A 72,089-nucleotide genomic window follows, 5' to 3' on the forward strand; every position below is an offset into this window, starting at 1 on the left:
AGTTGGTTATCACATGTTTCAGATATCTTGGCTGTTATGAGTTCTATGAGTAGGTAGAGAGAGTTCAACACCACCCCGAGCTCACCAGAATTTTTGTAGCTCATCTTCGGGACAACAGGGTGACTCTTGTTGGGGTAACATTCACATTTTCACCTTCCATCAGTTTAAATGCCACTCGAATTCCAAATGTAGGGGAGAAGTGCTACAAGGCCCAGGACCTGGATGAACACTACTATGAACCTTATATCAAACCTTGGTACATATGAGGTTAAGAGACTTTTTTCCAGCCTTGTACACCTATCACATTAGGCTCCTCATGCATTTTACCAGGGTGAGGATGTTAAACCTCCCTTACTTATTGTTCAGGAATATTGAGAAAGTGGCTCATTTTGTCTAGAAGAAGCCATACCCTCAATAGATGAGAAGTATCTATCAATATTCCCTAATCAAGATGATTTTGCTTCATCATCTCAGTCTCCTCAACATCTCTTAGGAGACATTTATTTCTCATGATATCTTCAAGGGTCCTCAAATTCCTCCACCAGTGTCTCAAGAAATAGGGGGCCTTCTAGTAGTTCCCAACTGAAAACAGATGAGGAGGCCAAGGAGACTAGAACTACAAAGGTGCCCGTTTACATGACATATCAGAGGGACACAAGGAGATTATTTGTAGCTGATAGGCAAGTGTTTTCTCCGCGGGATGAGGAAGGGACCTTTCATTCTTCATCAGCCCATAGGAAAATGGTAGCTCCACAGGATGTGGAAGGGGCTTTGCCTTCTTCATCGACACAGCAAGTACAGGTGCAGGAGTTGCACAAAGTGAACAAAAAGATGTTGGATGATAATTTTGATGATGAGGAGCAAAGGGAATTTTACTTTACTGAGCATGATGAGACAAAGGAGCGTTATACTCATCATGGAGTGGAAATCATTGACTTAGAGGCTCAGGACGAAGAAACCATAAACGACATCATCATACAAGAAAAGGAGGCTCAAGTACAAGCTTTTATCGATAATTTGGAGAGGGCCAATTATGTCATCAAATATTTGGAGCAAGAAAACAAGTAGTTTAGTGACAAACAAGTCCTCATGGAGCTGGAAATGCTCAAGGTAAAATGACGAAGTGGAAAAGAGGAACAAGTCACTTTGACTCCTATTGAGAAGGAGATTGAAGATGATAGAGAGACTTGGATTGAGAGAGTCAACTTGCACCTTGAGAAGCTGCTATAGAAGGCCAATAAAGACAATTACATGATCAGATGCATGGCCTATCATTACAGGACCTGAAACAAGATTTGCAATGTGAGCGTCAAGAAGATGAAAACTAGGCTACGGTGGGTTTTGAAAGGAAAAAAGTAGGAGGATAGTCTTAGGATGCTTGTTGAAGCATCCTTAGGTCATTAGGACACTTGATGATGGTGCTTATCACCAATTCTATGTAAGTTATGAGGAATTTTTTGTCACTTGCAAATTTTTGAATTTCACACACAAGAAAACTGCCTAAACATGCAATGCCACATGCGCTACTCTTTTCTTAGGGGCACTCTACGAAGAAATGGTTTGAATTTTTGGATTCCAAGTGATGAGCACATGCACCCTATAGATTTTCAAATTTTTTTGGGCAGAACTGGTCAACCGAAAGGTGAGAAAAAACCCTACAAATGACCTTTCTGCCACTTTTTGGGCACAAAGAAGCAGTGTTGGGATAGTCAAGTTTTGTGTGGTCAAATGAGCTTCAAATGCAGAAATTCTATGCGTCATGGAAAGTAAACTTGAGGACCTTTCCAATGAGCTATCATGGGCTCAATTTGGATGCTGGGAAGGCCTCCAAAAGGGACCTGAATGTTGCTGTGCATTGGGCCAGTGGCGCTACTCGTAGGGTAAGTTTTTCTCAAGATGGCCATTTTTCCAATTTTTGACTGTTTTCATGGATTTTCTCTCATGGAGGATGAATTACATTTGTAAATGATGACTTGGCATGTAAATATGATAGATGAATAGTAATAGAGGGTAGATTCATTGCTTTAGAAGTTAGTTTGAGTTCAAATGGATCAGTTTTTCACTTTTAGAGGCAAGTTGTTGAAATGCCTATATTCTTGTTTCTTATTCAATATAAGTTATATTAGATCCTGATCTTAGGGATTCGACCCCTAAGGATGGTAGGAGGTTGAAAAAAATCCTATATATTCTTCTTATTTCTCATTGTAAAGGGTTGGACTTAGCTGGATGCTCAGACCTTGATTATACAGCATTTGTAGCAGTTTGGCAGGAGATTAATAAGAATTGTAGCTATTTTTATGGGATCCATGTGGTATGAGTTTTAGTATAGTTTCTTATTTTATGATCATGTGCTAATGTTTTTTATGTATTCCATTAATCATTTCATTGCTTCTAGTTGATTTTTTTCAAGTTGATGGGTATAATTCATTACATCAGTGGTCTGCCTTGGGAAGCCATTCAACATTTCATCTTTTCTGCAGTCTACGAAGGATCCATAGTTTCACATGTTATTTTTAGCTTCTCACTAGACTAAAACATCTCATCTCATCAAGATCGCAAGTGTTAAATCCAATGCCTACCTTGCCCCATTGAACACCCTACAATTCTAAACTAGTTCCCTAGACCTAAACTGTCCAGCTCCTCGTGATCCAACAAAACCCCTTCAAAATCCAATCAAAATTTCGTGCTACTATACCTAGCCTAAAATCCTTTTCCTAATCCATTCATCTTGACTGAGATCCTTATGGAGAGAGCCCTCTCTCAGCCTAGTAGGGATAGCTACTTGGTTAAGTGTGGCTTGTGGTTACCTTGGCATTGCCTTCCGTCAGCCTCAGGTTCAATCTAGGTGAAAACAGTCTTGTTTCCGAAATTAAATTTGTTGATGCATCAAATTATGTTATAATTCATATATGAATGTTGTTTTGATGTATCATCAATCATTTTTTTATATGATATAATGTCAAATTTCATGAATATGATTTACTTCTATACATCTACGTATGTTCGAAATTGCATGATTTTTAGGTTTGAAGAACATCGGGAGTTGTAGAGGGTCTAAAGCCTATATGACCTACTTGAACGAAGGAAATACAGGTATGGTTTCCCTTACATGTTTTGTTTATATAAGGATTTTTCCTGAGTTGTATGAGTGTTTCTTGTTGTATTTTACTTCTGCTCTGTTGGGGTTCTAACCCAACACCCTAGGGTACTTATTCCCATAATAGTGAGACCACAGGTCGGGTCGAAGACTGAACATAGGGCTGGTGGACATGGGAAGTGTGATGGGTTAACCGAAAAGCAAGTGCACGATCACTCAGAGAGCTCAAGCGGAGGTGCTCTAGGTGATAGGACAGGTGACCCGCGAGCTATTCAACACGACTGTTCGACGATGTTGGGCGAGCTCAGGTAGGAGCGCCCGAGGTGGCAGAACAGGTGACCACGAGTCAGGTGGTTGGCATGGAGAGTTAGTCAAGCTCGTGTAGGAGCACCCATGGTGATGAAACGGGGGACCTGCAAGTTGGTCGACCCAGTGTTTTGATGAGGTGGGCAGGTGTGCCCATGAGTTGAACAAAATGACAAGTTGGAGTTTGGTGGTTTGGGTAGATTTGGAGGTTGGAATGGTGTAGGCGAGTTGTGAGGTGTGTGCCGGGTGGGTGACATAGCCGGGCAGCACTATATGAAGCAATTGAATGACAGGTGATTCGAACAAAGCTGAATGATGGTGAACAGTGGTGGTGGCCCGTCGGCACCTCAACCTGGTGAAAGGGTGAGGCTACATGATGGTGCAATCTGACTTGTAAATTTGGATATTTTTGGAGTTTGAACCTGGGGTTCCTCTTCGGTTGTAAGTTTATGTAAAATACCAATATTGTCATTATTATTAGGTAGAATCATATTGTAGGGAGTTTCCCCTCTCGACTTATTATCCGTTGTGTAGTTATTTTAAAATGACAATGATGATGAATGTGTTATGAACAATTCCACTATGCTAAACAAAGATAATACTTGGAAAGTTGAAAAATTAAGTATGAAAGCTAAGCATAGTCCACACTTGCAAGTATTGTTAAAAATAAAATGGGTAGTGTTGTTGCACCCCCCTTCGTGCGGTTGGAAGAGTACTGCCAGGTTAGGGGCGTGATAGTTGGTATCAGAGCTATTGATACATGACAAAGAAGTCTTAATACTTGGAATTCGTGAGAGGTGATTTAGGTTTGTAGGTGAAGTGGTACAAGATGATCATTGTGACAGTTAGCATCAAGGTGGATTCAGTTGAAGTTTTGGGTTTTTGAAGGCTGATGATTGTTGAAGGTAAAGCAGGTATTGAACACTTTCCAAATGGATGAAGATGCTCGAAAGAGCATTTCAAAAGCTTAAAGACATGGGTAATTATTGGAAAGAAGAAATGCAGAAACACTATGAAGATTTTGTACAAGAGTGGGAACCCTTGATGCATATAGGAAGCAAGATAGAAGATTTGCAGGAAGACTTGAATAATTTTCATGTGAAAACTGATGAAATCAAGGGACTTGATGAAGAGATATAGAAAGTTGATCTTAGACTCCAAGAACTCATGAATGAGGGAGTTAGGTTTAGGGAGGAAAGCACCATGGCAGAAGAAAAAGTCAAGCAGCTTGAGGATGAGATAAGGAAGGGCTTTCTTGGTAGAAATACCATTGTGATAGAGCAAGATGAACTCGATTACATTGATAGACTTGGGGATCGATACATTCAACAAAATGTTCAGATGCTTAGTTGACTTCGTATAGAAGGAGTCAATGGGTGCTTGATTGGTGAACTTAAGCAGGGAACGATGGAGGATAAGCTTGAAGGGATTCGAGCAGAACTAAGATTAGAATGCTTAAAGGAGCCAAGAAAGGAGTTGAAATGCCTTAAGAAGGAAGTCAGGTCAAAGCACAAGTTGATATACTCTTCTAAGGTCGAATTGTAGAAGATAGTTGCTAAAGTAAGATGCAAGATCAAGGCAAAAGAGGATGGTGATGCCTTGAAGCTAAGTTTTGTGCAGGTGACCGTATGTGGCAAGAGATTTGCAGCTTTGGTGGACATGGGAGCTACTCATAGTTTCCTTAGTGAGAAGGAAACAAAGTCTTTTGGGAAGAAAGCTAAAGTGGGGAGAGAGTGGAGTGCTTTCAAAGCAGTAAACTCTACCATGAAAGTTGTGACTGGTGTGACGGAGAACACTCAAGTGAGAGTGGGCTTTGGGTTTGGAAAGTTGGACTTAAGGATCGTGGACTTGGATGAAAATTCTATGGTGTCGAGGCAACACTTTTTGAAGGTTGCATAAGCCATACCAATGGTGGACCAAGAAATTCTCTTGATTATAGCTGAAGGGAGAACTTTGTTGGTTCCAATGAATAGAAGGAGTTGCTTGGGGTATATACCAAGTATGGATTTTATGACTTTGTATCCAAAATATCCAAATGTGAAGCATGTTGATGTGGAGCAAAAAGGAAATGGGTGTATGACTAAAACAATGAAGGAAGGGAAGTTAGTAAACATAATTGCAAGAGATAGAAGGAAAGATGAGGGTGGAAAATAAATTTCACACATCTTGAGACACTTGACAGGAGCATATTCTACCAAAGATCTTCAAAATGGAGTTGTAGATGAAGGAAGTTCAAGTAATTCTTCAGTGGCAGTGGTTGGGGAAGATTACACAGGCAATGCTTTAGCTGGCATAGCATATTTTTGCTGATATACCATGGGCATATATGACTTTCAGTTGACGAAAGACAAGCTTGGGAAGCTTGGCTGTACACATGAGGAGGTTGAGGATGTGCACAAGTTCTTGAAGGCAAAGCATAAATTTGATACATGGGTGGATGAGAGTCAAGGAGGTAACATCCTAGCCCTCGTTTCTCGATAGATAACCTTGGAGAAAGGTTGGTGCAGTGACCTTAACACTTAGAAGGGTTGTACCACCTTGACAAGGGGCCTTGGGAGGAGGATTCTTTATTTGACAGGTTGATGATGCTAGAATGTATGCGACTGCATAGAAGAACATTGGCATTAGCATCACAGACAAAACGTTGCAGATGAGATGGACATACCATGGACCTGAGCATGGCTTATTTTGGACAGATTATTGATCGAGTTGAGATTGTGGCAGGATGTTGAGAAACAATCGTCGGTGGCATGGAGAATGTACATTCTCATGGGTTGAGAATTACAGTTGGATTAGCTACCCAACTAGTTAGATGACATGGGGGCATGCAGTGCACTAAGTTTTTGTCAGATAGATGTCCTGGTTTCAACTATGAGGTTGTGCTGGATGGAGTATTATGCAGAGTTTCACATGATGGATGACACATGATGGAGACAATTGTATTACATATGTTACAAGGACATTTGCAATATATGGACTGACCGAAGTCATGGATAAAGGATACTTCCTGTTAATGGGACATAGGCTGATGGTTTGTGTGATGTTAGAGTGAAGGCAGGTAGTATGGGCATCTTGGGATATTGGAGTTGGTAGTACTTTGCGATGGTGGTTGATTGACAGTCTTGGTGACAAGATGGTTGTTGGGATGGAGAATTTCCGAGGATGACAATGACTTGACGTGGGGAGGGATGTAAGACCCACAATTCATTGCTATGAGTTGGTGAGTCGGGTGCTCCAACCAAGTGTGTTTAACCAACAAGTCTCCATGGGCACACAAAGGCGAGACAAGCTAGGTGCATTTAACTAACGAGTGGAGGGCATGCCCACATTACGCGATGAGCATGGGTGCCCACACCATAGGCCAACATTGGAGATGGGAAATTTAACCAAATGGTGGGTCAGCTTGGAAAGTCAGAGCCCCAACTGAATGTTAGGATGCCATATAAAAATAATGGAGGAATGGTGGAGAAAAAATCAAGTCGATCACAATGAAAATCTTCAAGTTGGAAATGCGAGCTAGGAGTAGGGAGTTATAGACTTGAAGGAGAAATGAGTGAAGGGTGAAGTTCAGGTGGCTACTAGGCTGGATCATGAAGCCAAGGTGAATGCATTTCGGTGAAGCCACATGATAGGTCATAGGGCGAGATGATAGGTTAAGGCCACAGTTCGGGCAGCGGGTGAGACCGTAGGTCAGGCAACGGGCGAGACCGCAGGTTGGGTCACATATTGAACACATGATGGGTTCGCATGGGAAGTGTGATAGGTTAACCATAGGGTGAGTACACAGTGACTCGGTGAGCTTGGGCGGAGGCACTCCGAGTGATAGGACGGGTGAACTGCAAGCTGGTTGAAATGACTATTCGGTGAAGTTGGACGAGCTCGGGTAGGAGTGCCCAAGGTGGCAGAACAGGTGACTGCAAGTCAGGTGGTTGGCATGAAGAGTTGGGTGAGCTTGTGTAGGAGCACTCAAGGTGACAGAACGAGTGACTCACGAGTTGGTTCAACTAGTGGTTCGAGGAGTTGGGCAGGCATTCCGATGAGTTGAATGAAATGATGAGTTGGAGTTTGGTGATTTGAGTGGAGTTGGAGGTTGGCATGATGTAGGTGAGTTGCGAGGTGTGCATCAGGTAGGTGACATGACCAAGAAATTCTGCACAAAACAACTAAATGAGAGGCGTTCCAAATGAAGTTGAAGACGGTGGGTAGTGGAGGTGCCTTGTGCGCACCTCAGCCTGGTGGATGTTCAAGGCTGGACAGTGGTGTAGTCTAACTTGTAAATTTGCAGAATTTGAGAGTTGGAACCTGGGGTTCCTCTCTGGTTGTAATTTTATGTAGAACATGGATATTTTCATTATTATTGGGTAGACTCATATTGCAGGGAGTTGCCCCTCCTGGTTTATTATCCATTGTACACTTATGTTAAAATGATAATGATGGTGAATGTGTTATGAATGTTTCGATTGTGCTAAACAAAGATAATACTTGGAAAGTTGAAAAATAAACTAAGTATGAAAGTTAGGCATAGTCCACACTTGTGTGTATTGTTAAAAAGAAAACGGGTGGTGGTGTCACACCACCCTTCGTGTGTTTGGAAGAGTACCACCAGGGTAAGGGCATCACACGACCTGACCTGACCGAACCAACCAAGTTTACATGGGAGCCCTCACATGACACGACCCAACCTACCCGAACATGTTTACATGGGTGAAAACACTCGACTGAAACAAAGGTACAAGGGAGAGTTGGGCAAACAAGCCACACGAACATGCACAAGGCCAACCCTCGGTCACAACTCAACATTTCTAATACGTGCACTTGTGCCTGGGTGTGCCATCACATGGAACGATTGACCGAAAAAATTTACATGGTTGCCCTCAAACGAACCGACCAAACGATTTTACAAGGGAACCCTCAAATGACCTAAATGAACAAGTTTACATGGCAAACAACTAGCCAAACGAGATTACGTGGGCATCATCAAATGACCTGCCCGAATGATTTTACACAAGCACCCTCAAACTACCCACTCGAATGCGTTTACATGGTAAATAAAGGCACATGGGAGAGTCGAGCAAATGGACTGCACGACTGTGCATAAGGCCCACCCCCTGTCACAACTTAGCATTTTTTACATGGGCCCATGTGCCAGAGTGCGCACTCACACAACATCACCCAACTCACCTGAATGAGTTTACGCGGGCGCCTCCACATGACCTAACCTGACCCACCCAAACTAGTTTACATGGGCACCCTCACATGACCGAAATGAAGGCACAAGGGAGAGGCATGCAAATGAGCCACGCGAATGTGCACAAGGCCCACCCTGAGTCACAACTTAGCATTGTTAATAGAGGCACGTGTGCGGGAGTGTTGCCTCACACTAAATGAACCGACCAAACAAGTTTACATGGGTGCCATCAAAAGACACACCGGAATGTGTTTACATGACCACCCTCAAATGACCCACTTGAACAAGTTTACATGACCTCCCTAAAACAACCTGCCTGAATGAGTTTGCATGGAAAATGAAGGCACATGGGAGCATTCAGAAAATGGACCGCACGAACGTGTACAAGCCTAACCCTGGGTCATAACTTAGCTTTTTTGACACGAGCCCATGTGCCCGAGCCCGTCCTCACACAACAAAACCTGAACCACATGAATGAGTTTACACAGGCGCCCTGACACGACCTGAACCAACACAACTGAACAATTTTACATGACCCCCTCACACGACATGGTCTAACTCGCCTGAGCGAGTTTACATCATAGCCCACACATGACTGAAATAAAGTCACAAGGGAGAGGAGACTGAATGGGCAGCATGAATGTGCACAAGGCCCACCTCGGGTCACAACTTAGGATTTTTTATAGAAGCATGTGTGCCTGGGGGCATCCTCACATGGAACAACTCGACCAAACGAGTTTAAACGGGTGCCCTCAAACAACCCACCCAAATGAGTTTACATGGCAAACGAAGGCACATGGGAGCATTACGAAAATGGACCACACGAACATGCACAAGCCCCACCCTAGGTCACAACTTAGAACTTTTGACATGCGACCATGTGCCCAGGCTGCCCTCACATGACATGACCTGACCCACTCGAATGAGTTTACATGGGTGCCCCCACACGACTTGAGCCGACATGAATGAAAGAGTTTACATGGGTGCCCTCACACGACATGACCCAACCCACCTGAATGAGTTTACATGGGTGCCCACACATGACTGAAACAAAGGCACAAGGGAGAGGAGAGCAAACAGGCTGCATGAATGTGCATAAGGCCCACTCCCGGTCACAACTTAGCATTTTTTATATGGGCATTTTTGCTCGAGCACACCCTCACATAAAACGACCTTCCCAAATGAGTTTACACAGGCACCCTCAAATGACTTGCCAGAATGCATTTACATAGGCACCATCAAACGACCTACCCAAACGAGTTTGCATAGCAAATGACCTACTCGAACAAGTTTACATGGCCCCCATCAAATGACCCGCCCGAATGAGTTTACATGGAAAATGACCTGCTCGAACGGGTTTACACATGTTCCCTCAAACGACCCACTCGAACAAGTTTACAAGGAAAATGACCCACCAGAACGAGTTTACACAGCAAACGACTCGCCCGAACGAGTTTACATGGAAAATGACCCGATCAAACTAGTTCACGGAGAACGACCCACCCAAATGATTTTACACAACAAAGGACCCGCCCGAACAAGTTTACATGGGCGCCCTTAAACGACCCGCTCGAAAAATTTTACATGGGCGCCCTTAAACGACCCGCCCAAATGAGTTTACATGACCACCCTCAAACGACCCACCTAGAAGTCCACTCGAATAGTAGCAACGATGGACCCTGAAACACCAAATTTCCCACCCGCAAGCAAAGAATTTCTGAGATGTGAGCAATAAAAAAATTTTGTTTGGAGGAAGAGGAAAAGGTGGGAGAGTTATCCAGATTTGTTTGAATAATGTGTGACAAGAGCGAAGGTCTTAATCTAGCTGACCAAGGGCTAAATCTCAGTGGATCATGGTAGCGAGGCCACTCTGCCACCTACAATACCCACACCGTATTTAAGTCATTTGCAAAGGATTCTTCTCAATGACCATTTGGAATTGAACTTCAAAGTTTCCCCAACCGAGATGCTTCATGATCACAGTTTGTAAATGAAACAGGCCCCTGGGGGTGACAAAGTGAGGCCCCTACTGCAGGTCAAGATATAGTCAAACAGTGACATGCACCGCTTCTAGCATGGATTCTAACTTAGAGGCATTCAATCATAATCCAACACACAGTAGCTTTGCATCGCTGGCTTTTCAACCAAGTATAATGACCAACTGTGTGAATCAACAGTTGTTAAGTTTAGGTATGTTCTATGCTAAAGTAATTTATTTAAATTTTCACAATTAGCAATTATATCAGCATTAAGATAAACTGCAGATAGAACATAAATATAAATCACAGAATACAAGACAAGACAAGAGGACACACGATGTGGCACGAGCCAGGGACAAACCCCACAATGTGTGGGGAAACCCTTTGATCAAATCTTCTTTTATCTTCAAAGTTCAGTAGAGAAAGATAGAGAGAGTACATTTACAACAGAAGTCAACACTTTGACTTATCTAGATCTAGCATAGATCATTTCGTATAACGATGAGATTAGTTGAAGACATTCTACTTCAACTAATTCTCAAGGTGTCTCCTTCACCTATCATCATGCTACATTTGGTCCTCTAGTTGCACCACTGCATACTCCACCATGCTATACTAATCATGATTATCATCATGCTGCCCATGTCCATGATCTTATCCATCATCATACTGCACAAACTAATGTGCATCATCAACATGCTTCTGCCCTTGCTCCATGTATCATTGTGCTGTCCGTGTCCATGATCTCATAGCGCTACCCATATATCTCATGATGTTATCTATGTTCATCATGTTTCCCATATATCTCATGATGTTGTTCATAATTCCCTTCTATTGCTTCATTATATGGCTCATATACATATCAACCTTAGCTACTTGCTATGCCTTGCAGCCTAGCAAAGTAGCTAGGCTATAGTTCCATGCAATCCCATTATACACATCATATATATAACCATGACTACGTTTACCTCTTCATCACTGTGTCTTGATGATAGTGGCACCCTGGACTTCCTAACCAACGTATATACATGACTGTGACTGCCCAGCGTATAACCATTCATGAAGTTGTTGCGTATCCACTTGCGTGTATTACTGTGCGTGTATATATTCATTGAGTTTGTTGCATATCCACCTGCGTTATGCATATATATATTGCTTAAATCATGAGCCTATATGTATTAGGACCTGCATATGTCCATGACTGTGTTCCATACATCATGAAGTGTATATATATGATTGCATGGCCACTACAGCTTCATTCCCATATGCATATATGATTATGTTCCAAGATATAATGACTGTGTGGTTGTGACCAGTGATATATTAGCTCTTTATATCAATGACAACATATACATGACCTTCATTAACTGTGTGTAATCCTCTTCAGCAGTTCTATATATTTGTCTGCATCTTGGCTTCATATGCCTTGGCTCTCTTCGGCCCACAGATCTATGGCTTCTTAACCCCTATAGACTACGGCTTACTTGGCTGATCTTTGTTCCTTTTTTTGAGACAGTAGCTCCACACCTTAACTGTGGCTTCACCTCCTCATGACTATGGTTATGAATGTGGCATGTGGTTTGACTATCTCTGCCCTATGTATGGTTCAAGAACAACATCGTATAAGTATTTCCAAGAACTCTGTATTAGTAATTATTGTGCATATAGAAGATGATAGTGTATAGAGTTCATTTGTTGTGCGTAGTTGCTTCCATTGCCAACATTCATTGCTGTGCGTTAGAGCTACGATATCATAGGCTAGCGTATATTCTCATGTGCTCTCTCTCTTACTCTAAAAACCCAAAACATGGAGAGGAGGAGATCACCTCAAGAATGTGTGTGCCAAATGACATCAAATCCTCTTCTATTTATACCAACAATGTATAGGTTGAATAGACATGACATTTGGGCTTCTTGAACCTACATAAGAGTTGGTCGGCTTGATAATAATTACATAATCAAAATAAATCCATAGCTCCATAAATAATTATCAGAATTGGATGATCTTTGGATCAATCCTACACCTCTCGATGATAGGGATCCAATAAAAATATCAGCTGCCATAAATAAGCTGACCCACATGGAGTTTGGCCCTAGTTTCCAATTTTAACACTCCCTCTCAACTAGGGAGAACTCCATCCATTGATCCATATGTCTGAATTTACTATCTCTACCATCAGTGCCCTGCACTGCTCTGCCCAGCTCTACTCAGCTCTGCTCAGCTCTACTAGCTCTGCTCTGTTCTACTCAGCTCTACTCAGCTCTGCTGGCTCTACTCCGCTGTGGATCTGCTCAACTTTTCTCTGCTGAACCATGGAGAAGAAGAATTGATTGAGAATGTCTCATACCATTCTCCACTTACCCGAAGTTAGTCTTAGAGTGCCTACCACTGGTCCTATACCAATCTCAACTGACCCAAAGTAAGCGTCATAGAGGGTTCCACTCCTACCATTGGTCCCAGACTAGTATCGCATGATCAAAGAGTGTACCACTAGTTCCAAACTAGTCTCAACTGACCTAAAGTCAGTGTCATAGCATGTACCACTCTCACTGGTCCCAAACCAGTCCTGTACTAACACGAAGTCAGTCTCAGAGTATGTACCATTGGTCCCAAACTAGTCCTCAACCAACCCGAAGTGAGTGTCATAGGGGGTACAACTCCTACCACTAGTCCCAGACTAGTATCGTAGGCTCAGAGAGCGTACCACTGGTCCCAGACCAGTTTCAACTGACCCGAAGTCAGTATCATAGCATGTACCACTCTCACTGGTCCCAGACCAGTCTTGCACTGACACAAAGTCAGTCTCAGAGTATGTACCACTGGTCCCAGACTAGTATCACAGGCTCAGAGAGTGTACCACTAGTCCCAGATCAATGAAGGTCATCCTAGCATACGGAGTACAATAGATACAATGATGCATCCATCGGTACTACTGTGGTCCCTATCCTCATTTCCCTGCTCATTGATTAGATGAGAGGTACTTCCCATGAGTCCTAGACTGCATGGGTAGGATGCCTCGACAGGAGAACTTAATCAATCCTATCCTCACAGGAGAAGTAATCATCCTACTACGTTTGCCATGGAGAACACATCAATCCAAGCCTCACAAGGGAACACATCAATCCTGCTACAATCATCGTGGAGAACACATCAATCCAGGCCTCACAGGAGAACACAACAATCCTGCTACAATTTCCATGGAGAACACATCAATCTAGGCCTCACAGGAGAACACATCAATCTCACTGCAATTTCCATGGAGAACACACCAATCTAGGCCTCATAGGAGAACACATCAATCCTGCTACAATCACCATGGAGAACACATCAATCCAGGCCTCACAAGTGAACACATCAATCTTGCTACAATCACCATGGAGAACACATCAATCCAGGCCTCACAGGAGAACACATCAATCCTGATACAATCGCCATGGAGAAAACATCAATCCTGCTACAATCACCATGGAGAACACATCAATCCAGGCCTCACAGGAGAACACATCAATCTTGCTACACAGGAGAGCGAATCATCCTGTTCCACAAGAGAGTGAATCATCTTCTCTCACAAGAGAGCAAATCATCTTGTTCTAGTGCGCACCACTAGGGGAGGGTGAGTTATGCTCTGGTTGTATGTTGCCCTAACATTATTATTGTATAACTTCTTTGAGGTAGTCACAGGCATGCAATTTATCATTTCGCATCTGGAATCCAACTCCCTCTTACTTCTATAAGTGAGGAGGGTCCGCACTTGTCAGACATAGGTGCTGGTATGAGAGGTCTGTCATCCACAACCTTCGGATGGTTTGGATCGATTTCACTCCTAGTGAATCTTAGCTTCATGTTACACTAAAAAATGTCACCTTGACTACTTACAGTTAGTATGGCTCCAATCAACAAGTCATGCTACCCTCTTAGGCAAGTCTCATGCCTCTGTTATCCATCTCAAACTCAAAGAAGAGAGAAAGTCTTGTAAAAATCATGTTTATCTCTGGGGTCGCAGGTTCTCTCTAGCCTTACCTGCGGGGACGCTGATCATGTTCACAAAATATGCGTCCATGGACGCTCTGTATGTTAAGGGACAGGTGCGTCCCTCTGTAAAAGGCAAAATGCGCGAGTTTTATCTTGAAAAAGTTACTTGTGGTTACTTCTAGAACATTCTAGAGGTCGGTTTGATGAAATGGATGCGCCTCCAGTTGGTTCATGTATCTCTATTAAGGGGGAACCTATCCCATCAATAAGGGAGCTATCCCACCCATAGAGGGGGATGATCCCATTGATAGTGGACCTGAATAACCTCTTTACAGCACTATAAATGAAGGCATTGAGCCAGAAGGAGAGGAGGTTGGAGCTATACATTTTCTTTGGGTAAATGCTGCAGGATTTAGGTCTTCCATTAGAGCCTTTGTGAGGAGAGATTGTCTTCACTTGATTCTACTTGGGAGAGGGTGAGCTTTGTCAAAGTAGAGGAAAACCCTTGATGGACCCTGGGAGGAACTTGCACAACACCAAGGCCAGGTTGTAAGAGTTTCTTTGTTTCGTTATTAATACAAACTGGTTTATTTTTCTCAATAGCTTATGTTAATGAGTTATTTCATGTGTTCCTTGGTCTGCATGTTGAATATATGTTTTATTATATGAAATGCAAGTGCTTGGTAATTGTTTGATTGTTTGTGGTTGCAGGAATTGACTTGAAGGAGGAGCTCATCCGGATCGTCAAGAACGGACTTCAACAACAGCGTTTTGGAATAAGGTAAGCCTAAACACTTGTAGCTTTCATGTTGTAAAAGGTGTATTTAGAGAAAGATCACTCCATTTTGTCTTGTTTGTCATTAGAATGTCTTAGACTTCTAGGAAGGTCAGTCGTGTCCGCACCCTTGACAGATTCCGTGTGACAAATTGGCGACTCCGCTGGGGAATCCATTAATGAGAGAGTCTTTTCCTTTATATGAACTTTGCTTTGAGAAAATCATTTTTATTTTCTGGTTTTTGACTGTGAGAATTAGTATTTGGGTGGCTTAGCTGTAGCTTTAGTTGGCTTTAGTTTTTCTTCCTTTTTCCATAAAGACGCAGTCTCTGTGTGCTGCACAGTGCGTCCTTGGACGCGCTGTTGTCGACTGCACAGTGCGGGGTCGCACCTGTGACAACTGCTGGCCTGCGTCTTCCTGTAAAAGTTAAGAAATTCCATTTTTGCCTTAAATTACTTTTAGATTTTGTTTTTTCTTAGTGTTTTCTGCCCAGATCCTTTAGTACCCTGTCAAGAATTCTTACCTGAACTGGTTTTGTGAGCTTTGAGTGTTTTAGTGGTTTTCAACGAAGTTTAGACCTAGGGTTTGATTTTTGGAAAGGCTTTGTAGTAACTTTGAGCTTAGAAAGTTGTTCCAGCCTTAGATATCTCTGGTTAGTCAACCTTCTTAGAAGTTGAGCCTGCCGTAAAGTCTCCTTGTTTGAGCAACTTGTCATTTGAGTTGTTTTGGGTCAAATTTCGAATTGCTTGTTTTTAAAGTATTGATTTCCATTTTCAAAAAGGACAAAAAGATTAGAATTTTGTTTTGACTAGTTTTTGGTTCTGCAATAAGCTAGTCCTTGATTTGATTGTGATCAAGTAAAACACCTTAGAAATAATCATTGTTAGTTTTGGCCTCGTTAAGATTGCTTAGAGTAAATTTGCCTTTAGTTTGCTTATGAGTGCATTTTCATAGATTTTAAGAGTTGTTAAGATTGATTTTTGGTTATATTAGATTTATTTGTTTTATTAAAAGAAAAATACAAAAACATCTTCTTCAAAGTCTTGTTTCAAGTAGCTTTTTGTTTTCAAAAGAAGAAAAGAGTTTTTTCGTGCATGTAAAGAGAAGTTATGTTTTTATGCTTGGAAAAGAAAAACGAATTGTTTCTTTGATTGTCTTCAATTAAGAAGTTGCTTTTATAAAGATTGCATTCTCTCAACTTTTTAGTTAAGCAATTCATCGAAAAAGTAAAGTAGTGGATAAATCATTTTAGGTGCATTTTGTAGTGGTTTCGAGTCGAGTCAACACACCACTAGTTTCACTTCCATCACCTTTTGACTTAAGAAACAACCTTAAAAGTAACGCTTAAATTAAAATCAATCTAGTAATCTTTATTTTTCTAGGGCTCTGAAGCACCAACATAGCTTAGGCTAGGGTCTTGGAGTAGGTGAGTACTTAACTCTCCAAGACTACAAAACCAAACAGATAGTCTATCTTGAGTAGAACAAATCCAATTGTTTCAGTTACATTCTGGGAAAGCTCCTCTTAAAGGAGAAACACGAGCTCGTGTCCGAACCAGTGAGGGGATCATTCCTCCCTCGTTGGGAACGACGCCAGGCAGTACGTATTACAAACGGTAAACCTCGGATTAACCATTGTCGAGGAGCCAGGGGTCACTTATCGGTAAACCTTGGATTGTTGTCAAGGAGCCGGTAAGGGGATTGGAGCTTGCTACTCTGCCCTTGCGTGCTGTCGGAGTTTAGACTGTTCCCCCAGGTGTAATTGTTGTGATTGGTAACCTTAGTGGCCATAATATCTAGGATTCTACCCAAGGTGACGGTGGAGGGAAGGTCCCACTGTACCTGGAGCAGACGTCGGTTATACTCACTTGGATTTTCTGGGGGGTTCGCTTCACTTCGAGACGGTTAAAGTGGAGGAACTTGGTCCAGTCTATTCATTAAGCAGGTTGCCGGGGTAACTGTTCCACCCACTATTTCTGTACTGAATCCTGCGAGGTTGGGCCTAATCACCAACTAGCGCTTTTGGTCCGGAAGACTACTGTTTGTGTGTGGTTTGACGCTCTAGATTATTTAGGCGTGTGCTTCAAATTTGATTGGTTCTTTAGAAGACTTTAGGTGGTTTGATTTGAAATTTTTTACTTTGTTTTCGTGTGTTGTAGTTAAAATCTTTAATTGTGGCGGAATTACCGAGAAGGTCCCGTCGTATTGCGGGCCAGTCTCCTGAAGTTGTATCTGTGGCCGAATTGTTGAGAAGATCCCGTGAACTTAGGGGTTCACCTCCTCGAGACGACCCCAGTTATTTAGAGGGTTTAAAGGTCCTTGTAACTCCTAGTGGCAGTAAAGTAGGTCACCTGAAGAAGGAGAATCTTCTTTGGTAGTCCATCCAGATTACGCAAGATTAGAAACAGGTTACAATCCCGAAGCTGTTACAGTTTCCGAGCTTGCTGGTAGTTTTTCATCTGCCAGTGAAACAGGCGAAGAACCTGAAATTTCAGAACCTGTTACTCCAACTCCTAGTGTTCCTGATTCACCAAGAATAGAAAGAATTATCACCGAAAATCTTCCTGTTGGATTAATTGCTATAGAAGAACTTGTTCCAGAGGAAGAAATAGGCGTTTCTGATTCTGAAGATCTAATTACCCTTGATCTAAGGGAGCGTGAATCCATCTTTTACAGTCCTCCTAGAAGTGAGTCTTGGTACCTTGCATTAACCAATTTTTTAGACAACTCAGTAGGTTTTTCTACACCTCGTACTCCGGTTCCACCCAGAGGAATTCATTCTCCTGTAAATATGTCTGGTCAGTCGTCTGTGTTTTCGCAAAGTCCTGAATCATTTTTACATGGCGGTCCTTCTGTTCCTACTGGGTATCAGTCACTTTCTGGTACCTTTGCGGGAGCATCTCCTCAACCTGTTGATCATGGGTTATTAGTTGGAAACAGTGGTAATGTACCATTGAGTATAGGTGAAGTTTATATGATGTCAGGTTCAACTCCCATTAACCAACCTCAAGGTGGCCAATTACCGCCTGGGGGGCAACCTTCGTTAATGCCTGGGGGGCAACCTCAAGGTACTTCATTTGTGACTGGGGGGCAACCTCAAGGGTATCAACCCCAAGGGTATCAACCCCAGCCTCAATATGTACCCCAAAGTCAACCTCAGTATCAGTATCAACCTCAAGGATGGCAACCCCAAGGGTATCAACCCCAAGGGTATCAACCTCAAGGATACCAACCTCAAGGTCAAGGTCAACCCCAGTATTCGTATTTACCTCAAGGTTATCAACCTACGGGTCAATACCCTGGTCAAGGTTATCAACCACCTCAAGGGCAATCATATGGGACTACACCTTACAGTTATCAACCCTATCCTCAATACGGCTATGGATCTCAGTATCCTCAACCTGTTACGAGTCAATACCCTGGAATGTTAACATGGGATCCGTCACAGGGTCAACAGATGTCGCAACCAAGTATACAGTCGGTACCTCAAGCAGGACAACCTGCAGTTCCTGGTCCACCCCAGCAACCGCAACTTGTCCAGTCAAGTGTTCAGACCCCTGTAACTTCTGTAGTTACTCAGCCGCCAATTGCACCGAGTACTCCACCTCACACGGCTGCAGCAGCTACCGCTTCATCTACCATGCTTACATCTGGAGTATCGGCAGCTCCGGTTTCTACTGTCCCTGTAACCGTTCCTCAGACATCTGTACCGTTGTCTGGACCCACGATTCAAACCACAGTCCAGATGCCTGCAGGTCAACCTGGTACAAGTACGGTTGTTACTACTCAACCTCAATTTGTTCAACCTCCGTACCAGGGACAGTATCAACCTGGTCAAGCTGCCCAACAACCGGTTTACCAGTATCAACCGTATCCTGGGTACAATTATCAACCACCTCAACAACCCCAGTACGGTCCGGTTAATCCTGGTTTTCCAGGAGGATATAATATCCCCAATGCGAATCCTGTTCCTAGTTATCCTGGATATCCTCCTCCTGGGGCTGGTATTGTGACTCAGAGTTTCCGAGATCCTAACCGGCAGTTACCATTTATTGCGACTTTAGATTTACCCGACTTGACGCGCCTAACGAACGATCCAATTCAATATCTTCCGTTCTGGCCGCCAATGCCAAATAAGTTGCCCAGCGATATACCTAAGTTCGAAGGTAAGTCTGGAGAGGATCCGTCTAATCACGTGATGACTTACCACCTCTGGTGTGCATCAAATTCCATCTCAGATGATTCTATCCGCTTACGTCTTTTCCAGCGTACACTCATTGGTCTCGCAGCCAAGTGGTACATTGAGTTGCCACGGGCTTCTTTTTACAACTTTAGCCAGTTAGCTACTTCATTCTTAACTCATTTTCAGTTACCAGTCAGATACGATAATGGTACGGAATTATTAACTTCGCTAAAACAATCGACATCCACGTACATTTCTGATCACATCCATGAGTGGAGACGTCGAAGGAGATTAGTGAAAGTTTTTATCCCGGACCAAATTTTAGCTGAATGGTTTGTAAAATCATTATTACCAAGAATTACTGAAGATGTAGCTAAGGCCGGCGTAGTTACTGAGGAGCAAGTCATTGCTCAGGCACAATACCTTGACTTAGTTTACACTCAGTCGGGTACGTTACACGAGAAAATTCCGGATCTTCCCAAGTCAAACCAAATCGCTGCTGCTCCTTCGGGATCTCATGCCGCTGATGGTATGATCGGTATCGTGACTACGAAGAGTAAGAAGAAGTCTTCCAAGACCTCCAATACTCCAATTATCACTTTGCCTGATTCTCCGACAGGAGAGTCTTCTCCTCCTGAACTTACCGCCGACATTCACGCTGTAGAGTCATCTACGGCCAAATCCAAAAACGGTGGAAAGAAGAAAGGAAAGAAGAAGGCTAAAGCAGACAAGGCTCCAAAGGAGAAAACGGAAAAGTCGGAAACTAATGACGAAAAGCGCAAACCTCGTTATCCTTGTCTCATTTGTGAAGAAGATCATTTTACGAGAGACTGCCCTCATCGGGCCGAGGTAGTGAAAATAGTTAAAGGTTCTCCGACTCCTGCTGTGTTAAAGAATCCATTCCCCGAGCAGGAAAATAAGATGATAGGTTCTTCTTCGAATGCCAGTGAAGAACCCATTTTGATGATGTCTCATGTCAGGATTGCGACTCGATCGCAAGATTATGGTAGTAAGGCTCCTATTGATGGTAAAGAAGCAGAATCTTCTAACTCTAACCCATCAACCTCAGCTCCTGGTTCCGATCCACTACAGATCGAAAAACCTAACCCAGACTTAGTGATTAAGCCGCCCGCCAAGGGTGTACTTCGAAGGTCTGCTTTCAATCCACATGCGAGAGCAGCCCAGAATTACAACATTGTTGAAGATTTAGCTGTTTCACCTTCAGCAATGTCGGCACTCGAAGTGCTGCAATCATGTCCAGCGCAACGAAAATTGCTTTTGTCGGCTATTGGAGCTGTCGATGTTCAGGACCCGAACCTAATGATCTTTGATCTAGAAAGTAGTACACCGCGTCTCCCCCATCAAATGGCTTTCCAAATTCCAGTGATAGTCAAAAACAGGCCTATTCATCGGACTGTGATTGATGAGGGAGCTTCTACGTGTATTATGTCGATTCAATGTTGGAGATCGCTTGGTTCTCCTTCGTTGAACCAATCCCCCACCATCCTTAAGGCCTTTGATGGCCGTGGGTTCCGTCCGTTTGGTATTCTACAAGAATTGCCTATAGGGGTCGAAGGTAAAACCGTTAGTCTGGATGTGGAAGTGGTTGATGCCCCTCTAGACTACAACCTTCTTTTGGGTCGAAGTTGGTCATATGCTATGACAGCGGTCGTTTCATCGGTCTTCAGAGTCATTAAGTTTCCACATAACGGTAAGATCGTGACTATTGATCAGCTGACATACTTTTCATCCGACCCAACCTCTTCAGAAACTATCCAGCATGTTGGTAAAACGACAATCCCTTATAGGGACATTGGTGTAGGTTTAGTTAAGGATTCCGGTTTACTGGGAACTTTTCCTCTCCCTCCACTCAATGCAGACCCTTCGTTCGCAACAATTCATATGATCACGTCAGAAAACATTATTTATGATGATCCTTGGTATGTTCCCTCTGACTCTGAGCTAGACTCACTCGGTGATGTTATGCCGTTGAGTCCGTATGAGATTGCTTATGAAGCTCTTATGTCTTTTACCGACTTTCATTCAACCGACCAAATGAATGTGGTCAGTGAAGAGTCACTTTTCACCTCACCCTTAGAACGGATAACGTTTCCCGAAGAAGTGTCATCTGACGAACAACTTCGCGAAATCCTCAGTGTAGATGATCTACCATGGGACGATCTCCATCACAGATCTTCGTTTTTACCTAAGGGTGATGTCTTTGAAAATGATTTTTCATCTATCTTTACCGCTGAATATGTCAAAGACGCTCAGGATCCAACGAAACATTCTGATTCAGAGCTGAATTTAGGGAATATTTCTCGTACTATTCCCATTGACATTTCAGTGAAGCCCGGAATCAAGGAGAACATTCATATAGGTGCCGCATGTACTGACGAAGAAATTGAAACTTACAAGGCCCTATTCCAAGAATTCCGCGACGTGTTTGCCTGGTCCTACGAAGAAATGCCAGGAATCGATCCTGCCATTGTTGTTCATGAAATCAAAACCTACCCGGATGCTAAACCCATTCGGCAACGGTTGCGTCAGATTCACCCTCGAAAAGCAGCTGCAATCAAAGCCGAAGTCGAAAAGCTGTTGAAAGCAGGTTTCATTTATCCGATCCCGTTAACGGATTGGGTATCGAATATTGTTCCCGTCAATAAAAAACAAGGAACAATAAGAATCTGTATCGATTATAGGGATATCAATCGAGCTTGTCCAAAAGACAACTATCCTACGCCTTATATCGATCAAATTATTGATGATTGTGCCGGAAGTGAGATGTTTTCCTTCATGGATGGTTTCTCGGGTTATAATCAAATCAATATTCTACCTGCCGATCAACCAAAAACGGCATTCATTTGTCCATGGGGGACATTTGCTTATTGCAAATTACCTTTTGGCCTTAAGAATGCCGGTGCTACTTTTCAACGGGCCATGTCTTATGCGTTTCATGACATCAAGCACATTGTGCAACCCTATCTCGATGATTTGCCTGCTCATTCTTTACACCGAGCTGATCACCTTGTCCACCTACGAGCAATCTTTATGAGGTGTAGGCATTATCGAATTCGGTTGAATCCCCACAAGTGTGTTTTCTGTATAGAAACAGGTCGATTGCTGGGATTTGTTGTTTCCAAAACCGGCATTCGCGTCGATCCCTCGAAAGTCGAGGCTATCATCCAATTGTCTCCTCCTTCGAGTTTGCGCCAACTCCAAAGCTTGCAAGGGAAAGCAAACTTTTTACGCCGATTCATCCCTAACTACGCCGAGGTCACTAAAGGTTTTACACGGTTGTTGAAACAGAATGTACAATTCTTTTGGGATGAGATTGCTCAACAATCTTTTGATGCACTGAAACACGCGTTGACCCATGCACCGTTATTGCATCCTCCCAACTACAACCAGGACTACTTCTTATACCTCGCGGCTTCGCATTCCACCATTGGAATGGTGTTAGTTCAAGAAGATGAATTCAACGCAGAGCATGTGATATATTACCTTAGCAGAACCTTAAATCCAACTGAGTTAAAATATTCACATGTGGAGAAATTGGCCCTGGCAGCCGTTCAAGCTGTCCAGCGTTTTCGTCACTACATTCTTCTCCGCAAAACTACTGTTATTTCAGATTGCAACCCTATGATTTATATCTTGACAAAACAACTGCTAGGGGGCAAGTACTCTAAATGGATCGTCATCCTGCAAGAGTTCGACTTGGAGTTTGAGAAGTCCAAGTCTAAGAAATCTTTAGTCTTTGCGGAATTGATGTGTGATTTCCCGAGTGCTGACACAGAGACTGTGGCAGAGGAGTCCATTGCGGACGAATCTTTGTTTCTTATTAGCACTGTAGATCCGTGGTATGGGGATATAATCATCTATCTCCAAACCCAAACCTTTCGGCCTGAAACTTCCAAGGAAAACCGTCGAAAAATTCGGTTTCAATCCCAGCAATACAGAATTATTGGAGATACACTTTATCGCCTGGGGGCAGACTTAGTTTTTCGACGTTGTTTAACTCACGATGAGGCTGAGAGAGTTTTGAATGATTGTCACTCTGGAGCATGTGGCGGTCATATGTCTGGGTATGCCACAGCTCAGAAGGTGTTGCGCGCTGGCTATTTCTGGCCGTCTATGTTTAAAGATTGTATCCTTGCCGTCAGAAAATGCCACAACTGTCAAGTGTTTGATCGCAAGATGCGCGCTCCACCTGCTCCTCTCCACCCTATAATTGCCGCTGGTCCATTCGCCAAATGGGGCATTGACTTTATTACTTGTAACCCTCACTCGGCCGGGGGGCATGCGTATATCATCCTTGCGGTTGATTATTTTACTAAGTGGGCCGAGGCGATGCCTACATTCGACGCAAGCGGCAAGACAGCTGCACTTTTCGTATTCAATCATATCATAACTAGGTTTGGTGTCCCACAAGCAATCATTACGGACCATGGAAGCCATTTTCGAAATGTCATGATGACTGAACTTACAAGCCAGCTTGGTTTGCGCCACGATAGCTCTACACCTTATTATCCGCAAGCCAACGGTTTGGTTGAGTCAATCAACAAAGTTCTAGTCGTCATGATTCGACGGATCATTGGTATCCATCGAACGAATTGGCATAACATGTTATTTTCGGCACTATGGGCATATCGAACTTCAGTGAAAAATTCAACAGGTTTCACCCCTTTTCAGCTAGTTTATGGCTTAGAAGCTGTGTTACCTATTGAGTGCGAAATCCCATCACTTCAAATGGCTGTCGAATTACTTCCAGCTACTTCCGAAGAGGAGAAACGGTTGTTATACTTAGCTAAATTAGATGAGACTCGACGTGACGCTACTTTAGCTATCGAGACTCACGCGAAACGAATGAAAGCTCAGTACGATAAAAATGTAACCCCTCGAAGTTTTTCGGAAGGAGACCTAGTACTATTATATGATCAAGCGAACGATAAGCTAGGTGCTGGAAAATTCGTTCCCATGTGGCATGGGCCCTACATTGTAAAGCGAAAGCTAGCAAAAGGGGCTTATGAGTTAGTTGATTTTGATGGGGACTCTTTGGGCAAACCCAGAAATGGACTTTACCTAAAGAGGTATTATGCTTAAAATGGTGGATGGAGAAATTTTTAGATAGGTTAGATTTCCTTTCTAGCTAGCAAGTGTGTTAGTTTAGTCAGTGTGCTTAGCTTAGCAAGTGTGTTTTTTCGTCATTATTTTGGCTCATCTTGGTTTTACTCTTGATATTGTAGATGTCGACGCCTCTCCAAACATACATTGGATTTGCTGATGGTGCTTGTCGTAGTACACGGAATATCTCTTCCGCAGCTTGGGTTATCTATTCGCCCTCTGACGAGTTAGTTTCTATGCATGGGGTAAGCCTCGGTCAAACAACGAATAACATTGCAGAATACAGTGCAGTGGTTGAATTATTATCCGAATCTATTTCATTTGGAATTCGACGTTTGATAGTGAGGTTAGATTCTGAACTTGTTGTATTACAGCTTAATAGAGTTTATGCCATTAGAAATCCTGTGTTATTAAGGTTGTTTTTGAGAGTGCGTCTCTTGGAACGTGAATTTGATTACATTGAATATCAACATATTCCAAGGTCTTTGAATACATTAGCAGATGCAATTGCTTCTCAAGTGTTGGACAGACATTTATAATAATCATGCAAGTAAATTTAAAGACATTTCATCATACATGTTAAACAAGATAAGCCGATAATAGTGATATATAGATATAGATAGAAGTGTGTCCAAAAATATATACATCGTCTTCGACCATAGGTTTAACACACCTTATGATCGGCAAAATGATAGTGCAAAAAAGTCAAAAATGTCACATGTGACTACAAAAGTGACTAGTCAATCACTGGTGGTGCTCTCTGTACGACACCACTGCGCGGGCTATCTTGCGCAGAAATCTCCTAAACGGTCCAGGGACTGCAACCACGAAGCGCTGAAGCCTCATTGGAATGTCATCCATAGTAGTCTCAGGTATATCTGCCGTGAGACGCTCTAGATCATGCTCCAAATCGGCTAGTACTTCTGCTGTCGCATCCTGTAAGGCCGGTGCCGGTGCAGCTGGATGTCGTCTGTCGTAAGGCCGGAGATTGGCTGGACGCTGTGGTCCAACATCTGCATTTTTAAAATTTTACTGTTACTTTGAGACGATATATATGAAAAATAAAAAAATACATAATTAGAAAACTTGTGAAAATGAAAGTACCTCTGTCATCCCATTGTTCTCCCTGTGGAAGAACCATGTCCGGATCACCTCTGAAATCCATTCCGGCATATGGAAAGTCTTGTATCACAAAAAGCTGGCCCTCTAGCCAGTCGAAGTAACTGTCAGAGAATCGAACCACTGCAGCACCCTCGTCAGGATGCCGGGCCATCACCGCAACCCATCGAATAAGCTTTGGCTCCCGAGGACCCAAGTCATCAACAGTGAGTTGCTGAGGGATCAGCATAGGAACTCTCTCCAAGGCAAAGCTCACGACTAGAGGCCCATATCCAAAAGTCTTTAGTCGTCCGTTCTTTGCCTTGGTTAGTTGGCTCTTCATATGAGCCGACACAGCTTCGCACCAGTTGAAGATGGTGCCTTGGTAACAGTCAACTGCCATCCGCATTTGGGATCCGGAAGCAATGTGCAAGGCGGCCGCGCCACAAATCCTAGTGACCGTAAATGCAATAACTCTAAGTTCCGCCAGAGCGATGTGCTTTATCTCCACACCTTTTTTATGGTGAGTCCCTGGTCTGCACCACTCCTCGCGGAGATCATCAAGGGATTGGCCACCCGGCCTGGTCCCCGCAAGGTTGAGTTGCTCACCTCTGTTTGGCAAGCCAGTGAGAAAGTATACATCCGAGGGCTCTATCTCGAGCTGGTGCCCTCCATGTAAAAACATTGATCTTGAACGTTCCATCGCTCAACTAGCCATTCCAAAAATCTTACCTGGCCCCTCATGCCCGGTATGGTCCAATATTTGTACAATCCACATGTTCTTAAGGCATCCAGAGAGGGTTGGTGGTTAATCGCAGCTTCATCGTCTTCTACGTGCTCTCTCTCTCTCCAGTCAACATGTTTTGGCCCCTGCACATCAAAAGAGTCAATTAGAAATTAATTTGAGAAAATTTGGTGGTTTTTTGAGAGAGTTAGGGTTTTAAAATGCGCCCTTTGCGGAAGACGCACCCCGGCTTTTTAGCACAGGGCGTCCGGACGCAGCTCGCCTGAAGGCGGACCGCGTCCCCAGACCTTTTTCCCGTGTGAGAAAAAGTCGGGGGACGCGGCCCACCCGAAGGGCACCTGCGTCCGCCGAGAGGCGCATTTTGAACCCAAAACCCCCCCAAAAAATGAAACAGAGACCAAAAACAAAAAACTAAACGGATAAAAATGAAGAGTGGGATGTGTAAAATACCTCGGTGAAGCGGCGTTCGATTCCGACGGTCAGATTTTCCGCAGCAACCACGGGAAGTTTCTTGTCAAAAGCTCCTTTTTCAACCTCAACAGTGAAACGGTAAAAATGACATGGTAAAAGGTCTTTTTATAGGTTTTTTGGATGAATTAGTTCATTTTTTACCATGAAAAGATGTTTTCAAATGTATTTTTGCCTATTTTAAACAGGTATGAGTAATGTGTCGCTTTTGTGCAGGACGAAGGGATTTCAAGGGAAATTGTAATTTTTCACAAACAAAATTTCAGAGTCATCTTTTAAGCCCTTTTCTGACTCCTAAAACATGAAAAGATTGCCGAGTGTTTCTTTTTCACTCGTTAAAACGGAATTAAAAGACGGTCCCCTTTTAGCTCTTTTCTGACCGTAAAATCAGGAAAAGATTGCCGGGTTTTTGTCGTTTCAAACTCGATAAGGAAATAAAACGACGTGTCTTTGATCGCTTTTTACTTTTCAGGTCAACGATACTATTATGAAAGTACTCCTTGGTCGAAAGATCAAGCGGTTCCCCCAGGTATTATTTTATACTTTTTCGGGCTTGAGGGACACAAATATACGAAAAAGTTCAACGTGGAGTTTCCTTAAGTTTTTCAGACTCTCTAAAAATGAAAAACGCCGAGTTTCTCCTATACTGGGCTCGTTAAACTTTTACAGTAAAGGACCTGTTCAATTACAAACAGGAACGAACCACTCCTTCCTAGGGTTCGCATTTAAACTAGGTTGGACTCGTCCGAAGGATGAGCTTATAATCAAGCATATGTTATCCTCCTCAAGCTTGTTAAAAATAAAGAGGTACTTGCCAGAAATGGTGGGGGAAAAAAGAGAAGAATGAACCTATTTGTCACCTTTTGCCTCAGGAGAAACTTTATTACCGCTCTTGAACACGACACTTTTCATTCACCTGGGTTGGGAAATCTTTTACCTCACAGTTGACTAAAACACTTTGAAAATCTTTAACCGGGTTCAGGGATCAACTTTGAGTTATTCGTCACCAAACCATCTGTTGTGTCGTTATGTGTTCAAGAGGTCTGCAAGCAAAACTTTCATCTGCAAAATACTTGTCATCCAGTGACCATCCCTGAGTCAGTCCTTACAGCAACATTTCTTCAACTTGAACAATGATTTCGTGTTGCAGGCTTGCCTGCAACGGGTCGCTTTCTATCGACATCGACACATTATCTAGAAAGATGACTTAGGAATCGACAGTACCTTGAAGTCTGCATGCATCAATGGCAGGTTTCTCGCCTTTGACGTCAGTTTACATCATTGACTTTCGATCAAAGGATTCCGTGAAGTGTTCGACATCAAAACATCTATTCACATTTCACGGGTTGTGCTTGGTACTTTGAGGACCATTGACATTACTGGTGGTTTCTCTCACGCTTGCTAACAGTTTACATCATTGACTGGTAATCAAGTGGTTTCTACCATGTTCGACATCGAATCATTTAATCACATGGCTAGAATCGTACCAATTCGGGAAGTAGAAGTGAAGACCCTGGATCTAGTTTCTACCATCCAGGCTGCGAGGAGTTTTGTATTCATTATCTATGTAGACTAATCATAAACAGATGGCTGCGTCCATACTGTGTCTACAAAAGTCTATAAAAATGATGTACTGCAAGATCATTCCTATATCAGAATAGTTAGTCCATTAGTTAAAGTTTTGAATCTGAGTATGGGAATGCCTACCTCAGTGATGATATAATCTTATCCATGTATTTTGTGTTGAAAATTGCAGGTTCCAACCAGGCCATCCACAAGGCAATCCTTGAAATGATAAAGCGCTTCACCCTTCCTAGAATTACAAAACCCTATTCTATTCCAGGCTTCGCACTTTAGGGGGCAATCTGTTACACTAAAAAATGTCACCTTGACTACTTACAGTTAGTATGGCTCCAATCAACAAGTCATGCTACCCTCTTAGGCAAGTCTCATGCCTCTGTTATCCATCTCAAACTCAAAGAAGAGAGAAAGTCTTGTAAAAATCATGTTTATCTCTGGGGTCGCAGGTTCTCTCTAGCCTTACCTGCGGGGACGCTGATCATGTTCACAAAATATGCGTCCATGGACGCTCTGTATGTTAAGGGACAGGTGCGTCCCTCTGTAAAAGGCAAAATGCGCGAGTTTTATCTTGAAAAAGTTACTTGTGGTTACTTCTAGAACATTCTAGAGGTCGGTTTGATGAAATGGATGCGCCTCCAGTTGGTTCATGTATCTCTATTAAGGGGGAACCTATCCCATCAATAAGGGAGCTATCCCACCCATAGAGGGGGATGATCCCATTGATAGTGGACCTGAATAACCTCTTTACAGCACTATAAATGAAGGCATTGAGCCAGAAGGAGAGGAGGTTGGAGCTATACATTTTCTTTGGGTAAATGCTGCAGGATTTAGGTCTTCCATTAGAGCCTTTGTGAGGAGAGATTGTCTTCACTTGATTCTACTTGGGAGAGGGTGAGCTTTGTCAAAGTAGAGGAAAACCCTTGATGGACCCTGGGAGGAACTTGCACAACACCAAGGCCAGGTTGTAAGAGTTTCTTTGTTTCGTTATTAATACAAACTGGTTTATTTTTCTCAATAGCTTATGTTAATGAGTTATTTCATGTGTTCCTTGGTCTGCATGTTGAATATATGTTTTATTATATGAAATGCAAGTGCTTGGTAATTGTTTGATTGTTTGTGGTTGCAGGAATTGACTTGAAGGAGGAGCTCATCCGGATCGTCAAGAACGGACTTCAACAACAGCGTTTTGGAATAAGGTAAGCCTAAACACTTGTAGCTTTCATGTTGTAAAAGGTGTATTTAGAGAAAGATCACTCCATTTTGTCTTGTTTGTCATTAGAATGTCTTAGACTTCTAGGAAGGTCAGTCGTGTCCGCACCCTTGACAGATTCCGTGTGACACTTCATCAAACAACTGTTGATCCTCTCATACTATGCTCGGAGTGTCTTGATTCAAGCCATAGAGGGTTTTCTATCACCTGCATGCATGATATTTCCGATCATGAATTCAACTCCTCATGTTGTTCCAAACCTATGGACCTATGGCATGAGGGGGATGGTCCCCTTATAATATTTTCCTTCGGTACATCTTGGACATGTACCTTCATGCTCCTTTTGAATTCAAGATTCCCTATCACCATCTGACTCACAGGCCTCTGGTGCTATGTGTCAATGGACATGGTTCCCAGTGTACTTCCTATAACTTAATACATCCCTAAAATCAAAAGCATCTTTTAAAATTCTATTTTCAAACACGTACCTTTCCATCGACGAATGCCACCTTAAAACCTTCAATTTCCATTCCTGGGGTTCCTTGCTTCCTTGAAGGGTCGACCGTGTCCTTGATGACCTACATTTTTTCCATTTAGACACTCCTTCATATAAGGGCCGAACTCATAAACAATACATATACCTTTCCTTCCACCCTTAGATCCGAACTCCCCAATGAATTGATCTTTAGGTATGCCATTAGAAGTTTTGTTGCGCCATTCTGATAATATGGTCTGCTTCGACTTCACCCTAAGTGAATTATGAAGAACCCAATGATCCTCTTGTCTTGTCCCAACTGTCTTTGGTGATTGCTCTTTCACTCTTGCTTGGGCATTGTCTTCACCTCAGCTCTGATACCATGTTAAGTTTAGGTATGTTCTATGCTAAAGAAATTTACTTAAATTTTGATAGTTAGCAATCACATCAGCATTAAGATAAACTGTAGATAGAACATATATATAAAGCATAGAAGACAAGCCAAGACAAGAGGACAGAAGATGTGGTGCAAGCCATGGACAAACCCCACAATGTGTGGGGAAACCCTTTGATCAAATATTCTTTTATCTTCAAAGTTCAGCAGAGAAAGAGAGAGAGAGTAAATTTACAACATAAGTCAACACTTTGACTTATCTAGATCTAGCATAGATCATTTCGTATAATGATGAGATTAGTTGAAGACATTTTGCTTCAACTGGTTCTCAAGGTGACTCCTTCACCTATCATCATGCTGCATTTGGTCCTCTAGTTGCACCACTGCATACTGCACCATGCTATACTAATCATGATTATCATCATGTTGTCCATGTCCATGATCTTATCCATCATCATACTACACAAACTAATGTGCATCATCAACATGCTTTTTCCCTTGCTCCATGTATCATTGTGCTGCCCATGTCCATGATCTCATAGCGTTGCCCATATATCTCATGATGTTGTCTATGTTCATCATGTTGCCCATATATCTCATGATGCTGTTCATAATGCCCTTCTATTGCTTCATTATATGGTTCATATACATATCAGCCTTAGCTGCTTGCTATGGCTTGCAGCCTAGCAAAGTAGCTAGGCTATAGTTCCATGCAATCCCATTATACACAGCATATATATAACCATGACTGTGTTTACCTCTTCATCACTGCGGCTTGATGAAAGTAGCATTCTAGACTTCCTAACCGGCATATAGACTGTGACTACCTAGCGTATAACCATTCATGAAGTTGTTGTGTATCCACTTGCGTGTATTACTATGTGTGTATATATTCATTGAGTTTGTTACATATCCACCTGCGTTATGCGTAAATCTATTACTTCAATCATGAGCCTCTATGTATTAGGGCCTGTATATGTCCATGACTGTGTTCCATACATCATGAAGCATATATATATGATTGCGTGGCCACTACAGCTTCATTCCCATATGCGTATATGATTGTGTTCCAAGATATAATGACTGCGTGGTTGTGACCAGCGGCATATTAGCTCCTTATATCAATGACAATGTATACATGACCTTCATTGACTGCGTGTAATCCTCTTCAGTGGTTCTTTATACATGTCTGTGGCTTGGCTTCATATGCCTTGGCTCTCTTTGGCCCACAGATCTGTGGCTTCTTAACCCCTATAGACTGTGGCTTACTGCGGTTGGTCTTTGTTCCCTTTTCTTAGACAGGAACTCCACGCCTTAACTACGGCTTCACCTCCTCGTGACTACGGTTATGACTGTAGAATGTGGTTTGACTATCTCTACCCTACGTATGGTTCAAGAACAGCATCGTATAAGTATTTTCAAGAACTGTGTATTAGTAATTGTTGTGTGTATAGAAGGTGATAGCATATAATGTTCATTTGCTATGCGTAGTTGCTTCCATTGCCAACGTTCATTGTTGTGCGTTAGAGCTATGGCATCATAGGCTAGCGTATATTCTCATGGTGTCTCTCTCTTACTCTAAAAACCCCAAAACGTGGAGAGGAGGAGATCACCTGAAGAATGTGTGTGCCAAATGACATCAAATCCTCTTCTATTTATACCAAAAATGTATAGGTTGAATAGACATGACGTTTGGGCTTCTTGAACCTACGTAAGAGCTGGTCGGCTTGATAATAATTACATAATCAAAATAAATTCATATCTCCATAAATACTTATTGGAATCGGATGATCTTTGGATCAATCCTACACCTCTCGATGAGAGGGATCCAATAAAAATATTAGCTGCCATAAATAAGCTGACCCACATGGAGTTTGGCCCTAGTTTCCAATTTTGACAATAGTTCATCTCATACTAAGTTGAATTACTATTGCATTGACATTCATCAGTATGGTAAAACTAACGTATCTCACGATGGTCTCACCCTAGCTCGCGTTCCCTATTGGTGGGTGAACAATCCAAAAATTGGTGAATTCTGCTACACAATGAGAGGAAGTGATGACATCAAAGCATAGAAAAGAAACGTTGCTATGAACACTTGGCTGCCACAAGCCAGTTATCCATGTGGTAACTTTTCTGACACCTCTAGCTTCAAATTCTGAAAATCTAAAGGATCGATAGGCCATGCTTTCATGGTTTGTATTCATACTAAAAATCAAAATCAAATAATATTTTACCCTTTTGTTCCACATGAGATTTCTATTCTTGTTGAGCTCATCTTAGGACACCTGCGTTATCTTTTAAAGGATGTGCTGCCCCAGCCAAACTCCCCACCTGATAATGTCTTGCACCTGGATTTACCAACCAAAACATGCCTTAAGGCCAAAAATAGGGGCAGTGCCCCATCTCCGCCACCTAGAATAAGAAAAATAATGTTAAAAGTAGTGGTATGTCACTTGCACCGAAAATGGCTCCCGCTTATTCTACATCTCTCATGTCATTTAACAATGTCAGACTATAGTCAAGCTCAACAGGGTCTTCTTTCCCCACTAATTCTTTCAAGCCCATTCCCTTGGTGGTGGTTTTGCTAGATATTAGATAGGGATATTGGGAAGCTCATTAATCCATTCATGCGCATCACTAATTATAGGATGAGGCATTTGGCTACCTTAAGAGAGTCATAGTTACTCCCATTGTTTACCCGCGCTTGGTTGAATTTCTTCACTTTGACATTCAGAGCACTAGGCAGAAATCAAATTGCGTCAGCATACATAGGGACCATTGCAATGCTTTTTTTTAATTAAACAGTTGGATTCCCCTTGTCTGTACCAGTTCTGAGTTGATTGTTCACCACCTAGGGAAAATCCCCTCGTAGGGGGCATTGTACAACCATAGCGCAATCTGCATGTGACTACCCACCCACACCAAGAGAAAACCTCAAGTAGACTACCAACAGCCCATGAGTTGAGGGCACAAAACCCTAGGCTTAGCCCTCAGATCCAATCCTTTTCCCAAAGTTACAGATCCTTTTTGTTGACTTCCCTTACCTACATTGTTCTATTGACCAGAGGTCGTTCACCTTCTAGACCTGATGCATTATGAGTATGATCGGGCATGAACGATACTTGGTACTCCAAATTTTCAAGGACCACCAAGGGCACACCAGACACTACAAGACATATGGTGCTCTTCCAGCTGCAGGACCCTATCTCCAGGTGAACCAATTCGAGGGTGGGCAAGATATTAAAAAGAAAAGATAACTCTTTCTGAGGCCCTCGATGACGTTTCCAGAGTTCCTAACATTGCCGCTTGCCCCATTGTCCTGGTTCAGGAATATTAACTCGATTCCTTTCGATGCTCATGTAGAGTGCACCCTTGATGCAAGGCTTCACCATCTCTTAGGATTGACTAACCCATGTCCAAGTGTTGTTCACATGGAACCTTTCCCCACTTCAGTCTTCAAATTTCTCATTTGAATATTTGCTACTACCACCAAAATCTACATTGGGGGCTGATCCACTCAAGCTCATGTCCAAGGTTTCTCAATGACCCCCACATCCTCCTACTCATCGAGGTTAGGAAATTGCTGCGATGGTAAAGCATAGGTTTCGTGCTTCAATGCCATCCATTTTCCGAGCCAGTTGATTCGGTAGGTGAGTTGTTATGCACTCCTTAACGGATTTCAACTTCCATGACCACCATCCTACTCTCTTAATCAACCAACACCCTTTGTGGGATCTAGGTTAGCATGTAATTTGGCACTATAACTCGACTTTCGGTTCATTCTACATTTCTAGTTCTGCTTAACAAAAATGGCCCACCTGGAGCTCTTGATTCCATGGCACAACTCAATGGAGCAGCCCCACCCTCTAACCTATTTACAGTTTGAGAATAGGTCAACGGTGTTATGCCCTTGATTCCTATAATAATTTGGTTTACCCGATAAAAGCACTCGTGAGCTCCAGCTATCTAGAGGGAAACTTTGGAGGAAACCAACTACTAGATGGTTCGATTAGTATTCTACCCCTATACCCAAGTTAGATGAATGATTTTTACATCAGTATCACTACCAGCCTTGACCAAAGTTTCCTATGGCTTCGCCCTGCTCAGGCATAGTTCACCATCTTTCGGATCCCAACAGGTGTGCTCACACTCAAACCCTTCACAAAAGCTCAAGGTTGGTCAATGATACACCCCCTAGAGAGGGGATCTCGCTCGTTAACTTCCTTGATCCTTGTAGGCTTTCAAACCCACCGACTCGCACACATGTTAGACTCCATGGTCCGTGTTTTGAGACGAGTCAAATGGAAATCCCGCCAACCAACACCACCAGTGCGCAGGTGCACACGACTCGCCACAAGGGTGCACACTTTGTTCCTTGACCACCGCAATAGCAAACCAATAGGTAGTAATCCACCCACGCTTGTGCAGATGCAATAGCCTGTGTTGGTTTTCACCTCATGCTAAGTGGTGGACTAGCCTAAGCCATTCCACATCTGACCCAGATGCATTGATAGCCTCCATCCACTTCCCTCTTGGCAATTTCAAGCACTGTGTAACAATATTTTCAAAGTCCTTCTCATCTTTCACTCGTGGTACTTTTTTTCTTTCAGTCTCTCACCCATATTTAGCCTTGGACAGAATTTACCACCTAATTAGGGTTGCATTCCCAAACAACCCGACTCATCAACAACACCTTGTGATGTGGCAGGGTCCCTTCTCGACGGGGCTGACACCCTCTTAAGCACCCCCTTCCAAGGGAATTGGCCTAGGTCCACCGCTGAGAATGCTTCTACATGCTACAATTCAAGTGACATTGCTAAATGAATTTCATGGTGGGATCTTCCCAGTTCACTTGTCACTACTACGAGAATCCTTGTAATTTTCTTTTCCTCCAATTAATTATATGCTTAAACTCAGTGGGTGTTCTCACCTGAGCTGAGGTCGCAAGCTGGAGCTAAATCGCCCTACCCATTGAGAGGACAAGAGAGAACAAAGCAAGTTCGAGCAATGCCACAAAAAACATGCATAAGCTAACACTGACTACTTATCCAATGGGACAAGATCACCATTTGCCAATGCACACCATGAAACATCGCTTGAGGTATTTCAAACAACTGCACCACATTGGCCATGGATGACCAGCTCCACTTCCCCCTAACATATTATAGGGAGCACATTTGAATGGGATGCAACACCCAAATAGACATGCCCTCGACCGAGGCCTCGAGCACAAATTGCATTCAAAAACTCTAGCCGAGATATCCATTATCGAGAGTCGTTTCCACGTATTACCAACAAGAGCTAATATATCCATTGTCGAGAGTTGTTTCAACGTATTCCCAACAAATCCACCACAACACTGAATAGGGGCACCCCCGATGACAAATGTAAGGCTAGGGGCCAAAAGGAATAAGTGAAGAAAACAACATGAAAGAAAGAGATATCAAACATGGCTACCAACTCACAAGGGGAGGCTCATACAAAGAACAAGCTTCCCCAAACCTGTGCCTTCACAAAAGGGGGGAACTATAGGGGACGATGACGGAGAAGGACTAGGGTGGCCACCCCGGGAGCTTGCATTGTGTTTTGTCCTTCCTGAACACCAATCCATAACAATCCCACCTTTTCTCCATAAATATTGGGGACAAAAGGAAGAATGGATGAAAACAACATGAAAGAAAGAGATATCAAACATGGCAACCAACTCACAAGGGTAGGCTGAAATAGAGAACAACCTTCCCAAACTCTGTGCCTTCGCAAAAAGGGGGGAACTGTAGGGTACAACAACTAAGAAGGACTAGGGTGGCCACCTAAAGAACTCACACTACTTTCCGTCCTTCCTGAACACCAATCCACAACAATCCCACTTTTTCTCAATAAAGCTAGGGGCCAAAATGAAGAAGGGAAGAAAACAACATGAAAGAAAGAGATATCAAACAATGCTACCAACTCACAAGGGGAGGATCAAACATAGAACAAGCTTCCCCAACCTGGTGCCTTCATAAAAAGGGGGGAACTGCGGGAGACGACGATCGAGAAGGACTAGGCTAGCCACCCTGTGAGCACGCACTATGTTTCATCCTTCCTAAACACCAATCCACAATAATCCCACCTTTTCTCCATAAAGCTAGGTGCCAAAAGGAAGAAGGGAAGAAAAGAACATGAAAGAAAGAGATATCAAAAGTGGCTATCACCACACAAGGGGAGGTTGAAATAGACAGCAAGCTTCCCCAACTTCATGCCTTGGAAAGAAGGGGGCAACCATAGGGGACGACGATCGAGAAGGACTAGGGTGGCCACCCGAGGAACTTGTACTACTTTTAATCCTTCTTGAACACCAATCCACAACAATCCCACCTTTTCTCCATAAGGCTAGGGGCCAAAAGGAAGAAGGCAAGAAAACAACATGAAAGAAGGAGATATCAAATGTGGCTACTGGATCACATGGGGAGGCTGAAACAGAGGACAAGCTTCCCAAACGCTGTGCCTTCACAAAAAGGGGGAAATTGTAGTGGATGCCAATCAAGAAGGACTAGGGTGGCCACCCCAGGAACTCGCACTACATTTCATCCTTCTCGAACACCAATCCAAAACAATCCTACCATTTCTCCATGATCCTAGGGGAAAAAGGAACAAGGGAAGAAAACAACAACAAAGAGACAAAAATCCCAAGAAAAGAGAGAGGCTCAACGACATGCTGAGAATATGTTTCCTAACCATAATGAAAGAAAACAAAGCACTCAATCGAAGCATCCCACCTCTTCACATCCTCCCACATACATTATGGCACAACACCCTTTCTAGCTTACAACATAAAAGGAAGAAATCAAACAACCAATAAAATAAATCACAACCTAAAGTTGACCACTAGAAAAGATGAGGGCCATGACGAGACTAGTGTCTGGAGCATTTTACTAAGAGGTAAACAACCCTCCAACCCAACACAAGGCTTCAAACGACAAATACACTAATAGCAAATCCACCCCGCTATTGCACCCATCGGTGTACAAAACACCCAAAAACCTTTCCAGCAAGAGCATCAAAGGGGTTCAAGAATAAAACCTCAAAGAGGAGTTGTCACGGGCCAACACTCAATGCTAGAGAAAGACACGGGTCACAAATACATCGATGGTGCAAAGCCACTAATGAGAGGTATGCCCACAGAACGCAACCATGCAACCAAGAAATGACCAAATCGTACAAAAGCCCCAGAATCCAAAGGGAGAAACAAAGACACAACCTACTACTTCTTTCCTTAAAAGGGGAGTGGCTCATGAGAGGACAATGAATTCCCTTGAAGGAAAGGGCATGACATAATAATTCCAACACATTCCCATTGGCGGGGAAACTTACAATCTCGATGGAGCTTAGATCGAGGGAGGGGTTTTTCATTACCTAGACACCCAACCCTTCTGTGAGGGAATATCGAGGAATTGTAGAGAGGACTAGGGTGACTAGACCAATGGGTTGAACTGTTGTTCATCCTTCCCATATTGACCCCACCCTGACAATTTCCCCTCACATAATGTTTGAGGTACTAGGCGCACATGAAACCACTCCCTTGACCCAACCACCAACAAAAATGCTCACCCAGGAAACACATAAACAACCACCACCTTTTCAAGAGAACCAAATATGGAGGCCCGCACCCTTTGACCATGCCTTCTAATGAAAAAGATACCAAGCACCACCACTATAATAAGTCTAAATTTATCCATCATATTTCACAAGCACCTCAACTATAGCAACCATGCCATGCCGAACAAATCATTGGAGAGGGATCCTAAGAAGCAAGCTTCTAAAACCCCTACAGAAATAGATTGGGGGAAAGAAAAACAAGGGATGGGTGGAAAAATAAAAAGCATGGCTTGTAAGCACATGTGGAAAAAAAGCGTGACCTCAAGACAAGCAACCAACAATGTTCCCGCCAAACACCAAACCTGCTCCCATAAAGAAACACCACACGGGCCCACATTGCAATCGAAAACCACCCAACCCAAACAAAAAAAGAAAACCACTGCTATCAATTATCTTACCATAGGTTCACCTATGGTAAAATTGTTAATACTTCTCCTTCCTCTAAATGATAAGGCTCAATTAAATTCTCATGATGTTGACGATGGCAAACCACCATCATCGATGCAATCTAAACACTTCACCAAATCATTCAATCAGTAGGAGCGACAAGCGATGTGTACAAAGGCGAGGGATGTAGTCAACATGACTTGATGACATGAACTTACAAGGAATTCCTTTTTGAAGGCCAATAATTGCAATGGTCTATCCCCATCATGATGCAATTAGATAAGATTTCCCGATCCTCTCGAACTAGGAGGAAAAAGTCATTGGTTGAATTAGTGTAGCGCATGTGTGGCCTAGAACATCTAAGGACATCAGAGACTTGTTATTGACTCAAATTCCATGGCCTAAATGACCACAGTCCCTCTAAGAAGATGGCCAATTTCAAATCATCGAAATTAACCAGACAAACTGCTCCACTAACTAAGAATGACCATGCACCACCACCCATAGAATCAAGAAAGAGTTGTCAATTTGCCAATCCTTACTATGTCTGGACTCTGAACGTGCTAAGTTTCCCTATGTTGCATCCAATTAAGCCACAGGATCCACTCCTAGTGGTTCCCTTCCATCAATTCCTTTATATTTTAGCCCTGCAACCATACTCCCCTCGGAACCCAAACACTCTGATTTCTCAGAAGCTGGTGGAAGTGTCCTTAGAGCAACATCTGTCGATCCCTGCTCGACATAATTTATTGTTGAGTCTAGGATGATATCTAATCATCTTTTAGCCGCCAAATTTCATTATTGATTAATGAAAACATCCTTTGAAAATCCTTTCGAGGTGGTCCATCTTTCACAAATCAAAGATTTTCACCTCTGACAATGAAATACGAATGCTCGCGACAGTCCCTATTAATCATTACTTTGGTACAGAAGGCCAACACAATAGGACTAGACTCCTATCATGTTATTCCATGCTAATATATTTAGAGGATAAGCTCACTTTGAGAACTCTAATTTTTTCAAAGTAACAGCGCCAGAGCCACGACCCAGCTAATTAAGGCCAAGAGCATGCCACTGACAAAAGGGATGGAAGGGCAGGTTCACTCTGAGTAGGTGGAGCGACCTTTATGACCCAAGATCCAACTACAAGATTTTTAACTACAACAACTTAAATATATGCTACTGGAGATGGAATTACTATGGCTGGTGGCACCAGAACTACCCTCCAATGGATCCTCATTAAGGAATTTAGATTGTACTCATTCCAATTACCAGACTCGGTGAGCCCAGTATTGTTATTTATTTTCACTACCTCCCCATGTTACGATTGGGTAATTTGCATGCATGTTTCCTTCCTTCAATGTGGTAGCCATTTCCGAGGCTCCCTCTCTCGAATCAAACCCTAATTCTCCATCACCCATCACCACCATGGTAGGCCTCTATTCTACCATCAAATGTTGATAGGGATAAATTTGAATGAAGAATCAGCAACACAAGGGTTGTGGGATCCATCAGGTTATCATGATTAATCGGACAAGAGGGCAAGCTCGTGCTGGCATTTTATCTAAAAAATTCAACCCTTCCAAAGAGTCTGGAGTTGGTGCATGTATTACCTCTAGAGTTACTACGGTTATCTGAGTAGTATGGTACCATAAAAAAAAAACTATAACTGATTTAATGAGCCATCTATAATTTCACAATCTAAATTAGTTCATACTTAGACATGCATGGCTTAATCTTTGAGACAAGCATATGAATACTAACAGGATCAACCAGGTAGCACCCTCCCACTTTAAAAGGCATTCTGGGCACTCTCTTACCAAGAGCTAACTTGAACACCCATCAAGTCAAAGATATATTGAAATATCATGTATAAATGTTATGCCTTGGGCCTCTTACATCCCAAGAAGGAAACAAACACAACATGTCAAGGACATGGTGAAGAAATGGGTAGACCTGTCGAGTCAAAATGCACCAAGGCCACTTTGGAGTTTGCGAACATGCCCCAAACAATAAGAAAATGAGCGATCACTCACTCACTCCCTTAGAAATCCCTCCAAAAACCTCCACACCCCACACCAAGGCCACCTAAGAGTCCACTGGGACAATAGCAGTGGTGGAACTCAATCTCCCAATCACTTGTGGTAGCCCCAATGCAAAGGAAATAAATGGAGAATGACACACCACGCATCCTCTATATTATAAATGAGCCCCAACCGTCCCAACCCCGCACCAAGGCCACCAAGGAGTCCACATAGAAAATAGCAATGGTGGACCTTGATCTCTTGATCGTCTACAGTAGCCTCGATGCAAAGGAAAAGGAAGGAAATAAAAAGAGGATGACAAGGTGAAAATCCTATCTTAGAGAGGCCATACAAACCTCCCCGTCCTGCACTGATACCACCTAAGAGTCCACCTGGATAGAAGCAACAATGGACCTTGATTAGATGATTTCCTATGCCAGCCTCGATGCAAAGGCAAAGGAGGGAAATAATACAAGCAAACCAAGCCTACAAACTCCCTTAGAAACACTCCCCAACCCTCCCTAGCCTACATAGAGGCCACCTAGGAGTCCACCTGGACAACCCCAATAATGGACCTCAATCGCATGATGTCTTGTAGTAGCCTCAATGGAAATGAAAAGGAAGGAAATAAAACAATAGCGATTGAGCCCACAACCTCTCTTAGAAATGCCCCCTGGTACTCCCATCCCCACACCGAGGCAACCTAGGAATCCACCTGGACAACAACAACAGTGGACCTAGATCACTTGACCATGTACGGAAACCATGATATGAAGGAAAAGGAAGAAAATAAATGCAAATAAAGAGGCTCACTACACAATACAAGAACATACCAAACAGGATTAGGGATCAGGCAGCTCTGCACCCCATGTACCCTACTTACAGGCAACCTATGAGATTGCCCATAGCTCTACTAACTGTAAAATGAATACCTTTCACCTACAGCCACCTCGATGCAGAGGAGGGAGGTTGAAGCATTCCACCTTGAAATCCTTCCTCCTGATAGCCCCTGCCATTGACGTAGCAAGCCTCCTCCCCATTGGACCATGATCGCATACACAATCGAAACAAAAAAATACCCATAAACATTGTGACTTAAAATTTCTAGTCGTAAAAGTCTACCACGCACATGAAATGCAAGGAAAAATCCAACCACTCGATCAAACATATGAGCCACAACATCTATAAAAACCTCAAAGCCAACACAACCATAGATGATGTGCACTTTGAAAGGAATGCCAACCCTTAACTTTACAATAAGGAGAACAACTCCTCACATCGCTCGATGGAAAAAGAAAGAAAGAGGGAGGGTAGGTCATTTACAACCAAAACACTTCCACGTTCCTCTTAAATATATGCATCTCAACTGAGAATGCCAACACAAAAAGAGTACAAGAACAAGAAACTGAAAAAATAAACATCTGATCAATCAAGAGGCTAGCTGTCATAGGGAGTGACACCACAACAACCCATACAACTCCGAGAACTTAGAGAAGAAGGGGAATTGTTCACATATGGCTCCTAGGACAAGCGTGGCCAACATTATGACTCATGTGCTACCGAGTGGGTGTGGAGAGAAGATGAAAATCGACCACCCTACAAGCAACCCAAGGCCATTCTTCAGGAAAACCTGAAAAACCAACTCATTAGCAACCCACCTTTCACACGAAAAGCAAACCATTCCCCACCAAATATGGAGGAGGTGAACAATATAACAAGGAACCAATTTCAATGGAGGCACACATGGCTGCCCAACCCAATCAAAATTTTCTATTCCCAACAACCGAGGGGCATGATAGTGACATAATCATGAGGACATTTTGGGGTTTCCATCTGGGACCACAACAGCGAAGGCACAAAGGAGCACCGAGCAAACATATCGTTTTATCATTTGGATGGGCACAAGGTATAAGGATGAGCATTGCCAACATTACCACTCATGTGCTACTGAGTGTGAATGGAGAGAAGATGAAAATTTTCTGCCCTACAAATGACCCAAGGCCATCATTTAGGCAATCAACTCAATTACCAACCCAACTTTCACACGAAAAGGAAACCTATCACTTGTATCATTTGGATGGGCACGATGGACTAGGACGAGCCAGGGAGTCACACCACAACAACACATACAACTCCAAGAAATTAGACAATAGAAGGGGAATTGTTCACATATGCATTCCAGGATGAGCATGGCCAACATTACCACTCATGTGCTACCAAGTGGGGATGGAGAGAAGATGAAAATCAACCACCCTACAAATGTCCCAAGGCCATTCTTCAGGAAAACCTAAAAAAACAAGTCAATTACCAACCCACCTTTCACACTAAAAGAAAACCTATTACTTGTATCATTTGGATGGGCATGAGGGACCAGGAATAGCCCAGGAGCCACACAACAACAACCCATACAACTCGAAGAGATTATATAGCAGAAGGGGAACTGTTCACATATGCCTCCTGGGACAAGCATGACCAACATTGTTGCTCATATTCTACTGAGTGGGGATCGATAAAAGATGAAAATAGGCCATCCTAAAAATGTCCCAAGGCCATTATTCCAGAAAACTCGAAAAAAAAAACTCAATTACAAACCCACCTTTCAGAAGAAATGAAAACCTATCACTTGTATCATTTGGATGGGCACGAAGGACCAGGATGAGCCAGGGAGCCATACCATAAAAACCCTTACAACTCTAGGAACTTAGAGAGAAGAAGGGGAATTGTTCACATGTGCCTCCTGTGACAAGCATGGCCAACATTACCACTCATGTGCTATTGAGTGGTGATGGAGAGAAGATGAAAGCAACCACCCTACAAATTTCCCAAGGCCATTCTTTAGGAAAACCTGGAAAAACAACTCAACTACCAACCCACCTCTGACACGAAAAGAAAACCTATCACTTGTATCTTTTGGATGGGCATGAGAGACCAAGACGAGCCAAGGAGCCACACCACAACAGCCCATACAACTCTAATAACATAGAGAGTAGAAGGGGAATTGTTCACATATGCCTCCCGAGATGAGCATGGCCAACATTACCGCTCATGTGCTACCGAGTGGGGATGGAGAGAAGATGAAAATAGACCACCCTACAAATGATCCAAGGCCATCCTTTAGGTAGACCCCAAAAGACAACTCAATTACCAACCCACCTTTCACATGAAAAGCCGACTAAGAGATCTAGACGAGCATGGCCAACATTATGGCTCGTGTGCTACTGAGTGGGGATGGAGAGAAGATAAAAATCGGCCACCCTACAAATGACCCAAGGCCATCTATCAGGCAGACTCTAACAAACATCTCAATTACGAGCCCACTTTTCACATGAAGAGAAAACCCTGCCAGACCCACCTAAACGAGTTTACATGGGCACACTCACATGACCCGACCCAACCCAACAGAATGAGTTCTCATGGGCACCCTCACATGACCCGACCCGACTTGACCCACCTGAATGATTTTACATGGATGCCCACACCCTACCAAAATGAAGGCACAAGGGAGAGCCAGGAAACTGGCATAACGAACGTGCACAAGGCCCAACCCCAGTCACAACTTAGTATTTTTGATATGGGCACGTGTGGTCGGGTGCACCCTCACATGGAATGACCCGACTAAACAAGTTTACATGAGAGCCCTCAAACGAACCGATCGAATGAGTTGACACGAGCGCTCTCACACGACACGACCCGACCCGCCTGAATGCGTTTACACGGGTGCCCTCACACAACCCGACCTGACTCCACCCAACCAAATGATTTTACATGGGTACCCTAACATGACAGGACACAACCTGCCCGAATGAGTTTACATGGGTGCCAACACCTCACCGAAACGAAGGCACAAGGGAGAGACAAGAAAACGGGCCACACGAACATGCACAAGGCCCACCCTGGGTCACAACTTAGCATTTTTTTATATGTGCAGTTGTGTTGGGGCGTGCCCTCACATGAAACGACTGACCAAACAAGTTTACACGGGTGCCCTCAAACAAGTAGACTGAACGAGTTTACACGGGTTCCCTAAAACAACCCAAACAAACAAGTTTACATGGCAAATGACCAGCCTAAACGAGATTACACTGGCACCCTCAAACCACCCACCTGAATGAGTTTACACAGGTGCCTTCAAATGACCTACCCGAACACGTTTACATGGAAAATGAAGGCACATGGGACATTCAGGAAAATGGACCACACAAACGTGCACAAGACCCACCCCCGGTCAGAACTTAGTATTTTTGAAATGGGCCCATGTACTTGGGCACACCCTCACACATAATGAACCGACTCGCTCGAACGAGTTTACACGGGTGCCCTCACATGACCTGACCCGACCAAACAAAACGAGTTTACATGGGAACCCTCACATGACCGAAATGAAGGCACAAGGGAGAGGTAAAACGAGCCACACGAACATGCAAAAGGCCCACCACAAGTCACAATTTAGCATTTTTGATATGAGCACGTGTGCTTGGGTGTGCCCTCACAATAAACGGCCTGACCAAATTATTTTACACGGGTGCCCTCAGATGACCTGCGCAAAAAAGTTTACATGACTGCCCTAAAACGACCTGCTTGAATGAGTTTACATCGCAAACAAAGGCACATGGGAGCATTGGGAAAATGGACTGCATGAACGTGCACAAGCCCCACCCCAGGTCACAACTTAGCATTTTTGACACTGGCCCATGTGTCTGAGCCCGCCGTCACACGACATGACCTGACTCGTCTGAACAAGTTTACATGGGTGCCCTCACACAACCCAAATCGACATGATTAAACAAGTTTACATGGGAGCCCTCATAGGACATGACCCAACCCTTCCGAATGATTTTACATGGGTACCCACACATGACTGAAACAAAGGCATAAGGGAGATGAGAGAAAATTAGTAGCACAAATGTGCACAAGGCCCACCCAGGTCATAACTTTGCATTTTTGATACAGGCACATGTGCTTGAGCGTGCCCGCACATGGAATGACCCGACAGAACAAGTTTACATGGGCACCCTCAAATGACATGCCCGAATGTGTTTACATGGAAAACGAAGGAACATGGGAGTGTTGGGAAAACAGACCACATGAACGTGTAGAAGCCCAACCCAAGGTCATAACTTAACATTTTTGATATGGGCCCATGTGCCCAGGCATGCAGTCACATGACACGACCTGACCTGCTCGGACGAGTCTACACCGGTGCCTTCACACGACCTGACCCGACTCGACTGAACAAGTTTACATGGGCATCCTCACACGACATGATCCAACCCGTCTGAATGAGTTTACATGGGTGCCCACACACAACTGAGACAAATTCACAAGGGAGAGGAGAGAAAACGGGCAGCACGAACGTGCACAAGGCCCACCCCTGGTCACAACTTAGCATTTTTGATACAGGCATGTGTGCTCGGGAATGCCCTCACATGAAACATCCCTCCCGAATGAGTTTACATGGGCACCCTCAAAGGACCAGCTGTTATAGACATTTTTGTGCCTTACAGCATTGAGCATGAAATGTCCATAATCTAAGGGATCCAAAGTCCCTAAACATGTTGTTCCTACCCGTAGAGGAACAAGGCCAATAAACCACAACAATTCAGAGAAGTTCTCCACCAAAAACTGATCAAAAACAAGTCAATTCAGGATCATTTCAGTGGCTACACTGGCTACCTGTGCTGAGCGAGAAGGGACAAGTGGCAAGTTCATTTCTCAAGGTGTCAGAGTCCAGGAAGCTTCCAAAATGACACTTGCCTCAGGGAATTCAACTGGTGATGAGTAAGAGGTTCCAAATCTCCAAGTGGAAGCAAGAACCTCCAAGTGGAATCAAGAACTGAAAGAGGGAAAGGACACTAGTCACATCTTAGGCTGACTCATCCTCTCTCCAAACATCTATATATGGATCTCTCCCCCATGAGATCTAGGGGCTGGAATTTTGTGAATGCAAAGAATTGCTGTTGGTTTGAGTTTAGAGCTATTGGGTGATTTGCTTTGAAGGAGGTGAAGAGGAGATTCCTTTCTGCTAGGAAGGTGATGCTGGATTGGGCCTCTTATGGTTGTATCACTTCCTGAACTTTACTTCTTCATCAATAAAGCCATTTGAGTTTCTTCTATATGCATGTATCTCAATGATGTTTTGTTGTATTTGCATATTTAGTTTATTCTAATCCTTAAACTAGTTATGAATGTATGCTTCTTGTAGTTTCCCTCTCTTGCCATTTTGCAGGAACTTGGTATAGCTGGGCTAGTGAAGGAGCAAGGAGCTGGGAGCAAGCAGCAAGGAGTGAGATTGGACCAACAAACTAGCGGAAGACATCGGTTAGTTAACTCCTTCTCCTCTCTTTACATTTCATAAAGAATAACACTTAGATAGTTTTGTCTTGTTTGTTGCTGAGATACTATCACTCCTTAGAGTGGGATAGGGTCATTCCGTATTGGATACTTTTCCCAACAACAAATTGGCGACTCCGCTGGGGAACGTATCTTGTTGGTTTGTTTGTGTTTTTGCTATTCATTTCATAAACTCAAAGAGTACCGAATCGAACTGCATTTGGATTTTTCAAATGCAAAGTAGAGGGCAACTACTCTAGTCCAATAACTGGGCCTGTTTATGACCTGAAGAGCTGATCCACAAGTGCTCTAACAACTCTTAGTGATAGATCTTCATCCTCCTTTGAATCATCCCTTAGGTTGTACTTGATTGCTAGCTTTGATTTGGCCAAAAAATGTGATTTTAACTACAAACCGTAGCTCAAAACCCTGGAACAATTCTCGTTCTTGCTTCAGCGCAGACCCAGTGAAGAGGTTCTGCATTTCAACGCAGGTCCCGTGAAGGCTACCTGCGCTGAATGTCAAAACCTCTGTGTTAGACCTGCGCTGAAACAGTTCTTGCCTTGTGCAGCTGTGGTTCCCTGTGTCTTTTGCTCAGTTTTTATCCCTGTTTTTTGCAGCCTGTTATCAGTCAATGTACCTATCTGAAACCACCTTTCTTTGCCTCAATTACGCCTCAGTTGTGTAAAGAAATTGTATTTGTTCTTTGTGTATTTCTTACATCATTTGCAGTTTCCCATTACGAAAGTAAACTAGTCTTACTGTGGCCTCTTAGATCTAGACCTATCATAAGTGTCGTTTTGGTCTTAGGAGTAAGTTTGTTTGCTATTCACAGTTGATTGAGCTTTTACTTTCGTCATATGGTTTGAATTTATGCATTTCTAGTGTCGAAACAAGTAAATCAAAAGGTGTCTTTTGATTTTGGACAAAAAACTTGTTTGTGTTTTCACTTGAAATCGAATTCAAATTTATACAACAGCTTTCTTTATATAAACATCAATATTAAGAAAGAGAAAATAAATACCTGCATTTGTGCATTTGCATTTTGACAGCTTGCATGTTGATTTAGGGAAAAAGTGCATTACTGTGTGCTCTATGCTCTGTGTGAAAAGATGATGTCTTTCTTTTCCCTCAGTAGTTAGGATTTTCATATGTTGAAAAGATAGAAAAAGCTTGCTTATCATCTTTAGACTGCATTTAGGAGTTGTACCATACATCTCGTGGTGATCCATAAAGGCAAAATTCTAAACAAGATAAACCTAAAATAAATTGAATGAACATAACAATGCTTTGAAACATAACGCACACATAGAGGTCTAGGCTAGAGACGTGTTCCGACGTCGTTAAACCTAATATCTTACCGTTCAGTGGTTGGGTGATTCCTCCACGGTGAAGTGATAAGTATCAATACGGACTTGTGCTCCCACGTACCGTCGCGTATATATTGGGAGACCCCTATAGGAATAAATCCTTTATCCATAGGAAGCCGTGTCGGCCGCCCTACTGATCGCAATGCACTGAACACAGCATTCAGGAAGATCGACCACCCGTACCCTAAAAAGTATTCTGCGGTTTTGCGAAAAGGTTGGCACACCTTCTACCTAGAACTCCAGAGCAGTTCCTTTTGGCCTTTTTCAGACTCTATAACGGAAAAATTCCATCCGAGAATTTGTCATTTCGGGCTCGTTAAAACATCGAAGGAGACTAGAGTCATCTTTAGCTTTTTCTCGACTCTTTAAAAGTGAAAAAGCAAGTTGTGTCTAAATCGTCGTTAAAATTTATTTTAAACGGAACAAAATCACCTCCTATTCCTGCGTTGATCTTTAGGTTGAGAAAATGGAACACACCAACCAAGGAATTCCCCATGATGGAAATCCTAGTCCCTTCTCCTCTTGGGGAGATGTTGGTGCGCCCCACATGGCCACATTGTCGCTTCCAGGACTGACAATTGGCCTGCCAGTCTGGCTCTTCTCAACCAATGTAGTTCAGAACACCACGGTTCCTGAACAGTCAAGTCAATAGTTAGATCAGTCTAGAGCTGCCCACCAGCCTTCTACTTCCTATAACTCTTCCTCCCCTCCTTCCTCCTCGCAAGGTAGAGCCGGCAAAAGCCAAGCTCCCAGAGAGAAGAAGGAGAAAAAGAAGAGGGAGAAGAAGAAGAAGGAGCCAAAGGCAACTGGGGGCAAGCAAAAGGCATCTGACAAAAATCCACACACAGCACTGACCGAGCCTAAATCGCCATGTGTCATATGTAGAGGAGACCACTTACATAGAGATTGTCCCTGTATTCCTCGGATACTAAGGGACTGGTCTCCTCGTTTGCACAATTCGGGAGCATCAACCTCTGATAGCCATGTTGAATGCTTACCGTCAACCAGCAAAAGTGAAGGTTCAAGACAAAGAGGGGGAGAAAGATCCCCTGCAGACTGTGTGAAGGCGATCATGCCATCCACCATTGTCCCTTCTTAGACGAGGCGAAGAGAGTTTTGGAAGATCGTCCGGTTTCACCGTTACGACTTCCTCCTGGATATAATAAACTCGTGCCAAGTCCTTCGTTAGTTGAGAATACAGCTGGCCCGCTCAAGAGGTCAGCTGAAGTGTCAGTGATTGAAAATGAACCTACTGAATCCAGACCTGACGAAAGTCCAAAGGTTGAAACGGCAGTTAACCCGGTTTTGCCTTCAGAGGATTCATCTTCAAATGACACCGTCACTAAAGAGAATAAGGATGACACCATCCAGATTCTTTTCATCAACAGACTCTGATGAGCATGGAGGCAATGTGCCCATTCCTTTATCGCAGGAAGGAACTTCGTCACGGTCATATCCGGCCGTGTATTCAGTCCCACCACCAAGCAAACTAGTTGTGTCCTTTGACTGGAACCAACTAGGCAGACCCCGGTTGCCAGCCAGTATACCATTCAGAATTATAGTCCAAATATATAGAATGGTAATGGCTGGCACTATCATTGATGAAGGGGAATCTGTGAGTATCCTTTCCTCTATTTCTTGGAAAGCACTGGGTTCCCCAGCGCTTTTGCCTGAGATGAGAAATCTATCGGGCTTTGATAAAGGAACCAGTCGACCATTAGGGATCCTCCCCAATGTGCCCATAACATTGAAAGGGAAGGCCGTTCAAATGAACGTGATGGTCATTCAAGGACCCTTGGATTATAACCTACTCCTTGGACGAGACTATATATATTGCATGGGAGCCATCATCTCCTCACTCTTTAGAGTAATGTGTTTTCCACACGAAGGAAGAATGGTCAAGCTCGTAGACCAACTTTCATTTCCGGGATCACGCATCGCAAATAGTCACATACCAACCCTGAATGGTCTATTCAATCAAGAAATGTTTCCACCCCCAGTCCTCCTTCCCGATGAGTGCGAGTGATTCGGAAAGATGGGATTGGAACCCAGGGGGCATGCATCCTGGTCTGCCTCGGGCAGAGAAAACCTTGGGTATAAGGTAGGTTTCCGCGGGAGAATATGACTAGTCCGTACCCCGTCCGTCTAGGAAGAGGGGTTGTTCTAGAACAAGATTCTTTTGTCAAAGTTATGTGTTTGATGCAACGTGTAACTCACCTTTGTCTATTTCGGTAGACACCGCCAAGGAATGTTCTATTTAATCTGCTAATGGAACAATCTTTGGATAGCCTGAAAGAGGTAGGCCTCCCTCAGTAAAAGAAATGTGAGAAGCCGGAGAGGTAACCTTGAGACTCTGTTTTATACCTGGGGGCATGCAAACCTTTTTGAGTGCAAGCAAAGAGCGGTTATTTATCTGTTTTTTGGATTAGTTGTTTCCTAACTTGCATAAAGAAAGGATTTGAGCAAAGCTTTATGAGATCTAAGCTCTGGGAAAAAATGGATCTTTAAGGAGACATTCTTATCTTATGACTGGTATAATCGAGCAGTTTTAGCACAAGTTCATGCTCGTTAAAAAATAAACGCAAAGATCGAGCAGTTTTACCGCGGAATTTATGCTCGTTAAAAAATAGAAAAGCGATTGTGAGCAAGCTTTCCCCTAGAGTTCAAGCTCATCCAGAAAAAATGAACCGGTAAATAACCATTGTGATCGTAAATTCATCAGCCATAAAAGCCTTGGTCGTGTTTGCACCGTCACCTCCAGTTTTCATTTGGCCAATCGTTCACCTCCATTTGATTGTTTACCCATTTTGAGGAACAACTGCGAAGAGTGATTTCAACTAGCCATCCTTGTGACACTGCCGTGATTGGAAAATTCCAACCTGTACCTGGAATCTGCTGCTATCCCTGTTTATCACTCGTTCCTCAAAAGACAAGTCTTCTTTGAGCTCTTTTCATCTGACTCGTAAAATATGAAAAGTTTGCCGAGTTTTGGCCTTCCAGCTCGTTAAAACGACCGGAAGAGCTATCCCTCCTCTAGATTTTAATCTTTTTGGACCTGAGGGATTATTGCACAAAAAGATTGAGCGCTTGTTTAATTCGGCTCGTTAAAACTATCGAACATTCATCCCTTCTGTATTGTTTTATACTTTTTCAGACTTAAGGGATTAGATGACGAAAAAGGACCTTTGGAGTTAACTTTACGTACCTTTTCAGACTCTCTAAAAATGAAAAGGACCGAGTTGTCTTTGTCGCTAGACTCGTTAAATGCATTAAATAGCGACAAACTTGTCTTTAGACGAGAACGAGTTTCCCTATCGCTAGGCTCGTTAAAACATAGCGATGGGCTTGCCCGAAGGGCAGGTTATAGAACAAGCATATGTTATCCTCCTCAAGCTTGACAAAAATAAAGAGGTACTGGTCAGCAATGACTGGGGAAAAATTGGGAGAAACTCAAAACTTTGATGGTAGCAAGTCGCTCTTGAACATGACACTTTTCCTCCATACCACAATCGGGTTGGGTTGTTTCATTCACCGGTCACATCACCATGGTATCGCCATACCATCCATATCTAGGGTAATGCTACCGATCCATCGCATCAGTGTCGCCATATGTTCAAGAGATGTTGTTCAGAAAGAGTCAACCGTGTCCCATCCACTGCCATACATTATCCTTCATCCTTTCATAACCGCCACCTTGAATCATATGTCACAGATCGTTTTCACCTCCATCACAATCATTAGCTCCGTTCCGTGTCACTGATGTGGGATTCATTAAGGCCCTCCTTTGACGGATCACTTCTTGTCGACATCAGCTCATTATCCAAGAAGTTGATCTAGGAACACCCCCCTCAGTACTTTGAAGCTTGCATGCCACAATGGCAAGTTTCTCACTTCCGGCGACAGGTATACATCAATGACCTTCGACCGAAAGATTTTGCGTGGTGTTCGACGCCAAGTCCTTTATTCACACGATGTGAATTGTACTGCAGTACCTTGAGGGTCATCATCATTATCGGTGATTCATCTCGCGCTTGTTAACAGTTTATATCATTGACTGGTAATCAAGCGATGTCTTTCCACGTTTGACTTCAAAAAATTCTCACGTGGATAGACTTGTACTTAGAGTGAAGATCGGACGAGATTGAAGACCCTGGATCTAGTCTCATCCATCCGGGCTGCGATATATATTCAGGAAATAAAGACATTGACATGTACATCTTTGCAGCAGATGATCATCCTACCCAAAGGATGATAATTTCATCAAAAATTATCACTCTACCATCAGACGATTGTCTGTTCTATGTACAGAAAAATGAATTTATAAAGCTGAGCATGGGAATGCCCGCCTCAGCTAGATCATGAAAGCAGTATGAAAAATAATGTATTGTATTGTATCTTATTACAGGTCTCCTCCCAGCATTGGATGAACTTCGGATCCTCTTGATAAAGCATTTCGCTCGATAAACGACCTCATACTTTAGGGGGAAACTATTATAGAAATTTGTGTGCCTTACAGCATTGAGCATGAAATGTCCATAATCTAAGGGATCCAAAGTCCCTAAACATGTTGTTCCTACCCCTAGAGGAACAACGCCAATAAACCACAGCAATTCAGAGAAGTTCTCCACCAAAAACTGATCAAAAACAAGTCAATTCAGGATCATTTCAGTGGCTACACTGGCTACCTGTGCTGAATGTCAACTGCAACACTGGCTACCTGCGCTGAGCGAGAAGGGACAAGTGGCAAGTTCATTTCTCAAGGTGTCAAAGTCCAGGAAGCTTCCAAAATGACACTTGCCTCAGGGAATTCGACTGGTGATGAGTAAGAGGTTCCAAATCTCCAAGTGGAAGCAAGAACCTCCAAGTGGAATCAAGAACTGAAAGAGGGAGAGGACACTAGTCACATCTTAGGCTGACTCATCCTCTCTCCAAACATCTATATATGGATCTCTCCCCCATGAGATCTAGGGGCTGGAATTTTGTGAATGCAAAGAATTGCTGTTGGTTTGCGTTTAGAGCTATTGGGTGATTTGCTTTGAAGGAGGTGAAGAGGAGATTCCTTTCTGCTAGGAAGGTGATGCTGGATTGGGCCTCTTATGGTTGTATCACTTCCTGAACTTTACTTCTTCATCAATAAAGCCATTTGAGTTTCTTCTATATGCATGTATCTCAATGATGTTTTGTTGTATTTGCATATTTAGTTTATTCTAATCCTTAAACTAGTTATGAATGTATGCTTCTTGTAGTTTCCCTCTCTTGCCATTTTGCAGGAACTTGGTATAGCTGGGCCAGTGAAGGAGCAAAGAGTTGGGAGCAAGCAGCAAGGAGTGAGATTGGACCAACAAACTAGCAGAAGACATCGGTTATTTAACTCCTTATCCTCTCTTTACATTTCATAAAGAAGAACACTTAGATAGTTTTGTCTTGTTTGTTACTGAGGTACTATCACTCCTTAAAGTGGGATAGGGTCATTCCGTATTGGATACTTTTCCCAACAACACCAGCCCAAACAAGTTTACACAAGCACCATCAAACGACCTTCCCAAATGAGTTTACATGGCAAATTACCTGCTTGAATGAGTTTACATGATTTCCCTCAAACGACCTGCCCAAACCAGGTTACATGGCAAATGACTCACCTAAACGAGCTTACATGGGCACCCTCAAATGACCCGCCTGAATGAGTTTGCATGGCAGACAACCCGTCGAAATGCGTTTATGCAACAAATGACCCACACAAATGAGTTTACATGGAAAATGACCTGCTTGAACGCGTTTACACGGAAAACAACCTGCCTAGACGAGTTGACATGATAAACAACCCACTCGAATGAGTTTACATGGGCACCCTCAAATAACCCACCTGAACAAGTTTACACGATGCTGTCAAAAAACTCACTCGAATGAGTTTACATGGAAAATGAACCCCACCCCCCCCCCCCCCCCCCCACCCGTGAACGAGTTTACATAGTCTCCCTTTAATGACCCTCCCAAACAAGTTTACATGGTCGCCCTCAAATGACCTGCCTGAACTAGTTTACATGGCAAATAAACTGGTCAAATGAGTTTACATGGGCACCCTCAAATGACCCGCCCAAACAAGTTTTCATAGCAATTGGCCCAACTAATTAGTTTACATAGCAAATGACCCACCTAAACTAGCTTACATGGCAAATGACCTGCCTAAATGAGTTCACATGGCAAAGGACCCGCCCAAATGAGTTTACACGCCAAATGACCCACCCGAATGACTTTACATAGGTTCCCTCAAATGACCCACTTGAACGAGTTTACATGACCATGCTCAAATGACCCACCCGAATTTAGTTTACATGGCAAATGAAGGAACATGGGAGCATCGGGAAAACAGACCACATGAAGGTTCACAAGCCCCACCCCAGGTCACAACTTAACATTTTTGACATGGGCCCATGTTCCTGGGCACATCCTCACACGACACGACCCGACCTACCCAAACATGTTTACACAGGTGCCCTTACACGACCCGAACTATCATGCCCCTACCCTGGTAGTACTCTTCCAATCGCACGAAGGGGGGTGTGGCACCACCACCCAATTTCTTTTTAACAATACTCACAAGTGTGGACTACGCCTACCTTCATACTTAGTTAATTTTTCAAATTTCCAAGTATTATCATCATTTGGCACAGTGAAAACATTCATAAAACATTCATCATTATTATCATTTTAACATAAGTTCATAGTGGATAATAAACAGGAGGGGAACTTCCCTATAATATGAGCCATTTCCCAACTCATGGGTCATCCAGTTTGTCACCTCGGGTGGTCCTACCCATTCACCACACTGTCGGGTTAACCGGATCGCCTACCTAATCTCAGCCAACCACCATATCATCCAAATTGTGGGATGCCCAACTTGTGGGTCTCACAACTCACAGGTCGCCCAGCTCGTCCCTCAGGCACTCTCACCCACTCGCCAAATCATTGTTTCGATTCATTACAATTTGTGTGTGTGCACCCTCTACGGTCAACTTGTCACCTCCATCTTCCTACCCACTGTGGCTAGCCCATTTCCTTCATCCACCTACCTATTCTGGCTAGCTCGTCGCACCTCCGTGTATGCACGCCCTATGTTCGACCTGCGACCTGACTTGCAGTTATACCTGCCACCTGACCTGCGGTTCTACCCACCACCTGACTTGCGACTAACCTACCAGCTCATTCATGGTCACATTTCCTTAATTCCCTGTAGCTCCACCCAAATATGTCTTCCTTGGTTCCATGCTTTGGCCCAACCTCCGCCTGCACTTTTCCCTTCACTCAGACTTCGCAAGTCAGCTCTTACTCTTTGCTTACTTGTCCACTTGAAGATTTTAGTTTATGATTTCTCCACCAACTTGCCAATCATATATATGGCCCTCTGCCCATGGTGGGGGCATCGACCACTGCCCCTGCGACCTTCCATTTCACTAACTTGCCATACTTCTAACATCGGCCATGGTGTGGGGTGGCCATGTTTGGGACCACCCACCCAAATAAGTTTGCCACTTTACCAACACTTAGCCATTTTTGCAAACAGCTTTCGTGTGACACTCTTTGCTCGTTTAGTTGGCCCAACTCATCACTCATGTTATCACATGGATTGAACCTCAGGTTGAAGGAAGGAAATGCCAAGGTAACCACAAACCACGCTTAGCCAAGTAGCTAGCCCTACTAGGCCGGGAGAGGGCTCTCTCCGTAAGGATCTAAGCCAAGATGACTAGATTAGGTAAAGGATATTAGGCTAGCTATAGTAGCAGGAAGTTTTGATTGGATTTTGAAGGGGTTTTGCTAGATCAGAAGGAGCTGGACAATTTAGGTCTAGGGAATCAGGTCAAAATTGTAGGGTGTTCAATTAGGCAAGGTAGGAATGAGGTTTAGCACTCTAGGGCTTGATGAAGTGAGATGTTTAAGACTAGTGAGAATCTAAGAAGAGCATGTGAAAACCATGGATCCTTCCTAGAATACATAAAACATGAAATGGTGAATGTTTTCCCAAAGTAGAGCACTGATGCAATGAATTATGCCTATCAACTTGAAAACAATCAACTAGAAGAAATGAAATTATTAACAAAATACATAAAACATATTAACATATGATCAAAGAAGAATAAACTATACTAAAACTCCATACCACATGGATCCCATAAAAATAGTTGCAATTCTTATTAATCTCTTGCTAAACTACTTATAAAAGATGTACAATCAAGGTCTAAGCATCCATATGAGCCCAACCCTTTACAATGAGAAAGAAGAAGAAGATATAGAAATGAATTCAACCTCCTCTGATCCTCAAGGGTCGAATCCCTAAGATGGGGAGCTAATCTAACCAACACTGAACAAGAAAACAGGAATATAGGCATCTCAACAACTTGCCTCTAAAAGTGAAAAATTGATTCATTTGAGCTCGAACTGACTTCTAAAGCAAGGAATCCGCCCTATATTACTATTTATCTATCATAGTTACATGCCAAGTCATCATTTACATCAATAAAACAATCTCCATGAGGTAGAATCCATGATCATAGTCAAAAAATGGAAAACTAGCAATCCTGTGCAAAAACTGCCCTACGCGCAGCGCCACCGGCGCAACGAATAGTGCCACTTTCAGGTCCACTTTGGAGGCCTTCCCGGCATCCAAATTGATCTCATGATAGCTCATTGGAAATTTTCTCTAGTCTAATTTCCAAAACACCTATAATTTCTGCATTTGAAGCTCATTTGACCCCTCAAAACTTGATTCTCCCAAGACTGCTTCTGTGTGTCCAAAAAGTGGGAGAAAGGTCATCTTTAGAGTGTCTTTTGACCTTTTGATGGACCAGTTCTACCCAAAAAACTTTGAAAATTTCTATAGTGCATTTCCTCATTGCTCTGAATCCAGAAATTCAAACAATTTCTTCATTGGGTTCCCTTAGGAAAAGTGCAGTGCCGTTAGCACTACGCGTTTAGGCAATTTTTCTATGTGTAGAATTTCAAAATTTGCAAGTCACAAAAATTCTTCCAAACTTGCCCAAAATTGGTGAGAATCGCCATCATCAAGTATCTTGATGAGCCAAGGAAGCTTTAGTAAGAAACCTAAGCCTATCCTCCTCCTTTTTTCCTTTCAAAGCCTGCCTTAGCCTAGCTTTCATCTTTGTGACCCTCATGTTGTAAATCTTGTTTCGGGTCTTGTAATGATAGGCCGTGTGTCTGATAATCTGATTGTCTCTATTGGCCTTCTGTATCTACTTCACAAGGTGCAAGTTGACTCTCCTCAAGCCATGTCTCTCTATCATCTTCAATCTCCTTCTTAATAGGAGTCAAAGTGACAGGTGCCTCTTTGCCACTTTGTTGTTATCTTGAGCATTTCCACCTCCATGAGGACTTGTTTGTCACTCAATTGCTCGGTTTCTTGTTCCAAATATGCGATGACATACTTGGCCCTCTCCAAATTGTCTATCAAAGCTTGTACTTGACCCTCCTTTTCTTGTACGATGATGTCCTTTATGGTTTCTTCAACTTGAGCCTCTAAGTCAATGATTTCCACTCCATGATGAGTATAATGCTGCTCTGGCTCATCATGATTTGTCAAGTCAAAGTCTCTTTCCACTTCATCATCAAAACTCTCCTCCAGAACCTTTTCCTTCCCTTTGTGCAGCTGCTACACCTGTACCTATTGTGTCGATGAAGAAGGAAAAGGCCCTTCCACATCCTGTGGAGCTAGAATTTGCCTATGAGCTGATGAAGAAGGCAAGGTCCCTTCCACATCCCGTGGAGAAAACACTTACCTATTGGCTACAAACAATCTCCTTGTGCCCCTCTGATATGTCATGTAAATGGGCACCTCATCAGTTCTAGTCTCCTTAGATTCCTCATCTGTTTTCACCTGAGCACTACTAGAAGATCCCCCTGCTTCTTGAGATACTGGTGGAGGAATTCGAGGACCCCTGAAGATATCATGAGAAATAAAGTCTCCAAAGAGATGTTGAGCAGATTGAGATGATGAAGCACAATCATCTTGATCAAGGAATAATGATAGATATTTCTCATCTATTGAGGGTATGTCTTCTTCTGCACAAAATGAGCCATCTTCTCGATATTCCTAAACAAGAAATAAAGGAGGTTTAACATCCTCACCCTGGTAAAATGCATGAGGAGCCTGATGTGATAGGTGTACAATCTGGAAAATCTGCCCTCACAAGTGAAATACTTCATGATGATTTTCATCATGGGGACATACTTGTCTTCAAGAAATTTGAAAGGAAAAAGTCTCTTCACTTCATTTCTGTACCAGGGTTTGATATAAGGCTCATAATAGTGTTCATCTAGGTCCTTTTCCTTGTACCACATCTCCCTTACAATTGGAATCCTAGTGGAATCTATAATAATGGAAGGTGAAACTATGAGTGTCACCCCAGCAAGAGTCACCTGTTGTCCCGAAGATGGGCTACAAAAAGTCTAGTGAGCTTAAGGTGGTGTTGAACTCTCTCTACTTGGTCACAAAACTCATAGCATCCAAGATATCTTAAACATGTGACAGCCAACTGAGAGGCCTGCAATTCCCTAAGGTTTGATGGCTCTTATATGATAATTCTTCCTCCCTTGTGTGGTTTTATCTTATGCCTAGCTCTATCGGTTGACGTGTCACTGCCTGTGTTTTACTCCTCCTCATAGTCTCAGTACTCTGTGTCCATGTTTGCAAGGCTAGAGGTTGTATTAAGGGAATGAGTGAAAGTGTTTTAGGAGTGAGGGGATGGGAGATAACTTTATGGGCTACAAATGAATGAGGGAGTAGGAAATAAGAGGGAGGGCTTGTTTTGTTTAAGAAATTTCCCTTGGGGAAGAGGTATAAAGGGATAGGAATGATATGGAATAGGGATAAACAGATAAAGGGATATAGGGATAAAGGGATAAAGGGATAGGGTTTTAGGCACTTGCCATGGAAAGTTATGGTTAAAACTTTAATTGAAAACCAACAATGGGAGGACCACTTACTTGTATGCAGGTAAAAGAGGGAAAATTTGAAATTTGTTGAAGGTTTGAGGGCTTTCTAGCCTTTCTTCTAAATGTGCAACGCCATTGCATAGGCGTGCGACATCACCCTAGAAGCGCAACGCCAATGTAAAATTACACTACGGCAATTCATAAACACATAGTGCCAGGCCTGAACACAGAGCGCCAATATGTCAACGCGTAGTGCCACTCCTGCCTCCGCCACTCTTCCAACGCGCAGCGCCACTCCACCACTGCTCCAGAAGCGCAGCGCCACCCCATAAGTGCAATGCCAACTCTCCTTCGCCCAAAACTCACTCAAGCTTGCCTCGTCTTCTCACTTTTTGACTTCTTTCTTGCCAAATGAGAATAATGAACTTGAAAATGAAATGTGAGTGCTTAAATAAGAGTAAATTTTGATTTTTCACTTGAAAAACCCACTTTCTAATGTTTCTTGTCCTTCTTCAAAACTCTGTTTTTAATGCCTTTTCTTGTTTGTTTCCTTTTTAGGTAGATAATGCTCAACTTGAACTGATTTCTGCAGTGTTTCTTTGTCTTGCAGCAAAGAGAGATTCTTTGGTGCATTTAGTATCATTTATTACATAAAGTGACTTAAAATTACATAAGAAATACAAGTAACTCAAAATACTCTGTTTTCACCTCAAAAACATGTTTTTGAGGTGAAAATTACATTAGGTTGAAAGATAATGATATAGTTACTATGACCTACAAGCAATCATGCTTGAATTATCTATCATCTTCATGCCCTTGTTGACCTTTATTTACATTTTAGAATCAGGCTCTTGACTTTGGTGATGAAACCCTAAGACCTAATGAAACATGCCCTATGACCTAATGAAAGCCGAATTGCAAATTGAACATTAAACCATGACTGAAGACAAGCTAAAGAAGGGTTAGCAAGTATACTCTATGAGTGAAAATTTTAGATTTTCTAAAAATACAACAACCATCAGTGGATCAGTTTGACATGACCTAATGAAATGACGTAAGAATGTCAGTATGGGACCCCCAAAATGACAATACAAAGAGCGGATTTCATCCCTGATGGAAGTATGCAGATACTGACAGTAACATTGGCCTTATTGGGGATGGCAGCTCCTTGGAGGTGTCAAGAACACCGTAGACCAAGTGCGTCATCCATTGGGCAATACGGTAAAAAAAAGAGTGAAAATTGACTCAATAAAAACTAAAAACTGACTCATAACCAATCCAACTCTAAACTTGACTATAAACCAAATCAACCAAACTTGACACTAATTATTCATACTTTATATCCTTCACTTCGAGCCCTAAGCTCAGATGATAGTGTACTTGAAACTTTGCAAGGAAAATCAAACTAGTATATAAAATGAAGGTGAAGCAACTTGAGGGAACAAACTCAAAATTAGTAGTGCTTCAGGAGCCTACCATTCACTGGCTATCCTGAACATTCTTGAGCATCCATTTCCTTCAACAAAAATAAATTCTGTCCTTGATAAGCTGAGATTTTATACGGTCCTTTCCATAAATTGTCAAAATTACCATGCTTTCCCTTTTCCTCATTCCATGTATCCCACTGCAGCACTACATCCTCCAATTGAAAATTTTCTTCTTTGGTTTTGCAGTCATAAATCTTCTTTATCTTCTCTTGCAACCAAAAAATGTTTTGGGAAATGTATTCTCTTGTTTGCTTAAGGTGAATCATTTGATTAAATTCTGCGTTGAATATCATTGTCTTCGCTTCCAGCTTCCTATAATAATCTCATGACCAGGACTGCAAGTGATGTAGGAAATACTGTATCAATACCATAAACCAACTCAAAAGGTGACATACCTATGGATTTCCTGTTGCTCACTTTGTAGGCCCACAAGGCATTAAAAAACTTTCAATGCCAATTCTTCTTGTTTGCCTCCAACATTTTCTTGATAGTATTCACCAAGGATTTATTTGATGACTCAGCCAGCCCATTTCCCTGCGGGTAGTATGTCGTGGAATGATCCAATGTAATATTGTACTTGTAGCAAAACTTAACCATATTCTTGGAATTAAATGTTGTTTCATTGTACATTATAATATTGTGAGGGCACCCAAAATGAGACAAGATATTAGATTCTAAAAATTGGATAATTACCATGTCCGTGGCTTTCCTTGTCGGAATGGCCTCAATCCACTTGGTGAAGTAATCAGTAGCTATCAAAATCCATCTGTGTTTTGCTGATGATGTAGGATGGATTTATCCTATGAAATCAAGTCCCCACTTCTAGAAAGGTGAATTTACTTCAACTGGCTTCAAAAGAAGAGGAAGCAACTTCCTTTTTCCTTGAAAAACTTGGTATTCATGGCAGCCCATCATTGTCTTATACCAATCTGAAAACAATGTTGGCCAATAATATCCCGCTCTCAACACTTTGTTAGCTGTTGTTTTCCAAAACAAATGACTACTACAATCACCTCTATGAAAATCATTCATTACCTGCTGAGCCTCATCTTCAACCAAATAATTAAGAAGAACTCCTCCCAAATCTTTCTAATAGAGAGCACTATTTAAAATGCAGAATTTTGTAGACTTGAGTTTAAGTGATCTACCTTTAATTCTTGACATTCCAGGAGATGGTGAAAGATGCTGAAGAACATAAGCTATATCAGAATACCAAGGTGATTTGAGAAACATTTCTGATGACTTGAATGAGTGAGCGACCATCTTCGTCCTCTGACATTGTTGTATTGAGATTTATATCTAGAGCATGCAGATTTGATTCAGCCATTAGTTTTTTCAAGCCTTGTCCTTTGATCAGTTTGGTAGGCTTAATCTCAAGATCATACTCCAACATTGCTGCTATCCACTTACCTCTTCTCCCCTCCGGATTGGGAACATCCCTAATTACTGTATTAGGAACATATGCTATAATATGTGAATGCAGAATGTATACTCTGAAATATTTCAATGCTTTTATAAGAGACAAAACTTGTTTTTCAATGATATTGTAATGCAAGGCAGCATCTCCAATAGTCCTACTAAAAAAAGAAATGGGTTGCTCCACCTGATCCCTCTTTGCATCAATACAACAACCATGGTGTGCTTAGATGAAAATGAAAATATAATAAAATCATGAGTATAATCAAGACTAATCAAAACTGGGGCTATAGTAAAAAAAACTTTACCAAATTGAATGATTTCATGGCATCCTCAGTCCATTTCATAGTGTTGTCCTTCTTCAACATATTAGTTATTTCATGTAAATGTTCAACCAAATTAGGTATAAATCTGCATAAGAAATTCATCTTACCATTGAAAGCCTGAATCTCCTTTTTGTTGCGCAAAAAATTTATATGTTGAATTGCCTCCACCCTTGAAGGATCAATGTGAATACCATCTTTAGAAATGATATGACCAAGAATTTTACCCTCATCCATGGCAAAAAGACTCTTATTCAGTTTGAGAGAAATCACGAACATCCTACATTTCTGAAAGACAATCCTTAAGTGGTGCAAATGCTCATCATCAGAACTAGAAAATACCATCAAATCATCTAAATAAACATCCAAGAAAACATCCTTCTCACTAGAAAATGTTATGTCCATCGCTTGGTGAAAAGTGGCTCCAACATTCTTCAATCCAAATGGCATTTTCACACACTGAAAAGTTCCCCAAGGTGTTCTGAAGGCATTTTTGTCTTGGTATTTTTCATGCACCAAGATTTCATTATAGCCTGAGTAACCATCTAGTAGTGACATTCATGACACTCCAACTACTCTTTGCAGAATATTGTCCATCTTAGGCAGAGGGTAATTATCCTTTAAGGATACTTTGTTGAGGTTCTGAAAATCTATGCACAACCTTATTTCTCCACTCTTCTTTCGTACCAAGACCAAATTTGAAATCCAAACAGAAAATCTGATTGGAACAATGATTCCAGCTTTAAGGAATCTATTTACCTCTTTCTCGATGGATGGCAACAGCTTTGGATTGATCCTTCTCAAATTTTGAATAATTTTTTTTTGATATGGCTTGATAGGAATAATATGTTGAATGATATCCTTGTCATACACCTTCAAATTTGAATAATCATAAGCAAAAACATCAGAAATTCAAAAAGTAATCTAAAATACTTAGACTTTACTTCAAGACACAATGCTTTCGATAACCTTACAAGCTTGGGCTTGTTAGTTGTTCCAAGATTTACATCTTCAACTCCTTTGTCTGTAGGAACCAAGGTCAGTTTTCTTGCCACATCATCCTGACCAAAAACCTCCTCTAAAGGTATGAGACCTCTAGGAATAATATTATCCTTCAGTTATAAAACCTCCATCTGATTTACTTCAATCTCTTGTTCATCGGAATCACAATCATCATCAATGGAAGCATTCTTAAACTTTCCATAATTCTACAAAAAGGCATTAATTTCATTATCATCCAAAAACACTTGCCAATACCTCAAATTATTAGGAACAGCAGGTCTATGTTGGACATGAATTTCAATTTTATTGCTAGAATTCATTGGAATATTCAAATTGTTTACCATAGTCGTGAGTGAATCTACAATGATGTTTTGAGTCTGGGGTATTTCTGCCAAGGTATACTCTGGAAACATACTCAGAATATCCAGAACTGCATTTTTGTAGGCTCTCATTCATAGATTCTTTGCTTGATATTTTCCTTTTACCTGTTTAATTACTAGCTTTGAATCACCATAAACAAAAATCCTTTTCGCATCAAGCTTCTTCAAAATTTTAAGACCTGTAATCAAATCCTCATATTCCACTTCATTATTAGAGCAATCAAAAGATAACTTGTAGGAACATACTCTAACATTATTTGGGACTTTTGCAGGCTAGAAAGTAGGGGTTTGAATCCAAATTCCAATCCGAGCACCGTCCTTACCCACAACGCCATCGAAGTCCATGCTCCAAAGGCCAACTTCATCTTCTAGATGCTGAAATTTTGTCTCCTTATCTACCTTACCTTGGATGATTACTTCATTTTGCTTCTCTTCATTGACCTTTTGCTACTGTGTGGGCTGCTTAGAAGAACTTGCTATTTTTTCTTTTTTCTTGATTAAAAACTGCTCTAAAATTCTCGAAATTTCGGGTACATCATCTACTTCTACAAGTTGAATATCTACATCATTCAATCCACTATCAGAGTACAAAACAACAAACTCTAAATTAGTATGTACATCATTTATCGAATGATTCATAAGCTTCTCTTTACTAGTGATCATGTACTTCATTTTCCTTTCCCAGTACAACTTCCTCAATTGACCAAAAATAGGGGTGGTAGCATAAGAGAACTCAAGTTGTAAAGTGCCTCTGAGTTTATCACCCCACGATCTAGATAAGAGCATACCAAATCGAGATCGTATATTAGAAGCTACCACATCCAGCAAGACATTTTTGGCAGGGATTTGATATAAAGAAACCACCAAATCTTTGATGAGACCAATGCAACTAACTCTACCAGAGTCAAAGGAATACAAATCATGATATTTCTGGGTGATATCTATGCCCAAATTTTCAATAATTGCTTTAGGCATCAAATTATGAGAAGCTCCAGAATCTAACATAGCATTATGGAGAATGTACTCATGAATTCTAAGACTCAGATAAAGGGGAGGGACTTCACTATATTCAAGTAAACCTTCTATGGTTGGACTAAAAATGAGTTCAGGATGATCATCTTCGACATTCACCATGTCTGGCAAAGGATCTATTTGCAATATTCTAAATACATGGTGTTTATAATTGCTATTCTTAACTAGCTCAGTCAAAGGAATGGACACTTTTCATTTAGCAATTTCACATTCTAAATTAAAGGATGAAACTTTTTCTACCTCTTTGACACTAATGTCCTTCTTATCTACTTGATTTTTCACTACACTATCTTTTTTCTGATTGTTCTTCTCATTTGTAGTGATACTTATTGACGACACCTTGCTGGGATTTGGATCAGCGAGCTCTTTCCCTTTCTTCTGAATGTTTGAAATCATTCTTGGATTGCACAACTTTTCTTTTCTGAATGTGATTGATCGGTACATCTCTTCTTCTTAAAGAATACTACCTCTACTTTGCAGTCAAAGCATTCATATAACCACGGTGATAATCATCAGATTCAGCCTCCAAAACCACATCATTTGCTAAGATGTAATCTTAATCCCCTTGAATGTTTGGAACTTCTGCATATTCTTCATCTTCGGTCAGAAATATAGGAATACCATCAGCAGTGAAAAAGTGATTTGTTTCAATTTCTATGTCTTGCTCATCTTCTTCTTCCATACCTTGAACATAATTATGCTGTAAGGGAGTTATGATCTACTATTGTTGCGCTCGTTGCTCTTGTGCCTTTTCTCTCTCTCCTTGATTCAGAATTGGGGCTGCTGTTGTCCTCTAAAATTTGGATTCTGGATTGGTGTTTCAAGTCTATCTGTGATGCTGGATTGGTATTTCAAGTCTATCTGTGATGGTTAGCTTGTCAACCATCATTTCCACTGTTCAAATCAATGTATCCATCTTTACATATGATGTAGATGCTTCTTCTTTTATGGTCACTCTTTTCTGAAATTTCATTCTTGCTCTTTTGGCCAACAAGTTTTCTTCTACACTCACAATGTTCTTTTGCATGTCTTCTAGTGTGGTAGGATCTCGTTCTCATAACTGAGATGCCATATTAGCATCGAAGCCATCTAAAAACTTGGGAAAAGCCAATCCCTCTGGTGGTTTAATGTTGGCAGGAATAGCATTGTATACTGCATTAAACCTCACACAATAGCCTTGCACACTCTTGCCAACATTCCTTTTGATGTTCTCATACTCGGAAAAAATTTGAAGTGGATTCTTCTTCACCTACCACCGATCCAGGAATTGCCTATGGAGGATTGGTAAAGTGGTGATAGAAGCTGCTGGTAAATCTCTGAACCATTGTTGAACTTCACCTCCAAAGCTTCGTACAAATAATCTCGTCGACACATCTTCAATTTCTACTTCATGGAGGTCAAAGAAATCATTCGTTTTATCAACATGTTGCTGAGTTGTAATGGTTTGACTGGCATCAAAGTTTAGTATTTTAGTTTGATAATTAGCAGGCATCACACCAAGATTCTAAGGTAAAACAAGGGGTGCATACTGGGTAGCCATAACTCGAGGTGGATTTAAAGCAAGGATTGGGCTACTAGGATCTGATGGAGTAGTTGATGGGGAATGATAGGTTGATGGGGAAGTGTAGATATAAATGGAGGTTGGGAATGAACTTCAGAGGTTGAATGTAATAATGATGAACTGATGGTAGTGGACACAGGTTCAGAAATCTCAGGGATATTGGCAGTAGTGAGGGATGATTGAGGGAAATTTAGAATATACTCATCAATTGACCAGTTTACCTTTTGGACTTCGAGATCTGCAATAAAATCGAGATCTAGAACTATATCATCTAGTGCACTTTCTGTTGGCATTATGATTCTGGTGTTGTACTTGATGGCAACTCACTCAAGTGGCAAAATTCTATTCAGGCTCTCAAAATGATGGAAAATAAGAGGTTCGCAGGTGCATCGTTCAAAAGGTGCAGACCCGCAGGTTCACCATCCAGGAAGTGTAGACATACCCGCAGGTTATCGGTTCATAAGGTGCGGTCCCCCAGTTCACTCAATCCAATGCAGAGAAACGCGCTCACGTGGGGTTTCTTATGTTTGGCCTTTGGTATTTAGCCCATCGATTCATGATCCTATGGTTTTGGCCCATGGTATAGGATCTAAATTGTTGAACCCCGGTTTGGATCCCTTGTATTGGTGTGTGATGGTTTTGTCCCATGGTGTGAATAAGGGATTTCCTATAAAAAGGAAAAGAGATCACTTGGAAAAACACTTGTGAAATTTGAATATCTTAAGATCTAAAAGTTTGGGTGATTGGTTTTAAAAGCTAGATCTAAATCAAGGAGAAAATTTAAGGCGAATCTATTGATAAGTCGTGATCTCTCGGGCGCATGATCAGATCTGAGGATCTGACTGACTGTGGCACATTGGAGGACTTTGGCCCTAATCAGAGGTTCGCAGGCGATCCACGGAGTGAGTGCGGGGGTACGCAGCGCAGGAGAAGGCGCAGTGCGGGGGTACGCAACACAACAGAAGGCGCAGTGTGAGGTACGCAGCTCAGAAGAAAGAACATTACAGAGGTATGCAGAGGCACAAAAGGACCAGTGCGGAGGTACGCTATCAGACGGACAGTGAAGGTGCAGATCTGAGCTGAGGTACGCAGTTCAGCAGAAGGAGTAAGTGTGGTGGTACGCAGAGCAGCAGAAGGATACAGTGCGGATCTACGCAATTCAGGCACAGAAAGACTGCAGATATCCGCAGGTTTATATTGGTGAAGTTGCGGACCTGTCTTGAAACATTTGTTGGATGTCTTTTATCTATTGCTACAGAGTTTTGGGTTTAGATTTCTGGTATTACTTTTCTGTTTACAGCATTCTGAGAAGTTGGGTGATTCATTGGTTGATTGGGTGATTTGCATGTACTTGATGATTATTTGATCTTCTTGGATCCAGTCTGAAAATTAATGAAACATGGTCCTTAAAGAAGTAGAAGAGCAAAGGGGGTTGTAGCTCCCTTCCAGGAGAGACTGGAAAATGAGAGAGAGTTGTAGATTTCTACTGGTTGCAGCCTGCGTACTGGTAAAGGACTGCACCAGTACAAAATCCTTGTAAAAGAAGTTTCTAATTGAAAGAAGATAGAGACATATTGCAGCAGGTGGTTTTCACCCACATTGGGTTTCCACCTTATATCTGGTTTTCTTTAGTGTGCTCCTCTATTTTTCTTGTTCTTTTTCATTATTATATGGCACTGACATACAAATTAATGATCAATATCTGAAGAATAAATTAAAGTATAAATCTGGAAGGCATATTGAAAAGAATTTGATAATAGTGATTCACCCCCCCTCTCAGTATTATTTCCAACAATTGGTATCAGAGCAGGTTCTTCAGAAGAAGCTTGATCGCTTGAAGAAAGATCTTGCATCATGAGCAACTACGGGAGGGAAGCATCAATCAGGCCACCGTTTTTTGATGGGACAAACTTCGTTTATTGGAAGATAAGAGTTACTGCCTATCTTCAATCTCTTGGTATAGAAGTCTGGGATATCATAGATACAGGGTATACTTTTCTATTAGCAACTCCTATAGATCTGGCTGAGAAGAAGAAATATGAAACAAGTGCAAAGGCGGTCAATACTCTATTAGGATGCCTAGCTCAATCAGAATTTGTCAAGGTAATGCAGTTTAAATTTGCACAAGAGATATGGGACAAGATTGTTCTGAGCTATGAAGGAGATGATCAGGTAAAACGAGCAAAACTTCGAACCCTCGGGATTCAATATGAAAATCTCAGGATGTATAATGATGAAAGTGTGGCTAACTATTTTCTTCGTGTAGATGAGATTGTTAATTGTATGAAAAATTTGGGTGAATAAATAAAAGAGGTTGTTGTGGTTGAAAACGTTCTGAGATCTTTGTCCCCTAGGTTTGAATCTAAAGTTTCTGCTATAGAAGAAAAAGAGAATCTACAAATCCTTAAAATGTCATAGCTGCACGAAATTCTAACTGCTTATGAAATGAGGAAAGGAGGTCCATAAGATAGGAGAGAAGCTGCCTTCAAGGCTTCAGGCAAAGGCGAGTACTACGAGTCAGGACATGTGTCAGAAGAAGAAGAATAATAAAATTTTGTGATAAATCTTCAACGGGGTACTGGACGGTTCCGAGGTAAGTTACCTTTCAAATGCTTTTCTTGTGGAAGAGTCGGTCACTATGCTGCCAAATGTCCTCACAAGGATAAGATTGACAAAGGGAATGAACCTGTTAGATGGAACAAGAAACATAATGCAACTAAGAAAAGTTACTACACTCATGAAGACAGTGATGGCCTATCAAATAGTGATGAATATGAACGAGGTAATGATTATAAACTTTTAATGGCTTTTGAAGATGATGATTACATGGATGCTATAGATGTGGATGACTTTTATGAACAGATTTCTAGACTCAAGACATGTTTAGAAGAAAAGAATGTGATCATTGATACTCTGCAATTTCAACTTGATGAAAAAAGAAAAATATCTTGAGAAGTTAGAATGTGAAATTGTTGGCCTTGGAAAAGAAATTGAGAAAACAAAGGTTCTTAATCTTAAGTTTGTTAAAGGATCTGAAACTCTGGATGAGATTATCAATGTACAGTGTTCTCCACTAATTAAGACAAGTCTAGGTTATAATGGAGAAACATCTCAAGCATCCACCTCAAAGAGTTATCTTGATGCAGCAAGGAGGAATGAGCAAAAGACCAATGGAGATCATCAAGTAAAGCAGGGACGAATTACATCAAGAACAAACAAAGACTACCAGGTAAACCAGGGGAAATCCATCTTAAGGGTAAACAAAAGCTACAAACAGCCACAGGTAAAAACTTCTCAATTTGATTCAAGAATGGATGACAATAGAAATTACAATCATTTGGCTGGTAGATTTGATAATCGCAGAAGTTTCTTCAATGACCAATGTTTCTCTTGCCATAACTTTGGTCACAAAGCAGCTCAATGTGTTTCCTATAAGACAATCATGACTAGAGAAGCTCAAAAACAAAGAAGTATGACCAGGATTATGAAAAGGACCTATAAAAACTTTTCAGCTCTTGAAAATGAAATTGAATGTTATATTTGTAATAACTTCGGTCACGAAGATTCTGAATGCATGAGCAGGTTTCGACAGACAAAGGACCAAGCCTCAAGCACACGAACATGGAGAATAAAGGAACCACAACCAGAAAGATGTGGGATAGCTTTTTATGTAGAAGGACAAGAAAATCTATGATACATCGATAGCGGATGTTTGAAGCATATGACAGGTGATAAAGAAAAACTTGAATCATATACTGCTTTAGAAAAGGGTAAGAAAGTTTCTTTTGGAAATGACCCCTATAGCCATAAAAGGAAAAGGCACTGCTCAGTTGAAAGAAAAGGTCAAAGCTGGAAATGTTTTGTATGTTGATGGCTTGAAGCATAATCTACTGAGTGGTAGTCAGATGTGTGATCAAGGAACTAAGGTAATATTTCGATCAAATGGATGTAGCGTTCGTGATCTTGATACAGGAAAAATAGTGATCAAAGGCAGAAGAACTCCAAATAATCTATACATATTTGAATAAGGACAACAACAATGCTATTTGAGCAAGGATGATGAACATTGGTTATGGCACCGAAGGTTGGGGCATATAAGCTTTTCACAAATAAGGAAAGCATGCAAATACCAGGCAGTTCGTGGTCTTCTAGATATCAAAATTCCAGACAACACCATATGTAAATCATGTCAGTTTGGTAAGCAAACCAGAACTAACTTCCCTGAGAAGGAAGGATCAACGAGCAAGCCTCTTCAACTAGTCCATATAGATGTATGTGGTCCATTTAGGACAAGGTCACCTCTAGGAGAAGAATACTTTATATTATTCATTGACGACTTCTCCAGGATGGTTTGGTTGGGACTTATGAAACACAAGGACGAAGCATTCGAAAAATTCAAATATTTCAAAGCCTTGGCTGAAAATGAATCAGATCACAAAATTAAGTGCCTTAGGTCCGACAGAGGTGGGGAGTTTACCTCAAATGAATTTTTCGATTTCTGTGAGGAACATGGAATAAGAAGGGAATTCTCTACAGCTAGGACTCCTCAGCAAAATGGAGTGGTGGAAAGGATGAACAGAACGGTCCAAAAAATGGCTCGTGCTATGCTTGATGAGTTTTGGACTCTCGCAACCTTCTGGGGTGAAGCTGCATTTGTTACGGTTGTTATTCTCAACAAAACAAATGTCCAAGTGAACAGCACTCAAACTCCTCATGAGCTATGGTATGGTGAGACTCCTTCGGTAAAGCATTTCAAAATTTTTGGGAGCAAATGCTATATCAAGAACACTGATGAACAACTTGGCAAACTTGAACCTAGAGCAGATGAAGGCATTCTCCTTGGTTATTCTCCCCACAACAAAGCATATAAGTGTTACAATAAGAGACTTGGAAGAATTGTTTACAACATTGATGTAGTGTTTGATGAAAAAGGATACATCCCTAGGCAAGTAAATCATGAAAATATTGAAGAGGATGAAGACTACTCTCCAAGTCAAACAAATGATGAAGAAGAACCTCAAGAGGCACCTGAGGAGAAAATAAGGATAGAAGAGAAGACTCCATCCAGGTACATTCAAAAGAATCATTCAGAATCTCAGATTGTACAAATAAGAAGAACAATTGCAGAAACCTCAAGCTATTTGGCATTGCTCTCCTCCACTGAACCACAAAATGTAAGAGAGGCATGCAAAGATGAATACTGGTTCAAGGCGATGGATGAAGAACTTGAGCAGATCGAAAAGAACAACACTTGGGAGTTGGTTCCTAGACCAAAAGTTAAGAATGTCATAGGGACAAAATGGATCTTCAAAAATAAGTTGAATGAAAATGGAGAAGTAATTAGAAACAAGGCCAGACTTGTGTGTAAAGGGTATGCTCAACAAGAAGGAATAGACTTCGAAGAAACTTTTGCTCCCATTGCTAGACTTGAGGCCATCCGAATGTTCCTTGCTGTCTCAAGCTTTCAGAAGTTCAAAGTTTTTCAAATGGACGTGAAATTAGCCTTTCTGAATGGGGACTTAGAAGAAGAAGTGTACATTGAGCAACCAGATGGTTTCATCCTTGGGAATGATCCAAATCTTGTATGCAGACTAAA

General features: G+C 42.1%; 1 non-coding gene and 1 pseudogene across 1 annotated transcript; both read right to left on the reverse strand.

Moving 5' to 3' along the window:
- Nucleotides 1–32,184: 32,184 nt before the first annotated feature.
- On the reverse strand, nucleotides 32,185–35,543 carry LOC149157424 (25S ribosomal RNA). Its single transcript, XR_016262144.1, has one exon. It is a non-coding gene; the product is annotated as a 25S ribosomal RNA (ribosomal RNA).
- A 3,080-nt stretch (nucleotides 35,544–38,623) lies between these two features.
- Nucleotides 38,624–40,403, reverse strand: LOC149157425 (18S ribosomal RNA; annotated as a pseudogene).
- Between the last annotated feature and the right edge of the window lie 31,686 nt (nucleotides 40,404–72,089).

This window comes from Pinus tabuliformis, chromosome 5_2 (genome assembly GCF_031772625.1).
Source record: "Pinus tabuliformis cultivar Carrire ecotype Pingquan chromosome 5_2, CPIR1, whole genome shotgun sequence".
NCBI lineage: Eukaryota > Viridiplantae > Streptophyta > Pinopsida > Pinales > Pinaceae > Pinus > Pinus tabuliformis.